Source organism: Papaver somniferum, chromosome 2 (genome assembly GCF_003573695.1).
Source record: "Papaver somniferum cultivar HN1 chromosome 2, ASM357369v1, whole genome shotgun sequence".
NCBI classification, from domain to species: Eukaryota; Viridiplantae; Streptophyta; class Magnoliopsida; order Ranunculales; family Papaveraceae; genus Papaver; species Papaver somniferum.
This window is the reverse complement of record NC_039359.1, coordinates 145,629,730-145,699,147: the sequence shown is the minus strand read 5'-3', so window position 1 is coordinate 145,699,147 and position 69,418 is coordinate 145,629,730. Positions and strand designations below refer to the sequence as shown.

The following is a 69,418-nucleotide window of genomic DNA, read 5'->3' as shown; positions in this document are numbered from 1 at the left end:
AGAAACACTTTTGATACATATACAAAAGGAAACAAAAGATTACATGACACTTTGCAAGAGGTAGCCCTTTTTGATGCACCCAGTTAAATTCGATGGTTGTCTTTCTTAATGTAACCTCCACCTTATATCCCAACCAACCAAAGAACAAGCTAGTCAAGTTTCGTTCAGTATTCTAAAGTGATTGGCAATCGTGACTTCCTATCAAACACCTTGAAGATCGAGGCTATACATGTATTGGTAGATCGTGCGCGTGCAAATTTCTTATCACTATGTGAGTTGTGCTAGAATCAGGGTGCCTAAATATCTAGACTAAGAATCCTTATAATTACATATTTGCACAAGAGTCAACATTTCAAGGTAAATGAGCTCCATTTTTATGTTTTTTTTTTTTTCAATTTTCAATTTTTTATTTTCATTTATCATTTTTTTCAAAAAGAAGGAGTTCTTGTTTTCAATTATGGCATATTATAAAAGTATCTACTTTTCACCCCCAAACCTAAACTAAACATTTTCCTCAATGTTTCAAAATATGAACAAAATTATAATACAACATATGAAGAGGATCATGTTGAGTAGAGAAAAAGGAAAGAGAATACCCGATTCCGGCGAAAGCAAGATTAGAACTCCGTTATTCAGGGGAAAAATCCAACATATGTCAGCCGAGATCATATTGGATTAGCAAAATATATACAAAAGGAACAAAAATGTTCTTAAGAAATTTTATCTACTGGATTATATACAAAAATTCACCATACACTAACAATCTAAAGAGTTGAGGATCAACCCAAAAGACAAAGTGTAGAGGTTTCAACAGCTTCACACAAATATAACAGGAAAGAAACGCAAGTGAAACTGTGAAACAAAATGAGCTACCCCCAAACCTGGATTTTTCAATGGATAAAATTTTGGAAACAAAATCTCGCAGTTTTGGGGGTTCATCATGTACAAGGTCTAACTCAAAGTGAATTGTGCTAGGGACGGGCAAACATGCTAATTCCAACTGTGGCTCCTCAAAGATATTATTCTTAGATGCAAAATAGTCCAAGAGGACTTGGGAAGCACACATTTCCAAACCTAGATTAGGGACTCTCAGAAAAGTCGGTTTGACAATATGGGTACAAACCAAATCTAGGTTGGGTGGAAGGCCATCAGATTGTGACTTATGTAGGACGATAGGCACATCATTACTAATCACATCAACATCTCCTAAGTCTTCTACACGTGTCACAACATGCTCACAATCATCAAACAAATTGGCAAGATTACAATCAGAGTCATCAACATCATCAACAAATTTATTCTCATGCATCGGAAAATCAGGAGAAATATCACAATGTGACCTAGGTAGAGAATCAGACACATCAAATATATTTTCATGCATATTAGCATTAGTGTCTACAGAAGATTCAACTATTCCTATGTCATGCTCATCTTCACAGAATAATTGTACGAATCCCATGTCAATATCAAAATCATATGAATTACAATGAGTATTAGAAAAAACAACATTCATGAAGGTCGAGGGCGAGAAGCCATATGTTATTGAACCAACAGGTTCCACAATATTTTCATGTTCTTCTAACATATCATCATAATCATCATCATGGTAGCATGCATATTGGTCCTCATTAACAGTGGTGGTGTCATTAGTCGATTCATGTTCCTCTAAATTAGGTTCATATTCAACATCATTTACATGAATGGGACTAGACACTTCATTAGGGACAACATACATTTCCTCATGAATTTCCTCCTTTTGTAGGTGAAGCAAAATCTGATCTAAATATGCATGAATTCGTGATGTAGATCTATCAAAGTTTTGCTTACTGAGTCTTAAAGCTTCTGTGGTGGAGTCTAAATTCATGTGAGTACAAAATTCTTCATGTTCAAATTGTGGTGAATGGTACATGTGTGCATGGCCATTAGGGTTTACAAAATATTGATCGCAACCCTCAAAGGATTGATTATGGTCCCAATGACTACCATTCTCACAATTTATGGGCATTTCATACCTTGGATTTTCTCTAGATTGCCTAAAATTATGCAAAATATGACAATTCTCAACAGGGTGGTCTAAACTACCACATGCGGGACATGCATAGATTTCAGGTTGCCTAAGAAAATTACATGTGACAGATTCCTCATGTGATTGCATTTCTAAAGCTGTGATTCGAGCTTTTAATTGATCGATCAGTGATGATTGTGTGAGTGAGGCACTAGCAAAATGTTCATTTTCACGTTGGGATGAATGATGCATGTATGAATAGTCATTAGGGTTCATGTATTGCGGCTCGGGACTTTGAAAATGTCCATAATAATTCCTATGACTATTGACATCATGGTCCGTGGATGGTTCACAACGTGAAGTTTGTCCATATGCAAGTTCTCTAAGGGATTTGTTGTACTCCCCAACTGTAGAAAAAGATCTATTCATGATTGGCTCAAAAGCTAAGTAAAGAATGTACAAAGCTCAGAATTTGGTTTTTTAAAGGGTTTGGATTTTTGGGAAAGGGTTTTGAAAAGAAAATTTGGTTTTGCTTGGGATAAAATTTTGGTTTTTAAAGAGGGAGAAAATTTTTGGTTTTTGAAATTAGGAGCAAATTTTTTTTATTATTTATTTATTTATTTTAAAAGAAAATAAAATTTGGTTTTTGAATGGGAGCAAGCCCACTGTTGGTTTTGTGTTTGCTTTGGCTCAGCTGGTTTGAAAACGTTTGGTGAAACTGAGTCCAAAATCTCGGCCTAGAATTTGGGTACTCGGCCCACTAACGAGTTAACCTAGCGTGATCGGTTACAAGCTCAGCTGGGTTTAAAAACCCATAATACAAAATACCAGTCCAAATTAAACAAGCTCACAAAAATTAAATACAAGCCCACAAATTAAACAAACAAGCCCACAAAAATTAATTACAAACCCAACAGAAAATAAAAATCCCAAAAATTGGCTTTAATATTACAAGCCCACAATTAAAAATTGGAAGCCCACAATTCGGGTTCTCTTAAATGGGTTACCTTTTAAGCACAACCCAGCTGCTCTGATATTGTTGCAAAAACCCAGTTGGGCTTTGGTTCTTTTCCTTGGTGGCGTCCCAGCAGAGGAAAAACTGGTTCAGAACAGCAGGTCCAACAGCAAATGAAGTGAAGCAGATGCAGATGCAAATGCTATGCAGTGAAATGCAAAAATAGCTAATAAAACTACTAGAGAAACCAACCCGAGTCCCCGGCAACGGCGCCAAAAACTTGGTGGCTCTCTAAAAGAGTCACAAACATTATACCTGCAAGTGCACAGGGTCAGTTGTAGCTTGTGTGCAAGAACAGGGTCATTCCACAGGGACTTGGGGTGTTATGAAGTTTTCCTAGATAAGCTATATGCAAGGCAGTGACAATGAGGGATAGGCCAAGGCAGTGAGCAAGGCAAAGCAATAAGGCAGAACAGTTAAGAACCAAGGCTGTAAGCCAAGGGCAGGGGGGAGTTTGTGCACTGATTTCAGTGCACAGCAAGCTGTAAATTGCACAAAAACTAAACAAAGCAGCAAGGAAAATTTAACTAAGCAATAAGAAAAACAGATTCAGAGTTGCAAGTGACTGTGAAAACAAATTGTGGGTTAAGCTAAGGGCTTAGAATCCACCTTGTGTACTAATCAAGCAATGCAATTCTAGGTTGAAATTAGGATCTTAAGCATACATTAGAATGGGAGGAGAATCAGCTTGCTCATTGATATGCCCCTAGTATTGACTGTCTTTTGACAGCACAGTCAATCACAGGCATATCAGAGCACTGACTTCTTCCCATTGCTCAAGCAAGACAAGCATTAAGACTACTATCCTAGCAATTCATCATTTAACAGTGCACTAGGCTTCATCTGAGCCTTAGCTGAAGAACTAGAACATGTTGACAGTAATTAAAAACATGATGAACATAAAGAGTAATTGAAATTGAAACAAAAACAAAAACAAAAACAGAACATGTGAGGAATTGAGGAACTGGCTATTCCAGTCCTCTTGGTGGTGCACTGGCTAGTCCAGGCATGCCTTCTATTCGACACCCTTGTGTTCAATTTATACAAAAAGGGATCTATGAACCCTAAATTAAAAACCCTAATTTTACAGACCTAGGGTTTGATTTTTTTTACCTAATTTGGTTGACAGGTCTTCACCACATCGTCGACCCATGCTTTATCTCTCTGCTCTGATTCTTCTCACGCTCCTGCTGCTGTGTCTAGCATGAATTACTTCATCAACTCCACACCCTAGGGTTCAGAGGCGTGAGTGTGGGTTTGATGAAACAATAAAGGCTAGGTGGATGGGTTTTTGCAGATATGGGGGGTAGTTGGTGTAGGTGGTGGCGATGGAAGTGGCAGTAGCAGGTGGAGGTGATGGTGGCGGAATGGGTGTTGCAGAGAGGAGGTGGAGAGAAAGAGTAGAAGAAGAAGGAAATGAAAGAGAAGTCGATAGATTTTAGGGTATAGGGTTAGGTCTTTTCGGTGTGAGGCGGAACAGAAGAATCTGATGATCAGCGTGTGAAAGACGTTGGATACGAAGATGGTTGGTAGATCTAACGGTGGTATGAGAGATGAATCACTTCGACCGTTGGATTGTGAAATACAACAAAGTCAACGGTGCTAGATGATGTTAGGTACTGTAGTGTAAAGCGGGAGTATCTAATTTTGATGCACAGGCATAGGAGCGACCGTTGGATTCAAATACAATCTAATCTGAAGGCTTGGAATTTAAGAGCTGTGGTGTTTGGAAGAGACTTCAGATTTTGATGCTCTATGAATGAGCGACCGTAGGATGATGAGTTGGATCCAATCTGACGGCTGAGAATGGAGGCGGTTTTGGTTATAGAAAATGGGTTTGGGTGAGGGTTTTGGGCCTTGGGTATGCCAAGCCCATATCTTCTTTAAGAACAATTCTTCCTCTTCAAGCCCACTTCTAGCCTTTTGGTCTTGTGCACAACATTCTTCGCGGCTTCCTTGCGTGATTCCTATCGGCTTCCACCATTTTTCTGCTCTTTTCTGCTCCGCTATTCATCCAAACTTTATTTATTACCTAAAAATGCAAAATTAGTTAATAAAAATATTTATTCTTGAAAACAAAGAAAATACAGAATATGGGATAAAATGTAGAATTAATGCACAAAAGATGAGTTAATTGCCAACAAAAAGGGATAAAAATATACAATATTTGGCACTCATCAAATATTAGATTGCAGAATAGAAGATCGAGAAGTATTACAAAATCATATTCCAGATCAACCAGAAGAGAATTGAGGCAAAATTCACCTACGATCAATGTTGGAAACAATATTCAAGAAGAAATATCAAATCCTAATGAAGAATATCGCGAAAATAGAGAAAGAATTGATGATCGTTATATTCCACAAAATGAAACTTTTGATGATAAACAAATTGGAGGAAATTAAGAGAACGGGCAAATTCAGAGACAAAATAACCAAGATGGCGAAGGAAATCAAGAGGAGGGAAGAAGAATTTTACATGTGAGAGAAAATCAAAGAAATCAACAGACAATTGAAGAAGAAATTGAAAGGCATAATGCTGAACAAGCACGTTTAATCTGCGAACGTGAAAGGCTGAGAGCGGAAATGGAAGAGCAAGAGCTTCAGGAAATAATTCGCCAGAATAATCATGACAACCGAGAAAGAAGGCGTATACAAAACCGGAATAATGATAATCTCAATGAGGAATATGATAGAGTGAAGAGAATGGTTGAAAGACAGCGAATTGAGTTGATAAGAAATGAACAAAATTATGGAGGGGAAAATGAACGACATCATCATTTGCGAATTCAAGATAGGGATGAGGAAGAGAATCGCAGAAGAAGACGAGATGAGGATAATGAAGAAGAGATACAAAATTTCGCAAGAGAAGATAAACGTCAACGCAGAAGAAGAGAAGCAAAATTAAAGAGACCAATGGGTCAAGATTCAGGAGTAAATAAACAAATCTTGAAAGAATTAGAAGAAATGAGAGGAATGCTAAATAACAGAGGAGAAGTAGGTAGAAGACAATTGGATGAAGCAATAGAGGAAGCTGCGAAAACTCCATTTACAAGGGAAGTACAATTAGGAGGAATACCACCGAAATGCAATTTGCCCGCATTAACCAGCATTTTCGATGGAACAACTTGTTCAATTGAACACATTAAAGCTTATGTGAGGTGCATGTTACAATGGGAAAATCATGATGCGGTATTGTGCAAATATTTCGCATCCAGTTTAACAAGAGAGGCGTTAAAATGGTTTGAAGGTTTACCAAAGAATACAATAACCTCCTTCAATCATTTGCAGACCACATTATTGGGAGCATATATAAGTAATAATTCCTCACGACCTGGTATAGAAGATGTGTTTGGATTAAAGCAAAGGATTGGCGAAAGTTTGAAACGCTTGACTAAAATATGGAGAACTATGTGTAGCGAAATGGCTGGCCGTGTAGATGAGAGATATCTCATATTATCATTCATCAATGCTATGTTTGCAACAAACCTGTTGTATGTTAAAATTTTCAGAGTCAAGAATACGATTACAATGACTGAATTGCGAGAACTTCAAGAAGAATACATTGCTTTAGAGGAAAGACAAAATGAAATGTAATCATATCCAGTTGCGACAACCAGATCACAAGCAGCGAACGCAAGCTTATTACCCAAGCTAATAAATACAGTGGCGAATACTTCACAAGTACAACAAGAAAAGGTGACAGGTAATAATCAGCAGAAGTTGGTATCTATGGGAAGTCGAGATCAAGAAGAGTATGAAAGAGAAAGAAATTTCTACAGTCCTGGAGGAAATAACAAGATTCAAAGACTCGATCAACCGCAAGAAACTTATGGAGGTCAAAGACCAAACATTAATAGAGGAAAAGGAGGTCACAAGATAGTATGGGAAGAAATCAAGATGCCACATCTAAATGCAAGTGTGGAGAAGATATGGGAGGCTATAATATTGATGGAGAATATACCAACACCATGGAACATGGGAACGGGACCGCCCCCAAATCACACAAGTCATGAATTTTGTTCTTATCATCATTTTCATGGACATACCACAAATGATTGCAGAAATGTAAAGAGAATTATTTTGAGAATGATATATCAAGGAAAACTAAATGACTTTCCGGTAGGGCATCCATAATCTCAACCATTACCACCACCACCAGAACATCATAAAGCGAATACGATGAAAAAGAATGAAACATTCTTCATAGAAGTTGGTGCAAAAGCAAAAAATCTGTTCTGTCACTCTATCGTACATTCATATAAGACAATTGAAGATTTTCATGATGATGTTTTAAGTAGAGTGTTCGCAAGATATAATAATGGTAGAGAAGTTATGAATATTGTGAAAATTTCGCAATTAGAGGAATGGCAGAAACAAATCATTTCTTTTACCGCAGAAGAAATTCCCGAAGGAGAAGAGGTGCATTAAAATCCATTGGTAATAAAATTAGAAATTAATCTAAAACCAAAAGAAGATGAGGATGATGAAGCTGAAGATTCATGGGCAATCAATAGAATAATAGTCGATACTGGAAGCTCTGTGAACATCTTATTTTATCATACTTATAAAACCATGGGTGGAAGAGATGATGATCTTATACCTTCAACATATAAGATATATGGTTTTAATGGTACTTATAACAAGCCTAAGGGGGAGGTTACTATGCAAATTCCATTGAAGGGAGTATCTTCTGAAATCTCATTCTGTGTAGTTGATGTAGAATCACCCTACAATGTATTAATTGGCCGACCTTGGCTACATGGGATTCTAGGTGTAGCTTCAACTTTCCATCAATGCATCAAATTCCCTCACCCCAATGGTGTAGGAATCATAAGGGGAGCTTGGGTTGAAGGAAAGAAATGTTACGAAACTGAGATAGAATCTTGCGAAGGAAGAGCAAACAAGAAGGAAAACTGGCGACACAAAATCAAGGATGTACAAAGAAGTGAGAAGTTGATGGTGGATACAATCGAAAAGAAAGTAGAAGAGATGTTACAAAATCAATGCTAGCTCAGGATAAAAAGGATGAACATACCATTACCAAGGAAGCAGTAGCAGAAATCATAAAGAAGCAGAGGAGGGCAAAAGTAATAAAAGCAAGAAATGTATGAATGATTAAGTTGTTGCGATAATCTCGCAATAAGTAAAATTCTCAAAAATACATTTGATTGAACAAAAAAATTGAGATTGCGAAATTAAGATACAATATTATGAATTGCGAGACTCTCGCAGAGATAATGAATTTTACAGAAAATAATCAGAAAAGAATGACAAAAGAGAAAGAGGCGAACCTTTATGGCGTACACCCTAGTTCGCGAATAAAATTTCGCAAGAGGCAAATGTAAGACCTAAAGTACGTCATATTAGGGGGTACCTGTTACATGGCTCAGGGAAAGGATACACCGCCACCGGAACCTGAGTCATGAAGATTTGGGGTCAATAAAATCCCATCCGGGAGAGGCACCTTGGATTCTCAACTTAAGCATATGACTTAGGTTGGGCGACTAGGGTAATAAGGACTCTCTGAAGGAGTGCATATCTGATCAAGGCGCCCAGGTACACGGTTGAGTCAAGAGTGTCGAGTGCGTTTAAAGCGTCCTTGCCATAAGACCTATAGGTAAAAGGGATAAGAGGTTGCGAAAACAACTGGTTATTTTTAAGACTGGATGGGAGGAGATAACCTTGTATGGTAGAAGTACGCCTCCTTGAAGGGGCAACCAGTGGGAAGATAAGGGCGGCACCCTCCATTAGGGAGCTGATAAGTGTCTTAAGACGCAAATGTCATGAGGCTTATTTTTTGCAAGGATAACTAAGGATTGTCATATTTGTGCAACAATCCTGAAGAGGAAATAATACAAAAGAAAAAGATAAAATGAGATCAATGGGTTTTCGCATGAAAGTGCGAAGACGTCCTGTGATTTCATCACAAGACGACAATGTCATGGGGCTTTATTTTCGCAAGAATATTTAGGCATGTCATATTATCGCAATATTCCTGAAGAGGCCATAATACAGAAGAAAAAGTTAAGGCAAGATCAAGGGGTTATTGCATGAAAGTGCAAGGACGTCCTGCGATTTTGTCGCAATGACAAGAGGTGGCATAATAAGACCTTTAATTAGGAAGGCAAAATAAGACCACACAGGAATGAGATTTTGAAGAGAAACAAGATTTTCTTCGCAAAAGGTTGCGAAATTATACAATAAGAAATTTTTTTATGATATCTCTCATTTGGATTCAAATAACAGAGGCAAGTATGGGAATGTATGAAACTAAAAAATGTTATTTATCTCCATATGAGAGATTTACTCAAAAATTCAAGAATTAATGATTATATTGATTAACTGTATTGCAAAGAAGAATTGTTTTAATTTACGCAGGTCAAAATGAAAGAAACACAAGTATACAGAAAGAAGAAATAAATGTACAAGTGTTACAAAGAATCAAAGAAGAAATAAAGATTATTTCTTGGTTAATCCTTCATTATCTTCATCATAATTATTTCCTTCTTCACCTGCGTCAGAATCCTCATCACCATCAGAACTTCTATGACTATCAGATTCTTCATCGTCAGCTTCACTATCAGAGATAATCAAACTGGGAGTATTCTGTGGGATTCTTCTAAAAGACAAGGGTAATCAGAATGTGGGATATTATGGTCATCACAAATCATCTGGATGGTTTGATTGCGAAAATGCATAGCGTCATTCTTAAAATTCTCAATGGTGATTTTGATTTGATTCTTCAATCTAGAATACTTGTCGTTGCGAGAAGAAAGATTCTTTGCGAATTCCTCCTTTCCAACTTCAAGTTCTTCAATCTTTTCACGATATTTATTTTCAGAATCTGCGAACAAAAGACAACCAATTATTAACTTGATGAAAATCCATAAGAAGCAAAAGATTAGTAAATAAGAGCAATTAGCAACCTTATCTGTCAGAAATCATGTCTCTAATCAAGGATGTATGTTCAACTTGGAGACAAACATTTACGCCTAAATCTTTTCTAGCATCATCTAAAATTTTCGCAGCCCAGACAAATTCATCCTCACTACTTATGAGAAGACGAGAATGAATTTGATTTTCCCTTTCGCAGAGTTCAATATTCTTGCGGTTAGCTTCATCTCGCTCAAGTTGAACTTCAAGAAGAGCCTCTTGGAATTTCGCTAAAGCCTTGGCACCTTGGTCAGAGATAAGATCTTTATCATCTATGAGACCGCTAATTTTGGTTCTTAATTCATTGATTTTCTCTTTGGAATCAATAAGGAGACGCTTAAATCTTTTGGCTAAGCCTAAACTGGATCTATGATCAATTTCTAAGAGGCGAAATTTCGATCTAAGTTCATCTAGAGAAAGAGATGAAATTCTATCATTTGAAAAGCTATTTAAGGAATTGTTAAGACGTTCAAGAAGGGTATCATTATCCAAGGCATTAGAAAATGAGCGAAGAAGGGTGGCTTCATCAGAAAGACCATATATGTCTGCAAAAAGGATTATTTAAATAAGATAAAACAACAGGATGAATGAATAAAGAGAAAAGAGAAAAGTAACATACCATAAAGTTGATTATTAGCTTGTTGAAGACTAGAAATTTTATTCTTATACGAGGAAGAATCAATTTCTAATTGTATATTTTTCTCGCGAAGACTTTTAACTTCAGATTCCAATTCTTCATTCTTTTTGCGAAATTGAAGATTTTTCTTTTCAAGATTTTCGCGTCTTCTCTCCAGATCTGAGGCAACAGCAAAAGAAGCTTTTCCAGCCTGCGAAAAGAAATAAAAATATTATCTTTTTCTTTTGTATTATTGCCTCTTCAGGATTGTTGCACAAATATGACAAGCCTTAATTATCCTTGAGAATAATAATCCTCATGACATTTGCGTCTTAAGACACTTATCAGCTCCCTAATGGAGGGTGCCGCCCTTATCTTCCCCCTGGTTGCCTCTTCAAGGAGGCGTACTTCTATCATACAAGGTTAGCTCCTCCCATCCAGTCTTAACAACAATCAGTTGTTTTCACAACCTCTTATCCCTTTTACCTATAGGTCTTATGGTTACGAGACTCCACCCTAAGTGAGGTTTTCTTCGGGCCGAGTGCAGTATAAGCCAAGACTTGTCAAGAAAGGAAAGGACGCTTCAAACGCCCTCGGCACTCTTGACTCAACCGTGTACCTGGGCGCCTTGATCAGATCTGCACTCCTTCGGAGAGTCCTTATTACCTTAGTCGCCCAACCTAAGTCATATGCTTAAGTTGAGAATTCAAGGTGCCTCTCCTGGATGGGCTTTTATTGACCCCAAATCTCCATGACTCAGGTTCCGGTGGCGGTGTAGCCTTTCCCTGAGCCATGTAACAGGTACCCCCTAATATGACGTACTTTAGGTTTTACATTTTCCTCTTGCAAAATTTTATTCGCGAACTAGGGTGTACGCCATAAAGGTTCGCCTCTTTCTCTTTTGTCATTCTTTTCTGATTATTTTCTGTAAAATTCATTATCTCTGCGAGAGTCTCGCAATTCATAATATTGTATCTGAATTTCGCAATCTCAATTTTGTTTTTCAATCAAATGTATTTTTTGAGAATTTTACTTATTGCTAGATTATCGCAACAACTTAATCATTCATACATTTGTTGCTTTTATTACTTTTGCCCTCCTCTGCTTCTTTATGATTTTCTGCTACTGCTTCCTTGGTAATGGTATGTTCATCCTTTTTATCCTGAGCTAGCATTGATTTTGTAACATCTCTTCTCCTTTTTTTTCGATTGTATCCATCATCAACTTCTCACTTCTTTGTACATCCTTGATTTTGTGTCGCCAGTTTTCCTTCTTGTTTGCTCTTCCTTCGCAAGATTCTATCTCAGTTTCTTAACATTTCTTTCCTTCAAGCCAAGCTCCCCTTATGATTCCTACACCATTGGGGTGAGGGAATTTGATGCATTGATGGAAAGTTGAAGCTACACCTAGAATCCCATGTAACCAAGGTCGGCCAATTAATGCATTGTATGGTGGTTCTACATCAACTACACAGAATGAGATTTCAGAAGATATTCCCTTCAATGGAATTTGCATAGTAACCCCCCCCTTAGGCTTGTTAGAAGTACCATTAAAACCATATATCTTATATGTTGAAGGTATAAGATCATCATCTCTTCCACCCATGGTTTTATAAGTATGATAAAATAAGATGTTCACAGAGCTTCCAGTATCGACTAGTATTCTATTGATTGCCCATGAATCTTCAGCTTCATCATCCTCATCTTCTTTTGGTTTTAGATTAATTTCTAATTTTATTACCAATGGATTGTCATGCACCTCTTCTCCTTCGGGAATTTCTTCTGCGGTAAAAGAAATGATCTGTTTCTGCCATTCCTCTAATTGCGAAATTTTCGCAATATTCATAACTTCTCTACCATTATTATCTCTTGCGAACACTCTACTTAAAACAACATCATGAAAATCTTCAATTGTCTTATATGAATGTACGATAGAGTGACAAAATAGATTTTTGGCTTTAGCACCAACTTCTATGAAGAATGTTTCTTTCTTTTTCATCGTATTCGCTTTATGATGTTCTGGTGGTGGTGGTAATGGTTGAGATTGTGGACGCCCTACCAGAAATTCGTTTAGTTTTCCTTGATCTATCATTCTCAAAATAATTCTCTTTACATTTCTGCAATCATTTGTGGTATGTCCATGAAAATGATGATAAGAACAAAATTCATGACTTCTGTGATTTGGGGGCGGTTCCGTTCCCATGTTCCATGGTGTTGGTATATTCTCTATCAAGATTATAGCCTCCCACTTGTATTTAGAGGTGGCATCTTGATTTCTTCCCATACTACCTTGTGACCTCCTTGTCCTCTATTAAAGTTTGGTCTTTGACCTCCATAAGTTTCTTGCGGTTGATCGAGTCTTTGAATCTTGTTATTTTCTCCACGACTGTAGAAATTTCTTTCTCTTTCATACTCTTCTTGATCTCGACTTCCCATAGCTACCAACTTCTGCTGATTATTACCTGTCACCTTTTCTTGTTGTACATGGGAAGTATTCGCCACTGTATTTATTAGCTTGGGTAATAAGCTTGCGTTCGCTGCTTGTGAGATGGTGTTCGCAACTGGATATGATTCCATTTCATTTTGTCTTTCCTCTAAAGCAATGTATTCTTCTTGAAGTTCTCGCAATTCAGTCATTGTAATCGTATTCTTGACTCTGAAAATTTGAACATACAACAGGTTTGTTGCAAACATAGCATTGATGAGCGATAATATGAGATATCTCTCATCTACACGGCCAGCCATTTCGCTGCACATAGTTCTCCATCTTTTATTCAAGTGTTTCAAACTTTCGCCAATCCTTTGTTTTAATCCAAACACATCTCTATACCAGGTTGTGAGGAATTATTACTTATATATGCTCCCAAGAATGTGGTCTGCAAATGATTGAAGGAGGTTATTGTATTCTTTGGTAAACCTTCAAACCATTTTAACGCTTCTCCTGTTAAACTGGATGCGAAATATTTGCACAATACCGCATCATGATTTTCCCATTGTAACATGCACCTCACATAAGCTTTAACGTGTTGAATTGCACAAGTTGTTCCATCGAAAATGCTGGTTAATTGATAGACGCATTTATGTGTCTATTTTGTTCTCAATGTTTTGTATTGTTAGACTCGATTAAATACTTATTGTTTTATTTTATGTTTTTGGAAAAATAAGCTCTTGCGGCGAAATTGGCTCGAAAAGTGGTGTTTTACACCCCAGGATAGAGACTAAAAACACCCCAGAAAAAATGCTGGAAACACCCCAGAAAAATTACTTAAGGCACCCCAAAGGACATGTGTTATTCAGACTCCAACAATGGATAAGGGGCGACCACTGGATAAGGGGTGACCTTCTTCACAAATTCAAAAAAATATTTTGGCGGGAAAATATTTCTTTTCACAGGCAGATTTTTCGATCGGATTTTGGAGGAGTTTTTGTGCGATTCAATCGCTGAAACTTCATGGGTAGTTGTGATATGTCCTAAAAAAGCTAGTATGGGTGTTTGTTTCGATCAAATTTGTCTGGATAACTTGGTTTAATTAAAATAGGGAGTTGGAGGAAAAACATGAGCTTACACGAGTTGTGGTGAATCTAAACGTGTAATGCACGTGTTTGGAAGCCTTAATCAACACTTTGGAACGTGAAGAAGATTTATAAGGAATTTAATCCAGCTGCAGATGCGTAAAAATCAAAATCATTGATAAAAAAAAGAAAGAAAGTATCCCGAGTAAATGAAGATTATTTGGAGTTAATGGAGGAGATACAATGTCGCAATCACGTATAAATATGTTCACAAGGTATCATAGAAGGGGTGTCGAGAGTTTGGGGGCTGAGGAGAGCCAAAGAAGAAGAAAAAAATCAAGTTACAGAGCTGCCATTTTTCTGCTGCTGCTGAAGAACACGAAGAACATAAGACCCACAAAGGGCAGTCTTATTTTGCTACAGTTTCAGCGACTGTCGTTCGACAGTCTTATTTGTTACAGCGACAGTCTTATTTGTTACTGTCGCGGGACAGTCTTATTTGCCGAGGGTCATAGTTCTCTGGTTTGTAACAAATATAATTGTTACAAACCCGGTTTTGAATTATTTCTCCCTTTTCATCATTTGTAAACACCCTTTGAGCAATAATAATGATTTTTGAGCGTGTTTCCAACATGATGAGCGGATAATTCTCCCACAACCAAGGCAATGAGGAAGCTATTTACGCATGAATAATTGGTAACTATTTTATTTTCTCTAATATTTAATTATAATTCACTGAATCACTGCTTTTGCAGAGTTTTAAATTGTTTGCGTAATTTTTCTAATCTGTTGTGATTCAATTAGATAGGTTATGCTTTGTTTAGATAATATATGCTTAAGGGATACAATTGATGTTTGAGAATTTGCTTGATTATTAGTGAGTTAAGATATAAAGGACTTAAAAGATAATTAGAGTTTTGGATTATTTACCATCATTAATTCATGTGTAATAGTGGAATTAGTGTCTTGGTTGTTTTCTCATACCTCTCGCCCACTTTGTTTATATTTTTGTATATAATTTTATTAAATCTTTAAATTTAATCTTCACAAGTCCGAGAGTTTGAACCTCATTACTACAACATCATTCAAAAAATCATTATCATTAATGCGGGCAAATTGCATTTCGGTGGTATTCCTCCTAATTGTACTTCCCTTGTAAATGAAGTTTTCGCAACTTCCTCTATTGCTTCATCCAATTGTCTTCTACCTACTTCTCCTCTGTTATTTAGCATTCCTCTCATTTCTTCTAATTCTTTCAAGATTTGTTTATTTACTCCTGAATCTTGACCCATTGGTCTCTTTAATTTTGCTTCTCTTCTTCTGCGTTCACGTCTATCTTCTCTTGCGAAATTTTGTATCTCTTCTTCATTATCCTCATCTCGTCTTCTTCTGCGATTCTCTTCCTCATCCCTATCTTGAATTCGCAAATGATGATGTCGTTCATTTTCCCCTCCATAATTTTGTTCATTTCTTATCAACTCAATTCGCTGTCTTTCAAACATTCTCTTCACTCTATCATATTCCTCATTGAGATTATCATTATTCCGGTTTTGTATACGCCTTCTTTCTCGGTTGTCATGATTATTCTGGCGAATTATTTCCTGAAGCTCTTGCTCTTCCATTTACGCTCTCAGCCATTCACGTTCGCAGATTAAACGTGCTTGTTCAGCATTATGCCTTTCAATTTCTTCTTCAATTGTCTGTTGATTTCTTTGATTTTCTCTCACATGTAAAATTCTTCTTCCCTCCTCTTGATTTCCTTCGCCATCTTGGTTATTTTGTCTCTGAATTTGCCCGTTCTCTTGATTTCCTCCAATTTGCCTATCATCAAAAGTTTCATTTTGTGGAATGTAACAATCATCAATTCTTTCTCTATTTTCGCGATATTCTTCATTAGGATTTGATATTTCTTCTTGAATATTGTTTCCAACATTGATCGTAGGTGAATTTTGCCTCATTTCTCTTCTGGTTGATCTGGAATATGATTTTTTAATACTTCTCGATCTTCTATTCTTTAATCTAATATTCTCCATCCTTAATTCGTGATTTTGTCTTGTTAAATTTGCACGTTCTTCTGCCTCAGCTCTTCTTTCTTCATGTATTCTTCGTCTTAATGTTTCTAACGCTTCAATTTCTTCACCTCCATGAATTATTCCTTCATCTGCTTCTTGATTTCTCTCTTCTTGTCTATAATTTCTATTTTGTTGTCTTCTTTTATTTCTTCTGCTGAATTTGATCGCCATGTGTGTACTCTCACTCTGTCATAATCTGTATTCCTCTCTTGAACTAATGTTTGTTGAATTGGCGATTGAATTAGATTTTCTCTATTATTTCTCATTCTAGTAGATTCTCCCATTTCACTTCTTTCTCTTCCAGCAATTCTTTTGCTTCTTCTAATAGTAGTAGGTTGTTCGGATGTATTTCTTCTTCTAGCCATTTCTTCAATGCTAACAGTATTTCAAAAAATTATGAAATTTTTTTAATCAGTTACTTTAAATTTTCACAAATCTCAATATCAATCTTTAGCTTTTTATAGAATAATCTTTTACTCGTCCCTGTTTCTAGCGCCATTATGTAGTTGCAGGAAATCCTACACTACACCCCTCATATGATTTCATTGTTGATCAACTCATTTTTAGGTTTTTACACTCTTAATTTTATTAATTAATTTTTGAATGTTCTTACAAGAAAGATAAAGAAATCAAGAATGAACTTTGCTATGGACTTTCTCTCTCCTATTTACTTGTTTTTTACTCAAAAAAGATCTCTCCCTCCTTTACAACTCGAATGACTATTTATAAGGAAATACATAGTGGATGACAGCTAATCTGTCCTTTATTTTCGGATATGGTTTGCGACATTATCGCAACCTTAGAAATATTATCTTCGCAATCTCTCTAATCTTCGCAAGACTATCACATCTTTCTCATGATCCTTGCTGACGTCTTTTCTGAAACCGCAAATGCAGGAAAACCCCGGGACCTTGTCCAGAATTGAATACTATCAGGATTAAGCCGCTATACAAAATCAAACCAACTTAGTATAGTTGAGACCAAGCAACTAAACCAATAGTTCACCTAGTTTCGTCTGTATTCCCACGCCTCCAACTTATGAATAAGTCACGTACTTGGAACAATTCCTTTGGTTCGTATTCCAAAAAGTAAAGGAACAACAAATCTGTTTGGTAGTAACTCTTTTCAACCAAGTGATGTGAGTTCGACAAAGGCTCTTCTGTTTATCTCAATAAACACTTTTCAACCAAGTGATGTGAGTTCGACAAAGGCTCTTCTGTTTATCTCAATAAACTCCTTCGTCAGGTTCTTAGATCAATCTTATGATCAACTACCAAAGGTAATTGTTAAGATTTTTCAATCAATACTTTTAATCAAAAAGAATTATATTGATGCCGATCTACACAACTAATCAATCTAATCTACCACAAGGATAAACCGATTATAGTTGGATCCTCTATACGGAAACAAGTATTGTGCACACCAAAGATTATGAACCCCAAATCAGAAATCTTCAATATCTTCTTTGTCTTCAAATCTTCTTAGATCTTCAATAAACTCCTGCACACAACAACTTGAATCTCTTGTGATCAATCACACACAGAACGGAGTTTGTTAACAACGGATTATCACAAGACGTATTTAGATCTACAAACAGTCTAAAGATTCCTTTCGAAACTTCGATCTAGTTTGAGTGAATCTTATATCAGAAGAGAAGATTCTCAAGTATAAACAAACTAGTTGCAATCAAAGTTCAACCACCGTTAGTCAATCAAATCAATCGAAAACACAAGATAAGCCGCAATTATCTAGTTTCCCACCAACAGTACTAATACAGATTCTCAATCCCAAAGAAGACTTTAAACTGAACGGCCGTAAGAGATTTCGCCTAATTAGGTTACTCTCCTCTCCGAATAGGCGGCTTCACCAGTAACAACACAACCGAGGAAGTTTGCTATCACGAAGGATTAGTTTGCTAGAAATGCAAACTTCAAGTATTTATAGACAAGGAAGTTTGGACACCAAGGAATTTCCAAAACCGAAAATATTCTCAAGATATGCAATATATTCCAAATTCGGTTTCCATAATTCCTGGAAATGCTCTGTCCAAAATATTGACCGAAAATCTCTTTGGAAAATCTTCAACTAGTAAATGCACATTACTAATTCTCATTTTCCTAAAATAAAATTAAAAAACTTAAATAAAAGATTTTTAACTTATTTATGTTTCGATCCTAGGATTTTCTTCCTTTAGCTATTAAGGAATAACTTTGAACAATTAAAGATAAGCGTTACTGCACATGTTCAAAGTATGTCGACATCCTTACTTTGTAAGTCCTCTTTCATACTTACAATCTTGCAACCGATTTTCCACACTTCCAAACAAGTTTAGAATTGGTTCATATGACTTTCAAGAACTATGTGATTGATCAAGAACACTCAATCACCAATCACGGGTTTAACGGTTCTACCAAAACTAGTTTCGGTTCTACCTCCATGTGAGTACTAAGCATAGTCACACTAGCTTTCCAAAAATTCGGTTGACTAGGTACTAGGATCGGTTCCCCACATATATATGGTATCTAACTTGAATGTGTTGCATATGTCCATAGGAATGGTTCCCCTTTCTGCTAAAACATGTTGCACCTCATACAAGGATTGATTCCCCTTCGTGATAAATTTCACCTCTTACTAGGATCGGTTCCCCTTTACCCAGAGTCGGTCTTACCAATAATATAAAATCGATCACACCATCTCAGGTGATTACTTAAGATCGATTTCACTAATAAAAGTCATACCAATACAAAAGTCAGGCCTTTTTGAATAGTTTTACCAAGAACACAAACAAGTCATGAGCGGTGGTTATACTAATCACACATATTGGTTGTTCAAAAGATATACAATGAATAACAATACCAATAATGCCTGGCGATTTACTTTTCGATTCACAAAACAAGTTCATGAATTTACTTCCTTAAAACACATGTAAAACATTGTTTCCTAGGATGAAATCCTCACCTCATACACATACATAATCACAATAGCGTTTAAACGATTATGTCGATGTCTTATCTACAAAGTTTAATGGTTAAGCAATAAACCTCGTATTGTATTCCTTAATACTATGTCTAACTAGAGTGTTCATGTTCCGCAGTTTTTGTTTTCAATATGCACGACTTCAAAGATACGTTAGGGAATGAAACAGTTCAAGGCAAATATCACTAACCTCAAGTGGAAGGATGATGTTTTCTTTGTAGCTTCTTACTTCTTCACTTCTTCAAGTCTTCGCAATACTTGTAATGTCTCATATCCTAATACTTTCAAGCTAACCTATACGAAGTTGACTCTAGTACATAATCAAGCGACTCTTTAAATGAGTTTTGATTCACTAAAATATGAAAACCAAACTTGACATACCAACACTTGGTTGGTTCAACCGAGCTATGCTCTACCAGTTGCAGTCTACTTAAATAAGTTTCGCTCATTAACTTAAACTAATCAACTTAATATCAGGCCTAAAATACAATATACTAAATAATTAAACCAAAGTACATAGTTTAATAATTTAACTAAAATACATAACTTAATAGTTACGACCACCCACTTTTCCATACTCCACCCGAAGATTCACTCTCAGATCTTTTCTTAAAATGTCATATAAAATCTGGTTCTGAACGTAATTGGTCATTTGAACATAATTTCTTGCAGGCTCGCCTCTTTGTGGATGAATCTCAGGCCTCTTCATAGTTAGTCCACTCCTTATCGCGAATGGTTCCATGAATTACCATGTTATGAAGAATTATGCAGGTGAGCATAATCTTGTGCATTTAATGAGGACTCAACCCACGATTAACGGTAACGAACTTCCTCTTTAAAATTACAAAAACGTATTCAAAATCTTTCCTCACTGCCATTTGGCGGTCGCTAAAATGTCGGTATGAATGGCAATGCAACAACATGGAGCTAACGGTAACATTGCATCTAGGTGGACCATTTTGGGTAGATACCATCCGCAAGATAACACCCATGAGTGTACCGATGGTCGTTGATCATTAAACAGACTCGGGGGAAATTCCATACTTCAAATCTTCAAATGGAAGCGACTTGTGCAAACCATTTTGTGAACCCGAAAGACCAAAAAAAGCGTGTCATATCCAACAATAATAAGAAGCAACGGCTTCAAGGATAATGACCCTTATATTGACTGACCCATTAAACAGGCATCCCCAATTCATACCATCAAGACAACCTAGGTTTCATGGGAATCCATTTCCTCATTCTCCCTCGATATTTGTCTAACATCTGCCTCGGTTGGTTTTCGTAAATATGTTGGAACAAAATGATTAATCAATACTTCACAAAACAATGAAAGGTAAGTGAAATGAAGTTGTTTTACCCATAAAAAGGTACTCATCGTTCGCATCCGTGTACTGGTCTACCATAACCTAGAATCCTTAAAGCCGAAGTAACTTTTTTTCCAGGACTATGACCTATAATATTCAATGCATCAAACTGATAATTAAATTTAGGTTCTACTCGACAAAGCTCTTCAATAATATTTTTCACCAGATGCCGAGGCATGCGGAATCCACATTGGAAATCTTCACCAGAGTACACATAATCGGGAAGAAATAATCGTGCATCAGATTTTGGTGGTAAAATTCCCTCCCTCGATACTATATCTTCTTGAGAATACTTCTTTTGGCTATGGAACTCTAGGTATTTGTCCCGAATGTACGAACATCAGACTGCCAATTAGTTTATTATCTTCAGCTTCCTCTTCGCCAAATTCTTGCAACCTCCTTTAATGCATTTCTTGCTGTAATCTAAACCGATTCATAATAACATTCCTCTCTTCACCAGATCTGCGGATACAAATACACGAATTGGTAAAATATATGTATTAATAGGTGTGATTGATTTGAAGAAGTATTTGAACGTATATATAGAAAAAAGAAAAGGGGAAATAGCAGTTGTAAAATAACCGTTGAGCGATATAGTGTCAAACAAGCAAAATAAAGAAAATCGAGCTATACGTTTGTGCTATATATGTTTAACACAAATACTCTCATTTTTGGTGGGAATGTTGAGTTTTATATGAGGAACAAATCACCAAAATTTGAGCTTCAAATTCATTGCCGGTTGGGTTTGGTAGAAAAAATAACGCTAAAATGTCAAGATTATGTCATTATAACCATGTCAACGGATCCTTCCCCTTTAAGTTATTTTACTAAATGGTGGATATTGTTGTTGTTCATAAGACGACTGATCTTCTTAAACTGTCATGCCACTTAAAAGTTTCGCAAGTTTCATGTTTTATATTCATTAGGTTTTCTTTCAAGTCCAAGGTAATCAGGATGTATTTTTCATTTTTCTGAATGTTCTCTGTTTGATTTGTTCATGGATGGAAATTTGTGATTTTTTTTAATCTTATCCCGATTTGATCAAGAAACTATCTATCTATTACAGCAAACCGTTGCGCAGTGTGAAAACGTGGAATTTCTTACCACTTGTATTCAAGATGCTAGTAGGAATATAATGCATTTCTGGGTATACCACATTGGATATAATACAAGACACACAGAATGTATATGGCTTCCGTGTACCATATTGGCACAAATCAAACAGAGAACATTAAGAAAAATGGCCCATGAGTTTACATCATTAGTCGCTGACTCGTCGGCTCCGCAGACTTATGGCTCAAGAGTTGCCTGCACTCTCAGAACAAATGGTCCATGAGGATAATAAGTGTAGTAGTGCAAAAGTGTTCATAGCAAGTGGCCCAAGGGCCAAGAGGATATAACTTGAATCACTAGACCACAACCAGAAGATACTATTTTAAAAAAATCTCGGATTCTCAAGGGTTTTGGTTCTTCAAGTTTACTGTCATACCAAAGTTTTTTAAGAAAAAATCATAACCAACGGAAACTCAATAGTTATAAATCCAATAAAAAAGATAGTGACGGTAGGTACTTTTCTGACAGAGGTTATTTTGATCGTCATATTTACTTATCTTCCTCTAACTTCAATCTATAAGCTCAAATCAGTTTCTAAGGTATGGTTATATATTCACTCCAATCCTTATTTCATAACCAAATGGTTTCAGTTTAACAACACAAACAAGTCTCTCCCGTGGATATTGTATCATACAAGGTTTCACCGCAATAATATATTTTCAGGAGATTATTCATGTCATGGTTTACATTCACAGTTCATATCTAGACATGATCATGGCTTTTCTTTTAGGTTTCTAAATTCAAACCCATTTCAAAGAAAACAAAAGGGATATATATATATATATGTTCTATTAATGGTTTGGTGTTTTGTTATATGATAGTGAACCGCATAGACTATTTTGTTTGTAATCCACTCACTGAAAAATAGGTGTCAATTCCTTCACCAACCCATTCCCAGCGTTCTCTATATGATGTTTTTGGTTTCTTTTGTGACTGTTCATCATCCTATTCCTCGAGTTGTTACAAGGTTTTACGTGTAAGGAATGATCGATTAATTTCAAATAGATTAATAGCTCAAGTATTTTGTTCTAATTCTGGGGAATGGAGAACTTTTGAAGTTTCATGCCCACGTTATGTCCACTGGGAGTGGGATCCTTGTCACAAAGGTGTTTTTGCTCATGATGGTGTTTTTTATTGGATTGTAAAATGAAACAGAATCATAGCTTACAATCTCAACAAAAACAGTACTGGTGGCTATCATTGCAGTATTATCTGCTTTCCAGATGATGATAATGCAAGCTATCATGATTGTAGTCGGAAGGCTTGATCTGTTACACTAGAATTACAAGAAGTCAAAGAACTTTGAGTCTTTGGGTGCTCAAGGAAGACAACTGGAAATTGTGTATTAAATTACACGATACCTTAAGACAAATTTATTTTCAGAAACGAAGTACAAGTTTAACTCTAGGTTCTGTTGAACTACATGTTGAAGGTATTAATCCGGTAGATCATCATGTTGTTTTGCTCAGTTGCTCGGGCTCCATTTGGGGTTTAAATATCCTGACCGAAAAAATTGAGGATCTATGCTCTCCTTCGTCCTTGGCTAACGGTCATCTACATTATACTATTTCGATGTTCACGCCATTTGTGCTAAAGCCAATGCGAACAGTACTTCCACCCCCTACTTGGATATACAATTACATCGATCCTTGGATTTGAATTAATCTAGAACATGTATATAGTCTTAGGATCATTAAGGAACTATACACATTTTAGTTCTTCATGTCATTTTACTCAATGGTGGGTATTGCTGGTATTCATAATACGCTAATCTTAAACTGTATGGTATGCCACTTGAAAAGTTTAATTAGTCTTTTCGCTTTATATGCATTAGGTTGTCTTTCAAATCCAATTTACGGTGATCAAGATGTATTTTTTTATTTATTGATATTGTCGGTTTGATGTCTTCAGGGATGTTATTATTTATGACTTTTTTTTCTATCTTCTCCCAATTTGATTAAGAAACTACCTATCTATTACAGCAAACCTTCATGCAGTGTTTTCCTGCATTATGCACGATGTCAAATTTATGTGAACTCTTTTTTATGTGAACTCTTTTATCATGTCTCTGACTCTCTCTTTATAACTATAAATTTAGTCATGTACTGGTTCTTTAATCTACTTGTCATCAATTTCTAATCAGCTTTATAGCTTTTTTTAGTCTATGCAAAACAATGCATGTTTGCTTACCTTGCAAAATTGCCTTTACAACGAAAAAAGAATTGTGAGGAACAAAAGGAAATAGGCTACCAAAAGCTTAACTATTTTCAAGAATCACGTACTATACCAAGAATAGATTTCCTTTGTGCTAAAATTTGAGAATGACTTGTAGCCTTGTAGGGGTAACAAATTTTCTTATTTATTTGAAGCAACTTTTTTTTTTATATCTTATTTTTGAAATTGACCTCTACTTCACAGTATCTAAGCACTGTTATACCTTTGTAAAAATACAACAATTTCAGACGAACCTGAGGCATATTTCTATGCACATGTCAAACAACTGATTTTGCCACTTTAGCTTAGAGAAAATTTAGTGTTGAGGTTTTATATTCCCAAATTGCTATCCCATATATGACTTTTTATTTGGAAATTTTGTTGTGTGACGACCGATTTCTATCCAACAACGTAGTTTAAAACTGCGTTTGTCTATAAAAGTAATCATTAACTCCTTCTAACTGAAACTCGTTTTATGACAGCGTTTATAGTGAAACGCAATTGTAAATACCGTGTACGAGTCAACGTGATTTAATACTATGTGTAGAGCTTAGACGGTTTTTATACAAGCGTCTTATTAAACGTTTTTTAAAACTATGTTTGCAAATTTAAACGACGTCCCAGTTTCACGCATTTATAAAACGCGTCCAGTGGCGGACATTGTTTTTAAATGCATTTCCTTAAACGCAGTTTTGATAACCGTCCACACCAGACGGGTTTATAAATACGTTATAGTTTCGAAACGAAATTAAAAATAACGTTTAATGATCGACGTTATTTAAAAACGCGTTTCACATTTGGCGGATTTTATAATAGCGTGATTCTATATTTGAGAATTGCCAAAAAGAGTTCTCAAACATAGAAACTTCATTTGACAATATGGCATTTTGGAAAAGATAGCTTTGGAAATCAACAGTGCGCTTCGTTTTTTTGTCAAATATGGCTTTTGAGAACAATGCTGCGGTTTCTCTTAGAAACCACTATGAGTATGTCAAAGTGCCAAACATATCTGCATATATGTCAAATATAACATATACGCATATACGACAAACTTTCCAGCGAGCGATAGAGTGTCCATCGCCAGATGGTTAAGATATCGCTTGTTGGTGATTCAAGCACCAACGACAATCACTATGTCGCTCGCTGACTTGATCATCGCTTCTCAGTTCCTCATCCAACGGCTACAATTTCCCCCCTTTATAAATACCCAATTTCAAACTCATTTCAACTCCCACCAAAATTTCTTAATCTCTCTATAATTTCTCAATCTTTTTCAAATGTAAAACAATCACACCTTCTCTACAATTCTTAATTTCTTGTAATATGGATTCACAATCTTAAGACCGTCGAGAAGCAAAGAGAAGTTGATAGGAAATTTCAAAACATGGAGAGTAAGAAAAGTCTCATTTCTCAAGAAAAAGTTGTGAATGACTACGACAAGCATAACATTCTTCAAGCTGACACTTTAATTATGAACCCCCATGCAGAAACATCTGTGACAAATCGAATTTGACAGGATTTCAAACACAGATTGATCAACATGGTGGTGATAATGATGAGCATGAGTTCGATGCAGTAGAACGTCTAGATAATTGATATATTAATTTAAGTTTTACTTTGAAGTTGCATTTTGCATTCTACTTAATATTAGTTTGAAATGAAAAGTTGATTAATTTGAAATGTTGTTGCAGTGTACTTAAATAATTTTCGCTCATTAACTTAAACTAATCAACTTAATCTCAGGCCTAAAATACATGATTAATAATTAAACCAAAATATACATAACTTAATAATTAAACTAAAATACATAACTTAATAATTACGCCCACCCACTTTTCCATACTCTTCCCTAAGATTTACTCTCAGATATTTTCTTAAACTGTCATACACATTCTGGTTCTGAACGTTATTAGTCATTTGAGCATAATTTCTTGCAGGGACGCCTCTTTGTGGTTGAATCGCAGGCCTCAGATCTTCATCTTCATAGTTAGTCCACTCCTTATCGCGACGGGTTTCATGATTTACCATGCAGGTGAGCATAATCTTGTGCATTTCACGAGGACTCAACCCACAATTAATGATAGCGAACTTCTTCTTCAAAATTCCAAAAACGCGTTCCACATCTTTCCTTACTGCCATTTTGGCGGTCGCTACAATCCAGGTATGAATGGCCTAATGCAACAACAGGGGGCTGACGGTAACATTGAACCTAGATGGACCATTTTGGGTAGATACCATCCACAAGATGATACCCATGAGTGTACTGATGGCCCTTGATCATGAAACAGACTCGGGGACAAATTTCATACTTCAGATCTTCAAATGGAAGAGACTTGTGCAAACCATTAACATCATTTGTGAACCCGGAATACCAAAAAAAGCGTGTCATATCCAACAATCATAAGAAGCAGCAGCTTCATGGATAATGGTTGGATTTGGATAATGACCCTTATATTGACCGGCCCAATAAACAAGGCATCCCCAATTCATACAATCAAGACTACTTAGATTTCCTGGGAATCCCTTTCCCCATTATCCCTCAATGTTTGTCTAACATCTGTCTCGGTTGGTTTTCGTAAATATGTCGGACCAAAATGATTAATCGTTACTTCACGACAATGAAAGGTAAGTGAATGAAGTTTTTTTACCCATACGAGGGTACTCATCGTTCGCATCCGTGCGCTGGTCTGCCATAACCTAGAATCCTTAAAGCCGAAGTAACTCTTTGTTCAGGACTATGACTTCTAATATTCAGTGCATCAAACTGATAATTAAATTGAGGTTCTACTCGACAAAGCTCTTCAATAATGTTTTTTACCAGATGTCGAGGCATGCAGAATCAATGTTGGAAATCTTCATCAGAGTATACACAGTTGGGAAGAAAATAATCGTGCATCAGCTTCTGGTGGTAAAATTCTCTCCCTCGATACGTATATCTTCTTGAGAATACTTCTTTTGGCTCTGGAACTCTAGGTATTTGGCCCGAATGTATGAGCATCAGAGCGTCAATCGGTTTATTATCTTCAGCTTCCTCTTCGCCGAATTCTTGCAACCTCCTATGATGCATTTCTTGTTGTAATCTAAACCGATCCAAAATAACATTAATTCCTCTCTTCACTGGATCTCGCCATGGATGTTAATGAAATTTAGAATTGCGAATACAAATACTGAAATTGATAAAATATATGTATAAGTAGGTGTGGGTGATTTGAAGAAGTATTTGGACTTATATATGAGAAAAAAAAGAAGGGGAAATAGCAGTTGTAAAATAACCGTTGAGCGATATAGTGTCAAACGAACGATATGAAGAAAATCGAGCTATGTAATTTATATGACGCTAGCCATATTCACATTATCGCCAGCGTCTTAATGAATTTGGTTCCCTAGAAATTCCGTCGCTCAGCGATTTTCACATAATGGCGTAAGCTTTTTTTTCCGGATGGACTTTTCTCGGTAGAGTGCCGTCAATGTAACATTACAACACATTTAAATATTTAATCATTTCTTTTTTATCCTGGCTCTTCATACGTGGACTATGCTGCCTCCACAGGTGGCACCTGTTTGAATATACTGTATTGCCGACTATTTTACTCTTCTTTGTCTTCTCTGAGTGCTCTTTATCATCATTTTCTTCTCTTCTCAAACTCTACTGTCAAAACTCTATTCCTCCTCTTCTTCGTTTTCTGTGATAAATGGATTCCGAAGTGTAAATTACTAGGGAAAAATGGGTGTTTTTAATTTTTATTTTGAAGAACAAAATTATTCAAAGAAAATCAATTTGTTTTTTTGGAGAATGGGTAAATTTTTGGAGATTTAGGGGATTTTAGTAAGAATTTATGGTTTATTTTCAACAAGTAATGGGAATGGAAAAGTCTTGGGATTAACGCAGAACCAGCCTATGCAAGTGGTGATTAAGATGAATGATACTGACGCTGACCTAGCTTTGTCTTGGAGTCAAAATGCTGCTAATTGGGTCGATTTGGAAGAAATGAGTAGTAGAGTGTTGCCATCTACAATGGGTGCTAGGTGCTTATTTGGATGCACTCCACATGAACAATCTGGTAAGCATTTGATAATTTCACCCAGTTTGCATATCAGCTCTTAATTGATTAATTCGTCTTTATGGTTGTGTAGTTATATTCATCTGTTCATTAAATTATGAAATTACTATCAATTTTTTTTGAAAAGTATGAAATTAGAATACACGACATAAATTATGTATACTGCATGCCTTAGGAGAAGATTATTGACACCTATAAGCTTTTGTTTACATGTTTGTAACATCCAACAAATAAATGAAACGATGGCGCAATATGAGATGATATACGTAAATGTGCATAAATGGGACTCTACATAGTACATAGTAAGAAAACATTATATCGATAAACACACACATTGCCAGAAATTGGAATCTCAAGAGCTTTGAGATGCATTTAAAAATGAGCATCCATGTCTGGTAATTGGTTACTGGTAGAACCTGTACCTGCTGGTTTCCTGCTCTACACCATTACAATATTAAATAGAGCTCAATGATAGTTATTAATTATATCTCTGACAACTTTGTAATCTTACAAGGAAATGGTAAAATGAAAACAATGGAGATAGTTAACTTCATATGTTAATTATCTTGTTTATTGTGATGTTGTCTAGTAAATCTATGCTGTGATAATATTGGACGTAAAAAGATAAATCGCAAAGAAAAATCATGTTGAAGCTTAGAATGTAGTGAAAATAAATGTAAGCATAAGATGAAGAACACATAATTTGGAGTAAAAGAATTGTAGTATTGTTATCTTTCTTTTCATTTACAGTATATATTTGTATACAAAATTGCATAGACATTTTCCTGGATAAAATTGCGGATAAATGACTGTGAGTGCTGGAGAGATTTGTAGATCTCCTATTGGTTAAGAATGTTGAGAAGTGAAACTCTATTCTTGATCAAACACCTGAAGACAGATTCGAGTCCATCTTCAATATCTTGAAGGTTCATCTCGACTGCTTTCAATGGCTTCTGGACATCTTTGACTTCAACTTCTTTGGATTTTAATGCAATATCGATCTTCATTACTTCGCTAATTTGTTGTGCTTCACCTTTGGCAGACATCAACTTGGAGATCAAATACCTGTTCTGTTTTGGTTCAGATACAAAAGATAAAATGGATTCGGAAACTTCTAGAGTAGTAGCTTCAACTTTCTTTAGAAGACTGACATCAGCTACAAGGTCATTCTTTTTGTTGGCGGTTCTTTTAAGATCTGTAAGGCACTTGCGAATCACCTTGGTGACTTTCTTTCTGGAGGTCATGTATGTATCAATTTCAATTGAACATTTACGAGTGGAGGATTGAAGATCTTGCACAGATTGCTTCATTTGAGACAAAACATCCTTGATGGTGCTGCAAACATCCAACAATGTGATAGATCCATCCAAGACTGTATCTAAGCATTTCACATCATGGTTAGAAAGTAAATCCTCAACAGATTCATACAAGTCTTTAAGACCAGCTAAATTGTTAGAGATGGATGAGGATGAGGTGGCTAGTTCTGAAGATCTTAATCGGCACAATTGCTCCTCAACTACAAGAGTCAGAGGATAAGATGTGGTGGGTAAACTGATTGATCGAGCATGGAAAGTTTTGTTTGAGGAAGCCATCTTCACTTTGGTTAGCAGAAGAAGTTGTAGAATTGAATTTAGTTTTTGTTGATTAAAGGGTTATTGATATTGCAGCGTATATACAATACTAAAGGGGACATGAGGAATCTCATCAAGGCTCTCATGGTCAGTTCATTTCAGGCTGCATGTGGTGAACCTCCGTTTCTGTCGCCCGTGTCTGTGGGTTGTCCCATTTATCAGAGACATACACTCATATAGGAAGGAAAATCACTTTGTAGGTTAGTATCTTCAAACTTGTCGCTTTGTCACAACTAAGAACCATTTAAGCCTGTAAACCCAATCAATGCATAACATAATTTTACACGAGTAACTATTATTTTGGTGAATATCATACCTGTATTTTAGTCTGAGCATCAAACTCATGGAAGGGTAAACTTAAAATAGATAATCAAGAGTTTATTTATTAATTAAGTTCACAATTAGTAAGATAAACGAATATGTTCCATCAACTCTGAACATTAAGAATCTTGACAGCCTTGAATTTGTTATAATCAATGTGATGCGTGCATGTTATCCTGAATGATTCTTTCATATCTCTCGCCGAACAGCCTATATATATGCTCCCTTGTTTCTCTAACAATTAGAATCTTGACAACCTTGAATTTGATACCATTAATGTGATGCGAACGTGTTATCCTGAAAGATTCTTTCATATCACTTGCTGAACAGCCTGTGCATATGTTCCCTTGTTTCTCTAACAATTAGAATCTTCACACGTTCACTCCATATATTTAAAAATGTCAATGCTTCCTTAATCATTCAAACAAAGACAGGTAGATCAAGGCCAAATTTACCGAGTAATTCATTTTCTGTAGTGATGCAACATGGAATTACCGAATGGAAATTTGCACACACACCTCAAAAGAAATAAAAAACGATAAGTTGCAACAATTGTTTGGAGTAAAATGATTTGTTATATTAATATACTTTGTTTTTCTTTTGTATACATTATGTACAGTAAAAATTCCACGAGGCAATTCCTGATAAAATGTGGAATATACCTATGGGGGTGAACATATCTATGGATCTATTGGTTAAGAATGTTAAGAAGTGAAAATCGGTTCTTGATGAGACACCTAAAGACAGATTCCAATCCATCTTCAAGATCTTGAAGGCTCATTTCAAGGGCAGCCAGTGGCATCTGCACTTCTTGTGCTTCAATGACTTTGGATTTCAATGCGACATCCACCTTGGTTACTTCATTGACAACTTGTTGGATTGCAATTTTGCTGGTCAACTTTGAGACTAGTGACCTTTGCTTCTGGGCAGATAGGAAAGACAAGATAGATTCAAAAACTGCAAGAGTAATTTCTTCAACTTCTGTTAGGATATCGGCGACAACATCATTGTACTTGTTGGTGTTTTTCTTAAGATCTGAAAGGCATTTTTGGATGATTTTGCAGACTTTCTTTCTTGAGATCATGTATGCATCGAATTCATTGGATCGCCTTCGAATAGATGATTGAAGATCCTGGGAAGATTGCTTCATCATAGACAAGACATCCTTAATAGTTGCACAAACATCCAACAACATGACAGATCTGTCCAAGACTGCGTCTAAGCATTTGCCATCTTCTGTGGAAAGGAAATCCTCAACACATTCGTACAAGTCCTTTAGAGCAGCCAAGTTCTTGGAGATGGATGAGGTGAGATCTGAAGATCTCAGTTTACACAATTGTGCCTCAACTGCAGCAGCGAGTGGGTTAGATCTGGTGGGCAAACTGATAGAGCGAGCATGGTAAGCAATTTTGTTTGAGGAAGACATTTTCACCTTATTTGGAAGAGGAAGAAGGTATTAGCTAGATATAAAAGTTAATGCAGAATTATGTTTTGATGATGGTTATTGGTTCACTTGGTGCTCCTTTTATAGTTAGGCTGCAAGCTACAGCAGGGGGACGTCCTTCACGTGGTGGAATTTCCTCTATATTCGTTGCTGTCTCTGCATTGTTCCAAACATGGATGACAAAAGTGTCTCCACTAATAAATGAAGGTATCATGTCGGTCTGAAGTTTATATGTGATTTATATTTTTTAACCCAACACCTATAAGAAAGATCTGTTATGATATAGTACAAGCTTGGTTGTTAAGTGCTGTTAGTTAATGATCAATATATTATTTTCCAAACAACAGCCTTGGTTTCTTATTTTATACATATATGTTCTGTTCTGGTTATATCTTTTCGATCATGTCAAACCCTGTTTCCTTATCAACAAGATAGCAGCTATATTTAACAACCAACAAATATGATTTTTCAACTTACCAATTAACATTGTGCATTACTTGAAGAATTAAATAAATCCTCTTGACCCCACTCCTTGGGCTCCTTGTTTAGTTATTATATCACAGGAACTTCTGTGTTTTTGCCTATTGTTATAAGCAAGAATTACAGTTTTCAGGGACATATACAGAAGTAGAAAAAATAAGAGTTTGTTTATTGCTTAAGTTGACATTTCAGAAAATAAATGAATGATGCATAAGCTCTCAACAATTGGAATCTTGACAGCCTTGAAATGGAAGAGCAGCAAACGCGTTATCTTAAATGATTTGCGTATCACTTTCTGATTAGCCTATACGTATGTCCCCTTGTTTCTCAACAATTAGAATCTTCACATGTTCAATTATTTGGTTTGTTAATAGTCCTATATCGATATGCGCGTAACTTATTGAGTGATTCATATGCTTTAATTATGGAACATGTAATTTATTAATCTGTAATTACCAACTGTAAATTTGCAAAAACACCACAAAAGCAGATAAAAGAATGATGTAAGTTTGTGACAATTGTTTCTAGTAAAGTGATTTCTTGTATTAATATACTTTGTTGTTTCTTTTGTATACAAAATGTACAGTAAAAATTCAATTGGCAATTCCTGATAAAATGCGGAAAATGCCAATGATAGGTGATGAAATCTATAGAGATCCTATTGGTTCAGAATGTTAAGAAGTGAAACCCGGTTCTTGATCAGGCATCTGAAGACAGATTCTACTCCATCTTCAAGATCTTGAAGGATCATGTCAAGAGCAGCCAATGGCTTCTGCACTTCTTTTGCTTCAATGACTTTGGATTTCAATGTAACATCGACCTTGGTTACTTCATTGACAACTTGTTGGGTTGCACTTTTGGTGGTCAACTTTGAGACTAGTGACCTTTGCTTTGGTGCAGATAGGAAAGACAAGACAGATTCAAAAACTGCAAGAGTTATTGCTTCAACTTCTGTTAGGATATCGGCAACAACATCATTGTTCTTGTTGGTGTTTTTTTTAAGATCTGAAAGGCATTTTTGGATAATTTTGCAGACTTTCTTTCTTGAGATCATGTATGCATCAAATTCATTGGATTGCCTTCGGATAGATGATTGAAGATCCTGGGAAGATTGCTTCATCATAGACAAGACATCCTTAATAGTTGCACAAACATCCAACAACATGACCGATCTGTCCAAGACTGCATCAATGTATTTTGCATCTTCGGTAGAAAGGAAATCCTCAACACATTCGTAAAAGTCCTTTAGAGCAACCAAGTTGTTGGAGATGGATGAGGTGAGATCTGAAGATCTCAATTTGCTCAATTGTTCCTCAACTGCAGCAGCGAGTGGGTGAGATCTGGTGGGCAAACTGATAGAGCGAGCATGGTAAGCAATTTTGTTTGAGGAAGACATTTTCGACTTATTTAGAAGAGGAAGAAGGTATTAGCTGATATAAGAGTTATGTTTTAATGATGGTTATTGGTTCACTTGGTGCTCCTTTTATAGTTACGCTACAAGGTACAGGAGGGGGCGTATTCATGTGGTGGAACTTCCTTTGTATTCGCCGCTGTCTCTGCATTGTTCCAAACATGGATGACAAAAGTGTGGCCACTAATAAATGAAGGTATCTTTTTGATCTTAAGCATTAACATGTTTAGTGCTGTTACTCTCCAACAGTTAGAATCTCGACAGGCTTGGTTTCTTATTATATACATATGTTCTGGTTATATCTTCTCTATCCACGGGTATCTGCACATCATATTCTTCTTGTCGCCTTGTTAGTTGTCACATCACTTAAGTAGATTGTTATATGTGCACGCGTAGCTATTCAATTGAATTTCTTAAATACCAGATCATGGATGTATAGCATAACAGAATTAGAAAATTAGGAGTTTGTTTATTGCTTAAGTTGACATTTAAGAAAATACATGAATGATGCATAAACTCTCTGGAACAATAAGAATCTTGACAGCCTTTCAATCAGAGTGAGGCAAACACGTTAGCTTTAATAATTTGCGCATCTCTTGCTGATTAGCCCTTGCATATGTCCCCTTGTTTCTCAATATTTAGAATCTTCACATGCTCATTTGATATAATAATAAAAGGTCAATGCTTCCTTAATCACTCTGGACCTTAATTACGGAGTAATTTGTTTGCTTTAATGATTGGACGTATAATTACCAAATGTAAATTTGCACAAACACCATAAAAGAAGATAAAACAATGATGTAAATTTGCGACACATATTTTGAATAAAGTGATTTCTTGTATTAATTTTACTTTGTTGTTTCTTTTGTATACAAAATGTACAGTAAAAATTCAATTGGTGATTCCTGATAAAATGCGGAAAATACCAATGAAAGGTGAAGAAATCTACGGAGATTTTCTATTGGTTAAGGATGTTAAGAAGTGAAACTCGGTTCTTGATCAGGCACCTGAACACAGATTCTAATCCATCTTCAAGATCTTGAAGGGTCATGTCAAGGGCAGCCAATGGCTTCTGCACTTCTTTTGCTTCAATGACTTTGGATTTCAATGCGACATCCACCTTAGTTACTTCATTGACAACTTGTTGGGTTTCACTTTTGGTGGTCAACTTTGAAACTAATGACCTTTGCTTTGGTGCAGATAGGAAAGACAAGACAGATTCAAAAACTGCAAGAGTAATTGCTTCAACTTCTGCTAGGATATTGGCGACAACGTCATTTTTCTTGATGGTGTTTTTCTTAAGATCTGAAAGGCATTTTTGAATGACTTTGCAGATTTTCTTTCTTGAAATCATGTATGTGTCAAATTCATTTGATCGTCTTCGGATAGATGATTGAAGATCCTGGGCAGATTGCTTCATCATAGACAAGACATCCTTAATAGTTGCACAAACATCCAACAACATGACCTATCTGTCCAAGACTGCATCCAAGTATTTTGCATCTTCGGTAGAAAGGAAATCCTCAACACATTCGTACAAGTCCTTCAGAGCAACCAAGTTTTTGGATATGGATGAGGTGAGATCTGAAGATCTCAATTTGCACAAATGTTCCTCAACTGCAGCAGCTAGTGGGTGAGATCTGGTGGGCAAACTGATAGAGCGAGCATGGTAAGCAATTTTGTTTGAGGAAGACATTTTCGACTTATTTAGAAGATGAAGAAGGTATTAGCTGATATAAAAGTTAATGTAGAGTTATGTTTTGATGATGGTTATTGGTTCACTTGGTGCTCGTTTTATAGTTACGCTACAAGGTACAGGAGGGGACGTATTCATGTGGTGGAACTTCCCCTATATTCGCCGCTGTCTCTGCATTGTTCCAAACATGGATGACAAAAGTGTGGTCACTAATAAATGAAGGTATCTTGTTGATCTTAAGCATTAACATTTTTAGTGCTGTTACTTTCCAACAGTTGGAATCTCGACAGGCTTGGTTTCTTATTTTATACATATATGTTCTGGTTATATCTTCTCTATCTACGGGTATTTGCACATCATACTCTTCTTGTCGCCTTTTCAGTTGTCACAACATTGAAGCAGATCATTATATGTCTACGCGTAGCTATTCAATTGGTTAAATGTTCTTAAATACCAGATCATGGGTGTATAGCATAACAGAATTAGAAAATTAGGAGTTTATTTATTTCTTAAGTTGACATTTAAGAAAATAAATGCATGATGCATAAACTCTCTGGAACAATTAGAATCTTGACAGCCTTGAAATCAGAGTGAGGCAAACGCGTTATCTTATATGATTTGGGCATCTCTCGCTGATTAGCCTTACATATGTCCCCTTATTTCTCAACAATTAGAATCTTCACATGCTCATTTGATATAATAATGAAGGGTCAATGCTTCCTTAATCACTCTGGACCTTAATTACCGAGTAATTCGTTTGCTTTAATGATGGGACGTATAATTACCAAAAGTAAATTTGCACCAACACAACAAAAGAAGATAAAACAATGATGTAAATTTGCGACACATATTTTGAGTAAAGTGATTTCTTGTATTAATTTACTTTGTTGTTTCTTTTGTATACAAAATGTACAGTAAAAATTCAATTGGTGATTCCTGATAAAATGCGGAAAATACCAATGAAAGGTGAAGAAATCTACAGAGATTTCCTATTGGTTCTTGATCAGGCACCTGAAGACAGATTCTAATCCATCTTCAAGATCTTGAAGGGTCACGTCAAGGGCAGCCAATGGCTTCTGCACTTCTTTTGCTTCAATGACTTTGGATTTCAATGCGACATCCACCTTGGTTACTTCATTGACAACTTGTTGGGTTGCACTTTTGGTGGTCAACTTTGAGACTAGTGACCTTTGCTTTGGTGCAGATAGGAAAGACAAGACAGATTCAAAAATTGCAAAAGTTATTGCTTCAACTTCTGTTAGGATATCGGCGACAACATCATTGTTCTTGTTGGTGTTTTTCTTAAGATCTGAAAGGCATTTTTGGATAATTTTGCAGACTTTCTTTCTTGAGATCATGTAAGCGTCAAAATTCATTTGATCGCCTTCGAATAGATGATTGAAGATCCTGGGTAGATTGCTTCATCATAGACAAAACATCCTTTATAGTTGCACAAACATCCAAGAACATGACAGATCTGTCCAAGACTGCGTCTAAGCATTTTCCATCTTCAGTAGAGAGGAAATCTTCAACACATTCATACAAGTCCTTTAGAGCAACCAAGTTGTTGGAGATGGATGAGGTGAGATCTGTAGATCTCAATGTGCACAGTTGTTCCTCAACTGCAGCAGCGAGTGGGTTAGATCTGGTGGGCAAACTGATAGAGCGAGCATGGAATGCAATTTTGTTTGAGGAAGACATTTTCACCTTATTTAGAAGAGGAAGAAGGTACTAGATACAAAATTTGAGTTATGTTTTGATGATGGTTATTGGTTCACCTGGTTCTCCTTTTATACACAAGCTATAAAGTACAGCTGGGGACATATTGATGTGGCTGGACTTCCTCTATATTCGCCGCTGTCTATGCATTGGCCCAAACATGGATGACAGAAGTGTTGTCAGTAATTAATGAAGGTATCTTGTCGATCTTTGGCTGTTATATACAGATGCATTACAACAACCTGCACCTATAGATGAACAGATTCTATATTAATCGTGCATTGCATAATGGACTACTACCAAGAAAAGATCTGTTACGATATAGTACACGCTTGCTGAGTTGGTGCTGTTCGTTAATGATCTATTTATATTTTCCAACAGTTGGAATCTTGACAGTCAGGTTCAGTTCCTTCACCACCGCATTACAAGGCTCTTAAATTTAATTGTATATTCTGTAAGAATTCATTCATTGTCTACAAGTTGTTGGTCCAAAGCTGTACATATTCCAACTTTTTATAGGTATTGGAAGAAATTTAATGAATTCTTATGTGATGTCTCTGTACCTGTTAACTTTCCCAGTAAACTTTTGTCTTCTTTCGTTGCAACATTTTGTGATCAATTATTATCTTTAGAGCATTACTATGTAGTCTATACTCTCATATGTTCCAAAGGTTGTTCTTTGAAGGTGATGAAGGTATGTGACAGTGGGAGAAACAGGTTTAGGATGTTTGCAGATTACATGAGTTTGGTCTATTTGTCAACAGACAGATGTAAACAAGTATTCGTTTTAGCCTGTAAAATGTTATTGGTTACCCAATGACTGACGAAGAACTTGCTGGTATTGGTTACCCCATGATTGACCAGCATGGAGATGAATGAAGCCGAGGAAAAAAATGGAGATGAATGGGTGGAGCTAGGAAAAAGTTTGTCATTGGCTTAAGCTTTAAGGATATATCCCTCACTAGTGAAAGAACACAAATGGAAACACTAAAAAAAAAAAATAATTTGTGGCTGCTGGGATTCGAGCCCAGGTCTCCACGGCCACAACGTGGAATTCTTACCACTAAACTACAGCCACAGTTGTGTTTATGTTCATCGTTCACTTAGATAACATATTTCCTTCGTTAACCATACTGTTTCCTCACTGGGCAATCTTTAAAACAAATTTTGGACCAATGCAAAAATTTTGAGCGCAAGGAAAAAATTGGTCATACTAGATTTTGGATCGCCGGGAGATTTTTTGGTCACTTTGATACATTTTGGATCATGGGACATATTTTGAAGTTATAAGCAGTATCTAAACTTGCATGATTGCTAAAGGCTGATGCCAAGTCTTTCAAGGAGATACCATTTGAGTGATCCAACGGTCATGACCGGTTTCAATCTTTTTGTCTTATATAGAATGATATCCCCCGAAAGAATTGGCATCAGCCTTCAGCAATCATGCTTATTAGGGTCACAAAGATGCTGCCACATTAGTGTTAATTGGTTTCCAAGATTTGTTTCCTAGGTTAGGGAAGATTATAATCCTGCATTATTACATTTTTAGGTAGTTTCCTTTTCTTAGTAATTGTCCTTTATTATTTTTGATTCTCATTTAGTATTTTTCTGGTTATCAATTGTATAAATGAGCTTTTCCTCCATTTCAGTAATATATTGATCGAGAGAAACGTTGAGTCTCTGGTACCATTTCTATCAGTTTCCTCTCCGAGCTATCAGTTTCCTCTCCGAGTTATGCGTAATTGTTTTTTGATTACCAAGTTATGATTCAATAGTTAAATGTTGTTATAATAGGTAAATCAGATACCTAGTTGCCGGCTAGGGTTTTTAATTAGAACGGTCCATCAAAACCTAAACTGTGTGTAGGATTTCCAACGTTGGTTTTCTGTCTTGGGTGAAATCAATAGGAAGTGATAAAGATGATGGCGATGGCAAGCTGCAGTGGTAGTAAAATACCGCATCAAGTTGGGATAGTATGTAATATACTAAGCAGACTCCCGAAAAAGTCACTGATGCGATTCAAATGCGTTTCTAAAGATTGGCGGTATATAATTCAGGGTGATAAATACTTTAGCGATCTATTCCATGCTCAATCAAAGTTACGTCCATGTCTCCTCATATTTGTTCCATTACCTTGAGATCCATCCCAGTGTCTGTAAGGGAACTTGTTGACAACTGATTTATGTGGGAGAGCAGGAAGAATTGCAGTTGCAGGGGAGCACGAATTATTCACAATATTAACAATGCGAAGTCAGAAAGGTATCTTGAAATTTCGGAACAAGTAAATGGCGTGATGTGTTTCATTGATACATCATGGGATTTTGGTGTTCGTATATACAATCTTGCCACCCGAGAATTAACACCATGGTTGGAAACAACATTTAGGACGAAAAGCAACAAAATTGAATGTACACCGTGCTATCAATTTGGATTTGATCCTTCCACTAAGGCTGGGGCTAATGGTACGTCAAGATTCAAGTTTTTCACTGGATCCACCTCATCAAAACTCAACGCCCGGGCATAGTGGGGATCCAAGATTCCTAGCCGATACGCTGTTTGAAGAAGCACGACACGCACTTAGAGATGGCGTGTCGTTGGAAAATTCAAATGCGCCGTTCCTAACGGCGTATTGACCGTGTTGACCGGTCCACGCGCTGTTCCTAATGGCGTGCCATAGAGAACCCTAAAACACACAGAAGCCGCACTCCTTCTTCTTCTCTTTTCTTTTTTTCTCTCTTCTTCTTCAACCTAAACCCGTAGAACCTCACTTTGCATGGATTGATTGAAGATGATTTAGTGTTTAATGAGCGAAAATCTTTCAAGGGTTTGTTCTAGAATCCGTGGGGAATCTATTCGTTGTATTTTTGGGAGATTTCATCAACAAATCGACACTAGGTATGAAATTTTAGTTTTGATTGATTTTGTTGATTTTGGGTTTTGATTTTAGTTATACAGGATTGATCTCGAACCTATTGAATGTATAATCTTGATTATGTTGTCATGGAGCAGTAGGATAATTTTTGAATTGATTTGAAAAAATTGGAATGTGAACTTAGGATTTTTGCTATTTGGGTTCATTTTGGTGAAACACAAATTGATTGATTAATTCATAAATTCATGATTGTAGTTGAATGATTTAATTGTCTTTATGCATGGTAGAAATGTATTTGTAATTTGTTTTGAGCATTGTGTATAGAGTTTGAGGATTAGCTCATATATTGTTTTGAGTTGTTGTTGAGATGATTAATATATGTTGTTAATATGATTTTGTTGGAGGTTTTCATAGGAGCATTGTGCATACCTCAATGTGATGTGAATTTGATTGTGGGAATTCATATGTTGATTGTGCATAGATTAATATATGTGGATGATTGTTTGTTATTCACATGTTGATTGTGCTTCCCTTACTCTTTGCTTTTTTAGATAATGGAGCATATCGATTGGTCTAGGTATGTGAAGTTATCCCAACTCTCTCAAGGTGTCGGATGGATAGAACATACATGTGAGGACTTAGATAAAAATAGAGAGTTTAAATGTAGGAGTTCTTGGACTAACGTAAATAAATTTTACGAGATAGTGGTTCATAACAACCCTCGTGCACTTCTAATTCTTCATATGTGTGGTTTTGAGTCCGTATTCCAATTTAAATTTAAGTATGCGGATAAGGGATTAACCGAAGATTTATGTGAGAGGTAGTGGAAGAAGACTAAAACTTTTCACTTCCCTAAGTTTGAGATAGGTTTGACTCCTCTAGATTTCTTCTGGTTGACTGGTATTCCAGTTGGAGGAGGTAAGTCAATCCCAGAATTACCTAAGGAAACAAAGATGCCGCAAGAAATTTAAGCTATGGATGATAAGTATTTCCGGGGTGTGTTAGATGTTATGGGACAAAGAAAAGATCAGGGTCTGAAAACTGGAGATTATGATTCTAAGGCATGTACGATACAAAATTCTCACTTGGCTAACTACATTTTAAGTAGGGCATATCCGGCTGACAACACCGACATTGCCGATGAATTGACTAGAATCTTCTTGCTTTGGTGTATTGGTGCTTTTTTTTTGCATACTGTAGTCTTAGAGTAGATAAACGATGGTGTGTAGTGTTGGATAATTTGGATGCTGTTGGGTGTTATGATTGGGGTACTCCCGCTTTGGGTGATTTTTATAAACATCTAGATGACTGGAGTTCGTGAAAACAGAAGGAGATGGGTGGCATGTCGATGATCTAAGAATTCTGGTATTATTTTTATTTCCCTAATTGTCAACCGGTTTTGAAGGAAAACCTAAGAGATGATGAACTTGATCCACACCCTGCTATTCTTCTATTTCGTGATTCGAACCTTTGGGATAGGAGACAGGTAGATCTTCACAAACACTCTGTGTCTGATGCACGCGCTCAGATAGACATGAGGATGGGAGATGCGGTTATTTGGGACCCCTGATTCCAGGATAGTGTACACCAAGAGACTGAAGCATTCCAAACAACACTTGAGATGTCTAAGAGGAGATATCTTTTCAAGGATGTTAGTAAGGGAACAAGAGTTTCTGCTTATCTGGCCGAGAGGTGTATGAGGCAGGTGGTAGGTGCGATAGTTATCCCATGCAACCCCCTAGATTGGAGGACGTATCTGATAGGACAGTGCTTGATATCCCTGACCACTTCCTCCCTGTCCCGGAAGAAGTCTATTCCCAGTTTTGGAGAACTAATAGCGTGAGAGCTCTTAGGACTAAAACAACTCACATAAACACACGTGATGATATCGGTGTTGGTCACGGCGGTGTACCCCGGAGTTTGATGCCCCAATACCAACCTCTTACCATGTCATCCCAGACATACACATACGACCAAGCCGGCCAGTCCATGACGCAACTCCCAAACCTACAATAGGACATGCCTTTCTACAAAGATAGAAATGAAGATCTAGCTGCAGTCCCCAGGCAACCACCCAACCCGTACAATTTTTCTGATATCAACGCCTCGGAGGTTAGTCCTTCTATATCTCATTTTCATTTGGAGATTATTTATTGTTAAATAAGTATGTTAAAAAAATTATTTTTATTTTTTAGGAAGAGTTACGCCAGTTTGCGGGGGAGGCTTACCGGCTGATCCAATCTACCATATAGGGAATCTATGATCAGTGTCGTCGTCGAGCTCTGTATGACACCCACACAACGCATCGTAGTTCCGAAACATCTGACGGCCTCTTCAATTCAAGTCAGGAAGAACAAACATTTCCCAGCACTTATAACGCAGGTGTATCTTTGCCGGAAACCCAACACCGTCGCAAGCGTCCGGCTGCAGACCCCTCCGCATCGAATGCTTATTAAGTCCCTTATGGTTTTGAGAGTAACGTTCCTGTAGAGCCCAACCCGTCAATGGCGCATGCCTCGCCAATTTAAAGTGATTTACCAAACTCTGGTGAGTTTTTAGGGCTGAGCTTGGGTGGTAGTTGGCAGGGTAGTGTTCATGGTAGTGGTCAGAGAGGTGATGATGGTGCTGATACGGAAGTTTTGCCAGAAAGTCAGTTTTTTCCCTTAGTCTAGTAAAACTGGTTATAATGGTGTTGATTAGCGAGGGTGTAGTAGATGTTTGTTCTTGTATGATATTTTTAGTTTCTCCTAACACATGCTGGAGATCGTATTATCCATATTATATGTTCTTGATATTTCATGTTTATGTGCCTTTTATATTTTTTTCAATGACATTTACGAAAAAATATACCGTTTTTCATCCATGGCGTGACTGATAAAATTTTATTTTAGCTGTAAAATGGAGTCAGCTATCGTTAGATATATGCGACGACGGAGAGATGCGACATACCCTAAACGATACCACGATGATAGCTATGGAGATTACGCAATCATGTATCAGGAGGCGCATGATTTGCACCAACCCAAACCGGTAGAGGTTTTGAGCAGAAGAACCATTAACAAATGTCGTGTGAATGTAGATGCCAAGATGATGCAGGACTACTTCAACTCCGGTTGCAGATACGGACCTGAGTGGTTTAAGGGACGTCACGGTTGGCCCCGAGAACTTTTTCTTAAAATATTTCCTGAAATTTGCGGTCGAGATCGTGATTTTTTACAACGAAGAGATGCTTGTAACATCCCGGGTCACTCCCTTCATATGAAAATGCTCGCCGTCATGAAACACATGGAAAGGGGGTAGCTGCAGATAGCCTTGACGATTACACTCAGATGGCTGCGGCAACAATATACATGTATGTTAAAAAATTTATGGATGCACTACTTTGGGTTTTTAACGACCGTTATATGAGGCAACCAACAACCGAAGATACTAAGAGGCTATTGGCTCAGAACGAAGCTCGTGGTTTTCCTAGAATGTTTGGAAGCCTCGATTGCACCCATTGGGAATGGAGGTTATGTCCTACTGAAGAAGCCGTCCGACACGTGGGACACATTAAGAAACCAAATCTTATTTTACAGGAAGTGGCATCATAAGATAGATGGTTCTGGCATTGCTATTTTGGCGAGGCCAGGGCTAACAACGACTTGAATGTGTTGGCACAGTCGGGATTATTTGATAGAGAGAAGGACGCGTTAGCCCCTAATTGCAATTTCCGCATCAACGGTCACGAGTACAAGCATGGATACTATTTTGTCGACGACATCTACAATGAAATTCCGGGGGTGTCCATGGCTATAAGAGACGCGAGACAATGCCGGCGATCCATAAAAAATTTAATGAATACCACTCCGCAAAGAGGAAGGACGTGGAACGTTCTTTTGGTGGTCTGAAGTCCAAATGGGGTATAATTAGGAATCCTTGTCGTTATTAGTCTCCTCGTGACGTACATACAATTATGAGGGCGTGTTTAATAATGCATAACATGTGTGTGGAGTTTGAGTATCGTGATACAGAATGGGCGAGCTACGATGGACGAGAACAAACACCTCCAGTACAAGGTAACGTGAGAGAAACGCGTGCGTATTATAAGAGACATGCCCGATGGAGATTCTTGCAAGCAGATATAACCGAGCACACTTGGCAGTGTCACGTTCTAGGATTGCGAGACGGTGAAGTCGGCCCCGTTGAGGTCCATGATGCCCTCCCCACTTCCGATCAGGGTACTACCGATGTGGATGAAAACGCAGATGTTTACCCAACTAATGATGATAACTTTTATGAGAACGGAGAGTAGAATGCACTTATTTTACTATCCCAAGACTTTTTCCGCACTTGTTTCATTTCCTAAGACTTTTTCTGCACTTGTTTCTTAAGACTTGTTGTGTATTTTTTTTCATTAATTATTTCCTATGACATTTTAAATTTTAATTTCAGAATGAAATTTCACTTTAAACACCGAGTAAAATTCATTTTGAATTACATTAGTATTTTTATTATAAATGCTGGTTAGACGGTCACATTTCTTTGAAGAAGACTACAAACATCCCTTTATCATTCACCATATTCAATTGTGATGATAGAGCCTATGTATAGCTAGTAATCAACATACACGTTAACAGTAAACGACCTAAACTTATGGAAAGAGTATTTTCACTATCTACAAATGACCCGTTTTTTCCTCACAAGTTATATAAACTTTTTATAAACGTCTTTGTTGTTCATAAACGTCCCTTTTGCATCTGACTAACACTATAAAAACGTCGGTAAGGTTACCTTTCAATATCACACCCACAAAGTATCTTACATCTCTTAAAAAAAATCTAGTTTGAAACACAATCCTCTGCAATGAGTTATAATCGCAAGTGAAAACAAATTGTTTCCAAAGTTTAAGGTCTTCCACATAAACCAGTCCACTAATCTAACGTGTCAGACAAACTATTACATTATTTTGAATTATTTATGCAATGCGCTTCAGTGGTGAAGAAGATTTAGGATTTGTGGGAGCATGGATTGCGGTAACAAATCAAGGTTCACCGGGGCGGGGCGGGGGGGGGGGGGGGGGGGGGGGGGTGTTAAAGATGATCTAAAAGTTTTCTGGAACTGTGTTTTTCAAATCTTTGAAGATCTTATCGGAAACGGCAATGCCAGAACTAAACCCTCGGTAAAAAAAAGATTTGGTCTGATAACCACGGATGTTGATGCTTTTGTTGCATGTCTGCTTCATGTAAACATAAGTCATCCTACGCTATCATACGAAGCTCGGGTTAGTAAACATATCCTTCCATAAATACCGAGTGTTAGCACTCTTATTATAAATACGAATGACGAATTACTTTATTTATATTTTATTAACTTTTACAAAAAACAAGAGCCAGGATCGATTATCATGCGTATTCAAAGAGGCCTTTCATGTATGATGATCTGTACGAGCTCCTAAAGGACGTTTTGCTGGCATGATTATATACTTGTAATGGAATCCTAATAAAAAATATCGTGTTATTTCTAGTGCAACTAAGTTTAAAGTGGTTTCATTCAAATTGAAAGTTTAAAGAACATTAAGGGATACAACATACTAAGTAACTGCAACATTGGAAATTAATTCAAGAGGGGAAATTAAATACTACAACGTGATAAGATAAAACCAAATTACATAATGCCGCGCGAATAATTAAATACTTATATTCATAACAATATTTAAATGCAACCAACTGTTCGACATTAGGTATAACGACGACTTGACGCCTGTCGAATCATAATCTCAGTTTTCAGTCCGACGAAATACTCCCTTTGCATCTCGTCGGTTATTTGCCCCAGATTAATTTTCATTATCTCCATGTCAGTCTCACGCTGGCTGTTCCTTGCTAACAACTCGTTGCTGGCCGCTAAATTTCTAATAGATGGACCACCGTCGTCTGTTCGAAGAAAATTCATCCTTTTCTGAGCTTTTTGTTGGTCCCATGCAAAACTTTGTATATCCCTTTGTTTAAAATATTCTAATGTCTGGTTCACTCCTTCAGATACTCTTCTCTCTTCCAGTCTATTTCGTTTTTCCTTATCCCTATTAGGGCCACGTCTGGGACCCTGATTTGGAAAAAATGCATTTTTTCGACCTTTGTCTGAGGATTCACCGACGGTGGTTTGTGAATCGTCAAACGTTTCATAAGTTTTCTCCATCCCGCTCATAGGTTGGCTTTGTTGGGAGGCTTGGTTTGAAGTTTGAGGAACTGAGATCGATGGATCATATTCTATGGGAAAGTGCAACTTCAAAATTTCAAAAACCAGCTGATGTCTCTAACGTTTTGGGTCTATCGGATCTTCCTCGTACAATACCTCGCCATCCCGATACTGCATTAAATTTCAAAAAAGGGTATTAGTGCTAAGTCGTGCTAAATTATTATATATCACATAATTAATGTTATCAAACTCACCATAGTTTTCGGATTGCTTCCACTTTGGTTATTCCGGAAAACTTGTCTCACATGACCAACATACCTTTTGACCACTTTTTTCAAAGTGCCTACTCTTGTTGAGGGGACTTGGTAGTTCTATTGATGTCGCCCTGCCATCGTGCGTTGTATTCAACTACAATACGGGACCAAAACTCTCTAGACTCTTGTTCCCTATCTGTAACTGGGTCACTTGTTATCGCACACCAAACACTTATTATTGCTACATCTTCAGTTCTAGTAAATTTGGCCATGTATGATAATGGAGAAGGAGTGTTTGAGAGAGAGATTGAAATGTACAAGAACTGATGGAGAAAGAGTGTTTGAGCGAGAGATAGAAATGTAGAAAAATTAATGGGAACTAAAAATGTTTATGGTGTGTTTGGTTTGGCTGAAACCAAACTTTATTTATAGTATATAAAAAATACGAACGTTAGGATTCACTAACGGTCTTATGATACAGACCATCGGATCGATTGTTCCATTGGCGATCCAAAGGTAATGAATACATACGGTGATTGAAACGGCCCGGCACGCCATTTGAATCCGCGTACACTGTTGTACCGTTAGATCACCAACGGTTGGCAGAATCCGATGGTGTGTATCATTAGACAATTTCTAATTTTTGAAGCGTGGCTTCAACGGTTATTTCAACAGACAAAACCTTTTTCACATACTCTATAAATTGAGTATGGTAGCTTACAAACTGAGACACATCAATACAATCTACGGGTTGCGGTTTCATAATGACCTGGCCAGAGTTAAATTATTTTGTTAGAGTTCAAGATGTCTCTCTTATCAGTGTTTTTTGTTCGGTTATGAGTGATCCTTTCATGCCAAGGTCTGAGGAGTCGGGGATATTATGGGAGAGAATACATGCGGAACATACTGCGAAAATGAGAGGGTGTCCGTTAAGATCTACGACGTCGTTGCGGACCAGAGTTACTTATTTGAAAAATGAGGTTAAAAAATACGTTTCACAGGTTAGGCCTTATTGTAGGGGTATGGTAGAGGGTATACTTATGACAATTATTTTGGCCATTTTATTAACAAGAACCCATCACTAACATTATTTTTGTATTTGAATGAAGTACCGAGAAGGTAAGGCTAAATATGAAGAAGACGGACTTTTTAGGAAGGTATGGAGACATGAAGAGGTATTCCAGATTTTGAAGATGCATTTTCCAGAGGAATTTGATCCGGAGTTCATGGAACCAGAAAATTTTAATCCACTTGGAAATGACACCGAACATTAGCACAAGCTCAATAGGCTTGTTATACGGGCTAAGTGTAATCGCGGGTCAGACGATAATGACATAGATTTATAATGTTTTCGTCATGTAATTGTTTTATCATTTATGAATGTATGTGGTGTTTAGGTTCAATAAAAATTGACGTGGTGTTACTGTCAGACGTGATTAGGTTTAAATGAGACTCCATTACCATCTTGGGATTCTAAACGAATATTTCAGCTATATTTGAATGCTCAACCGAATTCAATGGATGTGGTGTTATATATACGTATATGTGGTGTTATATATACGTAATCCCTACCTATAATCGGGTGAGTTTTTATCGCACACCAAACACCTATTATTGCGACATCTTCAATTCTAGTAAATTTAGCCACATCCGATAATGGAGGACTTTTTGAATGAGATATATAAATTTAGAAGAACAGATGGGGTTATAAATGTTTATGTTGTGTTTGGTTCGGTTTAAACCAAACTGTATTTATGCCGTTAAGAAAATATGAACATTGGATTTAATTATCACGCTATTAGAAACAATGTATCAATTATGAACCGTTAGATCACCAACGGGACTATCAATCCGATGGTGTGTATCAGTAGAAGATTTAAATTTTTTTAGTGTGCCTTCAACGGTTAATTCGACACACGAAGGCCTTTCACAAGAGAAACCCCACCTGAGCTTCAAATGACAAAAATAATTTGTCCAAACTAGTATGTATGTTAAAGAAATTTTTTTATTATATTTGTAATTTTCTTTGCCATCTTTAGTATGATGTTGGCTAGACGTATTTTGACGTTTTTGTATCTTTATAATTTGGTTGGGATACATCTTGTGGTAGGGGTCTACCGCTGTTATTTTGTGTGGTAGGGGACACTCATTTCTACACAACTTGCGTTCACTCTGATTGACAGCATTGTAACCAATAATGCAGACTAGCTTTATTGATTTTTCCAAACAACCAACTTTTAGTGTTGTTGTTTTCCCAATAAAAGTGTTGGCTCCCCGCGTTTACCGGGTTTCAACGTCTATTGTCTTGTCTCTGATTCCTTTAATAGTGTCTGCAGGGTATCCAACACAATATTGTAATCAATATTGCATACATGCTTTATTGATTTTGCTACACAACCAACTTTAATTGTTGTCGTTTTCCCAATAAAAGTGTTGGCTCTCCGCGCTTTCAGGGCTCCAGCGTCTCGTTCAGCTTTTATAGCTTTGGAGTATTCCAAAAATAAAGTAGTTATTCAACTTAAAAAAATTGTCGTTATCCCAAATACAGTATTGGCCCTTCAATTTAAATTGTTTTCAAACGTCTCTTTCTGTGAATATTGGTTGTCAATACGCCGAAATTGGGGACTTATTTAATTTAAAAATATAAGCAGTATTTCAAAAAAAATTTACACCATTATAGTTATTTTAGTAATGAATTTAAAATATAGCCGTTTTTCCCTTGTGTGTATATAAAGAGCATAACCTATTCAGTATCATACAGTACCTTATTAAGAGTAATCTTTTTCCACTGTTAATTTTTCATTTGAAGATGTCAACTCCATCATCATCAACTATCGAAAATATACTTAGAAGATGCAAGCGAACAACCAAATCAATTACCAAAATGGAAGCAGGGATACAGAATAGAAGCAAACAGGCAGCTTCAAATGCAACTTCGTCTTCATCACCTAAAAAACGAAATCCTATAACTTATGAAGCAAAAATTCGCCAGAGGCTATCCAAAAATATGAAGAGAAAATGACGTCAAATAAACGAGGTGAAGATCAACGTAACATAACGGAAAGAATGCAGCAAGTTGAGGAAGACACCGAATGGGTTAACCTGGAACACCAACATGAGGATTTTTTGGGAAAATGTAAGGGATGGTCCTTTCGTAGGAAGGTTGGGCGATAACCGGAAAAAACCACGGTTTCATTATGACGCTTCCCACGTCAGTGAGAGATTTGTTCATGTTAGGAAATTGTCCACCAAGTACAGTGAGTTTTTCGCCAGGCACAGAGATGACCGGTTTGCGGCACATGATGCTTATACCAAATGGAGAAAAGAGCCGTTTTATCATTTCGAAGCCGCTTTGATATTTGACTCTCGCAGTAAGAAATAGAGAAATTTTAATTTCTGCTCTTTAAATTAAATCACTGTGGTAGTCTAGCACCGTTCTAGTTTAAAAACCCCACCGATTTTATGAGTTGTGATCCTCCAAAGAAAGGGAGGTGGGGTTAATATGTTTAATAAATTAGTTTTTTATTTGAGTATTGAGTGAGTATCTCTACTATTAAGAGCTGTCATTAGTTTTGTGTGTTTTCTTCTATTGTTTCTTTGTATGTTGTCTGTAACTGGGGATCCAGTATAAATATATTTTATTTTCCTATTACACTTGGGGTCCACCATTTTTGTTAGTTTCGTATCCTTTCGTATCCTTTAATTTAAAAATCTTCAAACTTGGTCCCAGTTACCGAAAATTAAAAAAAACAAATGCTATATATACCGAACCACCAAAAGCAAATCTAAAATCCAAAACTCTTTCAGTTTCACATTTTATTCCTACCATAATAAACACCGGCGATGCCTCGATTTTCAACGGAGGAAGATAACGCCCTAGTAATAAGTTATTGTAGGGTATATGATTTGTATCAAATTTCAAAAACCATCAAACGGGAAGACGTTTTTGGTCTCAGATTTTTGCCGATTTTAATATTCAAATAGGGAGCGGTAGCAATGCGTATTCAAGACAAAGTATCCAACAACGCATAACCACGCTTCAGAGGTATTGTAGTCGTTTTAGTCAGTACCTTTTTCTTGCAAACGGTAATCGTGCAATGGAAATGGCAATGTATGAAGCGGAACGACCACATCCTTTTACACATTTCGTTGCGAATGGATTATTTGGTACTCGCATATAATAGCCAACTACGCTGTTATATGATTTTTTATTTTGTTAACTTTTTCCAGTGTGTTAGTATAATCAAAGGTTTTATGGGTGTACCTCTATGTAATCCCTCACGAGACTGAACTCGTCCTTTAGGGTCACATAAGGGTTTAAAGGCTTGTTGCACGTACTAAGTATAACCGTGATTCCTACGAAAGTGAGTTAGGTTCTTGATTTATTATCTATGATGTACTAATATGTTTATAATAAAACTCGTCATTAAAATACTTGTTTGTTACATCAAAGAAATTTAAATTCAACACATTACAACAGAATCATACAAGCACACTCAACATACTACGACACTTAACAACATAAACCACTCTTCACCAAACTAAAAGACACGATAAAACATAAAACCATAAGTTACATCATCAACCTCACCTACAATGATCCGTACCATAACGAAACGTATTCGGTCCATTCCACCGACTTACATGCTGGACATTTCCAGATCTGTTTCCCAAAGGTGCTATCATCTTTTGAGCGGTGGAGTTTCATAAAGAACCTGCAGTCAAGGGTCGAGCCAGAAGCAATCTTTTGGTTTTCGATCTTAATTTTTCCCTTTTTCTTCAAGTTTTTGTAAAGTTCATCGATCTGTTCATCTTCCTTGGCCCTCATTGCATCTTCCAACAATTGGGGTTCTTCACAACAGTTTTCATACATACACCTCAAATACCGTATCTTCTCCCTAGAAGACTCCATTACCATCTTAATACCAGTACAATTTTTCTGGGGACACTTTGAGTACATCCACGAGCACTGAAGTAAGCTATGGTTATCATTGAAACACAATGGACAAATTTCTCTTGCTTCCACACAAACTATTTGTTTTCCTTTACGATTAGAACTCATTTTTGAATTATTATTTCTGACTTGTTTTTTTTATAATAAAATCTTAGCTAATATGTGGATATTTTCTTATAACCTCACTGACGTTTTTATACTGGGGGTTAGCAACAAAAGAGACGTTTCTGAACAGGGATGGCCTTTGATAAAAAGTTTTTGACGTTTTGGCCTAGTAGGGGTCATTTGTAAATAGCGATAATACTCTCTCAAAAAACTTATGGTCATTTACCGTTACCATTTTTTTTCATTATTAGATGTAAATATGGTACATCGGAACCAGTGCGGACTCTCGACTATTGAATACATTAAAAGGAGTTTTCACTGTTGTTGGATGTGTCGAATTTTGCTTATAAATAGACTCCATTGGAACCATTATAAACAATTGCCAATAGAAATTATAAATTTTCGTTGGGATATAACATTTATACTTTGAATATTATTTTTTGTAGGTTAACCCTACTTGTATCTACCAAGAAATGGCAACCAAGTACACGTCACAGGAAGATGAAGCTCTAATAAGGGCTTACTGCAACGTTCCTAATGATCCCGACGTATTAACAGATGAGAAATCTAAGGATTTTTGGATGTCTGTTGCACAGTAGTTTACGATATAATTGGCAATCCCAACCTTCGTACTTGGAAATCTTTACAATCACGTATCTTCACCATAAAGAAGGAGGTGAATTTTTTTGTTGCAATCCAGATACCAATATATCACAATGTTCCCGAAGGATGTTCCGAACAAATGATTGTAGGTTTCCCGATGTGAATGCATACATGCATTTGAATTTCTTGGTTTCCTTCACACACTAATCCTAACTATATGTTTGTGTATTACAGGATAAAAATGCGCGACAGTTGTACCTCCAAAGGAAGGGAAAGATATTTATGTATCACAATTGCTACCTCAGCATGAGACATCATTTTTTTTATATGAACCCCCAATTGTTTTCCCGTCGTGCAGCCTGACGACATCATACAATCTGGTTTTGTGGGTATACCTCTATATAAGCCCTCACGAGACTAAACTCGTCCAGTAGGATCACCTAAGGGTTGAAAGGCTTGTTACACGGGATAAGTGTAATCGCGGGTCAGGCGACAATGTCATCCGTTTAGATTTTATCGTGTACCTCATTTTTTTTTTTTTGTCAATGGATATGAGAATCCGAAAATACTTATAATAAATTGGTGGTGTGTCCAACCCAACTTGTTGGTTATTTTGTTAGGTGGTAGATATGTATTTTTTTTTTTCATTTATGGGTGATGGGGACTTGTGATAATTATTATCACTTATTTTCTTTTTAGACTTTGTGAAGGGAGTACGTTTCTGGACTACCATGGGTTGAAAATAATTGAATATAGGCGTCCCCTACGTGACCACCTAGACGTCCCCTACATGATCCTACTTTTCTCCAATGGCCAATTATTGGGAACTCTATAAATAGAGTTTCATTCATCTAAAATAAAATTCACCAACAAACCTTCTGTTTTATCTCCTCCTAAAATATAATCTTTGTTTTATCAATTCGGTAACAGTTTAAAAAGAATATCTAGATTTTATCGCAATGAGGATGTTGCTCTTATTGGTGCATGGTGTTCTGTTAAATTAGATCCACTAGTTGGAAACGACCATGAAAGCGTTGTCTTCTGAGACCGGGTTAGAGTAGAATACAGTTGCACATGGCAAGGTGAGACGGTAAGGACCAACAATTTATTGCAGCAGAGGGTTAGGATGTTGGTTAGAGAAGTTATAAGATATGTAAGTTTTGTTAGGCATTATTTTATGAACTTACCTAATGGATGGGACAATGAACGCGCGGTGAGTAAAATTTAAAAAAATTGAAAAAAAAATCTGTTAATGAAAACCAGGTATTAATACCTGTTATAAATTTAAATCCAGTACGAGCAAGGTATAAGGGATTATGAAGAAGATGGACCATTTCCCCAAAGATGGAGACATGACGCGGTCTATGATGTGATGAAATTGCACTTTCCATTGGTGTATGATCCTGAGATCTTTGTACAACCAGCTAATATTCCTCCTCCTCAAGATGGAGGCGAGATATAAAAACATCACCACCTCCATCTACAGGTTTTGTGGTAAACCTCTCCGTAAACCCTCACGAGACTAAACTCGTCCAGTAGGGTCGCCTAGTGGTTGAAAGGCTTGTTACACGGGCTAAGTGTAATCGCGGGTCAGACGATAATGACATGGATTTATAATGTATCTGTATTTTCACCATTTTTTTTCGGGTTATGTTTTTAATTTATGAATTTGTGTGGTAATAGTGAGAAAGTAATTCTGTTGGTTAATAAATGTTGATGTGTCATGTGAAAAGGACATATTTTCCTTGTATTTTTCCATGCATTACTAACAATGATTTTTTTTTTGTTTTTTGTTTTTTGTTTTTGGTTTGTCAAAAGATAGTTATTTGAGTATTGTACCCACATATCTTGTTGCGAATCTTCAAACTTTTGGAGATTTTCTTTTTCTTTATTTGATATTCCTACCCATGTGATTCACTCAACCACTTTATGGTGTGTTGGTTAATTGACGGTGTAACGACAAGTTCGAAAATATCAACTGGGTTGGTTTTCTTTAAAAAGTAAGGTTTGTCTGGAAAACAATAACCATCCTTTGAGAAACGTTTTGGGTGTTTTTGAGCAGTGATTGTCTTTTGGATTAAGCAAGGGTTTCTTTGACACCTGTTCGAAGATAATAAACCATCTATAAGTAGTCTGGGTATTAATCCTAACTGAAACACCCTCAACTACTCTTAGTTTCGTTATCTCCTTTTTTATTATATCATACCCATTTTTTCTCCTTTGACATACCACAATATGGCAGCATATTAAACCGAAGAGGATGTCACAAATTCATGCTTATTATGTTGTTGCTAGTGATCCTATTATTGGAAGAGAGATGGACGCGAGGGTTTTTTGGGCCCGAATACTAAGGGAATTTAGAGAAGCAATTGACGACGACACTGTAAGAAACACCAAGTCAATATAGAAGCGAATCTCAAACTTGAAAAATATGTTAAGAGATACGTCAATCATGTGAGAGCTCGCTGCCGGGGAATGGTTGCTGGGGGTTATAACGTTGCAACGACTGTAAGTTTATTAAAAAATTATTATTTACGTTATTTTTGGAGACTTTATCAGTTAACTAACACGATAGATGAATTTCACCCAGTACCGTCAGAGACAAATTGCATATGAAGAGGAAGGAATAAGATGGACACATGGAGCGGTTTTCCAAATTCTAAAGACTCAATTTGGTGGGGACTATGATCCTGAGTTCTTTCCTCCTCCTTTTCAGGGCAATCGAGAAGATGGAGCCGAAGCTTAAGACAACAACACAATCTCTACGGGTTTTGTGGGTAAACCTCTCCGTAAACCCTCACCAGACTAAACTCGTCCAGTAGGGTCGCCTAGTGGTTGAAAGTCTTGTTACACAGGCTAAGTGTAATCGCGTATCAGACGACAATGACGTCTATTTATAATATTTCTGTATTTTTGGTTTTTGTTGGTCCTCTAGCATGTATTCGAATCAGTGGTCACTTGGATTAATGCTAGTGATAAAGTGTGGTCCAGCTATTATAAATAATAATTTAATCTCCTATGGACAAGAGTTCCTATTGCGAAAGTCAGGTCGATGACACTCATCTAGTGGGGAGACATGTAGCACATTTTCTACAACACTAACATTGAATGAGATTGCACGCCCGTGATGAGTGACTCGTAGGAAAACACATCTCTTATTTTTTCCTATAAATAGATGCACTTGCACCAAGATGGAATACACAATCTTGAACATCTTATTTGATCTTTTCTTCTATTATTTTATATCATTTTTTCTAAATGGATGCTGAATTCACCGTTGAGGAAGATGTTGCAATTGTTGCTGTATGGGTTAGTGTAATGATAGCTCCGGTTGTGGAAGGGGTTGATAGACCCTCCCAAAACATATGACATCAGGTCCATAGCAAGTTTGTAGAAAGATTTTCGAATCCAAACCGTAGATCGAAGCAAGCCATTAGAACCAGGGTTGGGAGTATTAAAAGAGACGTAAAATTACATGTTAGCCTGCAAGGCAGACTAATTATATACGTTCCACCGGCACTCATTACAGTGGATATGGATATTGTAAGTAATTATAGTTATAAAATACTCGTTTTTAACAAACACACTATATTGTTTGATTGTTTGTTAACTTCATGCAGGAAACAATGACCAAAGCATACTTCCTTGAAAAAAATGGACGCCCTTTCAGATTTTACGAATGCTACGTCCTTATGAAGGACGCCCTTAACGAGTACAATCCAAGGAGGTTATATAGGCTTGCACCATAATAGGTCTCGTTATGCCACAGTTAAATGAAGCTGAAGTTGGTGATGTCCCATTGGGTTTTTATGTTTTATCGTGTGTTTTAGTTTGGTTAACAGATGTTTATGATGTTAACTGTGCTCATACGTATTGTGTTTTTATCCTTCTTGTAATGAGCTCATGAACGAGTTTTATTATAAACATCTTAGTACATCTTACATAATAATTCAAAACCTAACTCACTTTCGTAGGAATCACGGTTACACTTAGCACGTGCAACTAGCCTTTAAACCGTAAGTTGTCTCAAACGGACGAGTGTTGTCTTGTGAGGATTTTGCATAAGATTTACCCACAAAATCTAATGTAAAACCTAATAAGTACCTTCTCGTTCATCAAGAACTCCATTAAGATTACTTTTGAGTTCTGTTAGAAGGTCCACCCGATATTTAGTTTTCATAAATTCAAAAACTTCATTGTGAGGAAAATCCACCCCACTATCTCGGCGGTAAACCTCTTTTTCCAGTAACTCCTGCAACATTGAAATATAATCTATTAATCCAATTTTGACCAAGTTTAAATCACTATAAAGAAATGGTGAAAACATTTACCAGGGTCGATTGGGTAATCTCCTTGGGATTAGGGTGGTTATTGAATGCTTGTTCCTGTTGGAAACGAAGGCTAGAAAGTTTATATTTGATTAATATGCACCTATCCTTTATGTGTTTTAATGTTCTTCCCCTTTCTGTTCCATACTCCTCTTTGTAACCGTGAAATACACAAAACCAAAAAAACTCTTCACTTACGCTTCCTCGTCTATAGGCTTCACTGTTAAATTTTTCCACCCATGCTTTCATTATTACAAGATCTTCAGCGGAATCAAAATTCAGTCACTGTTGCTTATGATCTGAGGGGCTAAAGGAAAGCACTAAATTTGAACTGTGAAATACCTTGGGGTAACCCTGCCATTTATAGGTTCCACTTACATCACCGTGTGAGAGTTTTTTTTTAAACCCGTCACTTACTGTTCATAAGCACCCTTTACTGTTTTAAACACCCCTTGGATGATGGGGATAGACCTATCACCGACACCCCCTACCATGTTGCATTATTACATCCGGTCTGAAATTTTGAAACCTATGTCTATAACAGTGTCATACTTTTCGGTTAACACGCATTATTTTAGAATGTGTTGAAGGGAGGACTCATCCCTTAATATCCTATTAAAGTGTCTGACATGTCGGTATTTTTTTATCGGGTTTCTCAACCCACTTGAAAAACAAGATAAGCCTTACACATCATCGCTACATGAAAGAACTGTTACAGAAGGTCCTCTATAAAATCACTTGTTCGTCGACCAAAATTATATTGCAAAACATAAGATATTCAGATCCATCCAGTTACATCTTTTCCGGGAATATTGTTTCTTCTCATTCCTTTTATCCGCCAACAAAAACACACTTATAATGGCTCGGTATACCGTTGAAGAGGATGTTGCAATCACAAATGCGTGGGCAAGTGTTGCTACCCTTCCCGAGGTTGACCATCACATGGTTCCAGCTAATACGGTTTGGAACCGCACATTCGAAAATTACACACAACAGTTCACAAATATTCATCAAAGAACAACTTTTGCTAGAAAGGCTAGGCTCGGAGTAATAAAAAGGGGGCGAGGGTTTACGTGCGTTACCAGAAAGAAATTTATATTGCCCAGAACCGATCTCCTCTATGGACAGTTGAGAGGATTGTAAGTAGTTTATCTTTTTACTCAGACCACTTGGTTTTATTCTTCAACAAAACACTGACCAACTTATGACTCTTTTTTTTTTTGTGTAGGAGCGATATGCAAATAGGAAATACGCTCGGAATACAGGACAAGAATTCATTTTTTATCAATGCTACCTAATCATGAAGGCTAACTTCCCGGAACTAAACACGATACAACCACCACCAAATCCTACTCAAGATGGAGAGGAAGATTAAAACAACCGCATCAACGACATGATAGTAATGGTTTTGTGGACATACCTCTATGTAAATCCTCACGAGATAAAACTCGTATGTTATCCACATAACGGTTTAAATGCTTGACGCACATACTATGTGTTGTCTTGCTTTCGGCGAAATTTATCTAAGTCTAGCATTAAATAATCATTTAGAGATCTTTAATCATTCAATCCATGTATCCCTTAGGTAAACAACTCAATTTATTCATAATGTTGTATGTTTAACCAACGCTCACTCTGAGAAAGTATACGCAAATAACTTGTTGTATAACATAAGAGTGTAAACTGGGTGTAGAAAAAAAAGGTCAAACAAATAAAATAACCGGCACGCCAGTTGTAACCGCGTATGTAATATACGTCGTTTTAATCAGCGTGGCACGCTGTTAGGAACGACGTGCGGAAGAATATTTCCATAGAATATTCGTTGGTACGCATTTAGGAACGACGTGTGATGCTTTTTTGATACGCAGTTTCAAAGAGCGTGCCTGAATTACTTCCATCTTGGATCCAAACAAAACGAAGCACTCTCTGGGAATCAGCCTAACAGTAGCCTAATTAACGACACTTCAATGGTGAGAAACTTGGATCTTGGATCCCATTAGACCCAGCCTAAGGAACACAAAGTGATTTGTCTTTGGAGAAAAGGAATAAAAGATTCTCAATCATCTTATTTAGCTTGCGGAGTGTTGACTGTAGGCAATAATACATGGAGAATTATTGAAGGGACCCCATCGTACGGTCTTGAAGATAATTCATTAATGATTCCCAAGAACGGTGGTTCTGTATATGCAAATGGCTCCGTATATTGGCTCACCGATCAGTTTAATTTCAGCAACCATGGCAGTGAGCATAATGTCATTGTGGCATTTGATGTAGGAAGTGAGAAGTTCGGAACAATTGCACTCCCTAAATTAATCACTGATCAACTCCTGTATGATGACTGGTCCTTTAAGCTGCATGTTAATCTATTCGAAGTGAACGACCGGGTGGGTGTATTACGTAGATTACGTGTTGGTTATCCTGTTAAGCTGTGGATACTTAATGATGCAGATAATGATAAGAATGATGTAAGTATTGTGGGTCGTAACCAAAGCTGGACTGAAGTAGATATCGAATTACCTTTTCAATGGGATGAAAAAACACATATCAAATTGCACGGGGTTCCAGGAACATATATACTAATAGAAACATATGAAGATGGGAGAAAATTAATATAATGCCTCTCTCTTTTTTACTTCAACCGAAAAAGTATGACTTTTACTAAGGTTGAATCCAATAAGTTGTGCTCCTCAATACCCCATCCGAATTCTGATTCTGAAAATGCATCCGAGGAAAGATATGTATCAGTTTCAACTTTCACTGAAATCCTTTTGCCTGTTAACAAGAAGTTAGATTAAGACAGGTTAGAGGCGTCGTAAACTCGATTTTCAAGCATCAACTTCGTCAGCATTATGTCTTTTTTTTTTCAAGGATACTAGAAAATTTTGATTGTTAGTTCAAGCATTTTTTTTTTTGATCGGTCAATAGGAGAATATTCATTGAAAAAGAGGTACTTAAGGGATACCTCAACCCAATAAATACAACCGACACAAAAAAAGGAAATCGAGTTTGGAATCGATCACCCAGAAAAAAAAACAAAGAGCCAAGGAAGAGCAAGAAAAAACAAACAAACACTAATAACCTCACATCCACCTCAAAGATGCCGATAAAAATACGAATCCCATAAAGCAATTATCATGTTAGCCGTCAAATCCAACATTCTAGTGTTTGACTCCGCCCAAAAATAAGCTTGAATCTTAATATCTCGAATTAGACTTTCCAAATTTCTCTTTTTGTGATCAAAAATTCTAGAGTTCCTTTCTTTCCAAATGCACCACCATATTGCAACCGGTAAGTTGTTCCATATACGGTCAAGTCTTTCATCACCCCAATCATAACTCCAAGCTTTTATAGTTGTGGAAATATTAATATCGTAGTTCCAATTGAAGTTGCATCCTTTGACAAAATAATCCCAAATTCTTCTTGTTCGCCAACAATTATAGAACAAATGAGCACTTGTTTCATCTTATTCTTCACAAAACCGATACACCCTATCCACATATATACCCCTTCTAAAAAGCTTGTCCGTTGTCATCAATCTTTCATGGTATAAAAGCCATAGAATTTTTTTTACTGTATACGGATAAAGTCGACTCCAAATGACCTCATTTGGGAAGTTACTATCGCCTTGGTCACAAAGATAATCAAACCCGCACTTAACCGTATAAGCATCAACCGTATTGTTTCTATCCACCATCCACAATCTAGAATCTACGATCCTTTCTTGAATATTCACCACTTCTAGTAATGAGTTTATGGAATCAATCTCCCTCATTATGGCTTGAGAATATCTATTTCGAGACATGAACTTCCACTTGATGTCGTTACTCGAGATCTCATATAACCTAGCCACCACTTTCCCTTTTGTTCTTGAAGCTTCAAATGCCAATGGAAAACTATTGCATAAGACGGCATCTCCAATCCAAAAATCTTCCCAAAATCTAATTTCATTTCCCACACCGATCTTGAATTTCACATGTTTGTTAAAATCCTCGAGCTCATTATAAATATTGTGCCACAAACTACATCCCTTTGGACCTTTCGGTTGAAGAGTTTCCCAACCGGTTGAAGATTCTCCAAAAATTTCCACAACTATCTTTCTCCAAAAAGCATTTTTTTCCGTTCCAAATCTCCACCACCACTTTTTGAGAAGGCCGAGTTCATGTATTTAGATTTCCGGATTCCAAGACCACCACCTTCTCTAGATTTTACGGTGATAGACCGCCCATCATTATGAATTCTTCTCTTGTTAGAATCATCATCCCAAAGAAAATTTCTTACTATCTTATCAATCTTATTTGTAATGGAGCATGGTGCAAGAAAGATGGATAAATAATAAATGGGTAAACTAGCCAAAACACTTTTGATTAAAGTCAACTTACCTCCTCTAGATATTGTTCTCCCGTTCCAAGAGGAAAGTCTCGAAAAACATACTTCAAAAATCTTCTCCCACTTTTGTGTTCCACTCACTTTATCACCCAAAGGAAGACCGAGATAAATACTTGGAAAATTTGATCTTTTACACCCCAACATATTAGCAAATTCATCAATGTCTTCAACGAGAGATACCCAAATAAACAACTTTTAGCAAAGTTGATTTTTAAGCCCGATGTTAACTCAAAACAAAGAAGTAAATACCGAAGAGAATCTACTTGTTCACGCTTCGCATCAAGAAAAACAATGGTATCATCGGCAAATTGGAGATGGTTAACTTTAGTTTCCCCGTTTTTCACCGAGAAACCCGAAATTTTACCAACTTCTTGTGCCTTACTCAACACCTCTCCAACAATGGTAAAAAGAAAAGGAGAAAGAGGATCACCTTGACGAATACCCTTCTCGCTACCAAAAAACCCATGAGTGGTACCATTCACAAGAACCGAAAATTTTGAATAAGATAAACAATTCCTTATCCAAGCACGCCAAATGCCTCCAAATCCCATTTTAAATAAAACTTCATTTAAGAAGTTTCAATTCACATTATCAAAAGCCTTCTCAAAATCTAATTTGCACACTAATCCCGGTAATTTTTGACGTAGTCTAGAGTCAACACATTCATTTGCTATCAAAACTCCTTCTAAAATTTGATGCCCTTTAATAAAACTAGATTGACAAGGAGAGATTAATATAGGAAGATATACCTTTAATCGTTCCGCTAGTACTTTGGAGATAATTTTGTACACGCTTCCGATGAGGCTAATAGGCCGAAGTCCTTTACCTCCTCCACACCAATCTTCTTTGGAATTAACGCTATAAAGTTGTTCTTTAGAGAAGTATCGAGAAAGTTATTGTCATGGAAATCTTTAAACACCTTCATCAAGTCTTCTTTAATGAACTCCCACCCAACAATATAAAATTTCATAGGGAAGCCGTCCGGACCCGGAGCTCTATCCCCTCCCAAATCATGAATGGCTTTCTTCACCTCTTCTTTGCTAAAAGGCCACTCTAGTTCAAGCATTTATTATTCTGTCAAACTATAGATAATTATTTCAAAAAGTTCTTTCAATGTTTTCATAGCAGTTTTCCTTAGATATATGTAAAGAACTATTTTTTATTAATTTCGACAAATTTTTGCTCATAATGTGATGATTTCACAATCATAAGATACTGCATATCCAAATCCAAAGCTGAACCTGGAATATATTGAGCAATATACGTGGTGCTCCAACGAATGTATTGCTGACATGTGCAATGCTAACTTTCAATTAACTGAGGTTCTAATTGCAAAAGAACCTCATTAGATCATCAAATTTACCTCTTGATAGCAACATTTTTCAACCTTAATATTGTAAGAATCAAAGAATAAAGCCTGCGGCTAAGTTTTGTAGTGTGACTCAAAACTATTTCTTTTCTAAAAATCTTAGCCTTTCGGCATGTGAAATAAAAGTCCAAATTTCTTATTGGCAGCGTAACAAATTATTTTTTACCCACTTTCTGTTGCCATCCATGATCACTGGATTCACTGCCACATATTTTGGAATCCGTTCACGAGTTAGACCAACATGCAATTCATTTTCTAATGAAGCTTTTGCATCACTACTTTTTAGTGTAAGAGAGTTTTATTTTAGGCATCACTTGGCCAGTACTCAATTTCACTTTAGAAATTGCAGTCTCCATCCTCTCTCGGAAGCTTCTAACTCTTTGGCGCAAGGAAATCAACCACAACTACAAATTATTTCCAACTGAAGGTAGCTAATTAATTGACAACTCGAAGAAAACTAACACTCTTCTCAGGAAAAGAAAACAGAATGTGATGTTTGAAAATCTACGATCAACATGTGATTCTAGAGATTTTGGCATTTATAGACGCCAACAAAGAGGAGAAGAGACTACCATAGAGATTTTGATAAAGATAAAGATTGGGGTTGGGGGGATCCCATCCCACTTTCCACAAGTTAGGACTCCTTATCATAATTTATGTGCAACAATCGAAATAAATTTGAAAGTGAGAAAAAGCCATACTCATATATCTTAAATTGCCACATTTACATGAGTGTGGAATGGCATTAGGTATCTGGATCATATGGCACAATATGGTTAAGTTTTAATTATACCAAGGTACGTGGTATTAGGAACGGTTTTAGGCGAGTTTGCTTGGGCGGCAAGTTTAGGTTTTTATGTTCCCTTTATATAGTGTTTTTCATTCTAGTTGCTAGATCCGTCAAAACCTAACTGTGTATAGGATTTCCAGCGGTGTGGCTTTGTTTCTTGGATGAAATCAATCGGAAGAGATGAAGATGATGACGTACAAGGGCATCGAAGATGCAACAGAAATATGCAGCGGTGAATTATCGCATCAAGTGGGGATAGTATGTGATATATTGAGCAGGCTCCCAGTAAAGACACTCATGCGCTTCAAGTGTGTATCTAAACATTGGCATTATATAATTCAGGATGATAAATACTTTATTGATTTGTTCCATACTAGTTCGAAGTTATGTCCATGTCTCTTAATAGCTGTTCCATTACCTTGGTACATCATGGAATTTTTTGTGTTCGTATATATATAATCTGGCCACCTGAGAATTAACACCTTGGTTGGAAACAACATTGAAGATAAAAAAAACGATAGATCTGACTATAAACCGTGCCATCAATTTGGATTTGATCCTGCCACTGAGGAACATAAAATCATTTGTCTTTGGAAAAATATAAAATCTTATTTATGATGAGATTCTCAAAGAGCTTATTATGTACCTTGCGAAGTGTTGACAGTGGGCAATAATGCATGGAGAATTTTGAAGAAATCCCCCAATACGATCTTGAAGATGGTGCATATTCTCCCGAGCCACTTTCTTACGGTTCTGTATATGTGAATGGCTCCGTATATTACATCTGTGGGCACCTTAAGCTTAAACATTGTAGTAGTGAGCAAAAGGTCATAGTAGCATTTGATGTAGGAAGTGAGAAGTTCAGGACAATTGCACTTCCTAAATTCATCACTGATCAGCTGTTTGTGTACGACAAGGACTGGTACTTTAATCCGCTTGTTAATCTATTAGAAGTGAACGATCGCGTGGGTGTATTACATAGATTACGTGTTGGTTATACTGTCAAGCTGTGGATACTTAATCATAAGAAGGATACAAGTACTGGTGGCATTATATGTAGTAACCAAATCTGGAGTGAAGTGATGAATATCGACTTACCTTTTCAATTGGATGAAAAAAAGCATATCGAATTTCACGGGGTTCCAGGAACAGATGATATACTTGTAGAAACATATGAAGATGCGACAAAATTAAGGTGTCTTTCTCTTTTTTACTTCAACTGGAAAGATAAAACTTTTAGGAAAGTTGAATCGAATGAGCTATGCTCCTCAATTCTTCATTTGAATTCTGAAAAAGTATTGAGGAAAGATATGTAGCTTTAGTTTCAACTTTCACTGAAAGCCTTTTTCCTGTTAACAAAAAGTCATCTTAAGAGAGATTTGGTTAGAGGCGTCCAGCACTAGATTTCCAAGCATTAATTCATCAGCTTTTTATCTTATCTTGTATGGATTAGTAAATTTTAATCGTTAGTTTAAGCATTCATTGTTCTGTCAAACTATGGATTAATTGATCAAAAAGTTCTTGCAATGTTTTCATAGCAGTTTTCTTAATAGATATATATATATATGTAAAGAATAATTTTCTAGTTATTTTTACAAATTTCTGCTCATGATGTGATGATTTCACAAAAAGCTACGTACAACGCCATTTGCATCCAATGCTGAGCCTGGAATATATTGAGCAATATACTGTGAAGTTAGCTATTGGTGCTCAAACGAATGTATTGCTGAACTGAGCAATGACTTCCAATCAACTGAGGTTCTAATTGCTGTAATTGCAGAAGAACCAAGGAATTTTAGCAACATTTTTGAACCTTCACCGCAATAAGCAAAGAATAAAGCATGCGGCTAGGTTTTATGCTGTATCCATATTTTCTTTCTAAAATATTTTGCCCTTTTGGTTGGATGAATAAAAACTCCATAATTTCCTATTGGAATTCAGTGATTTAAAAGCTCAAAAGACCAACAACTTGTCAATATGTTGGCACTTCTTGTAGACCTAGAGGCAAGTACTCTAGCTGCAACCCAAAAAAGACAAGCGTAAGTATTGAATGAACAGCCAAAGCGGAAGCAAAGCCAGCGCAACTACTTAACTTGGAAGTTGTAACTAGTAGCACAGTGGATTATTGTGTTTGTCAATACTTGGAAAGGATTAGTCCTTCCAGAAGGCAAAAGGCATTGCAACGTCAGCTGCTCATACAAGGAGAACCGTTCATACTTTTTTTTAACTAATATATGGTTGTGGTAAATCTTTTTGGAGTATAACTATGAGGTAATTCCGTTCAATTTTAAGAATCTTATAATTAATGGACCGGATCGCTCAGTTCAACGGCCCCAAAACACCATGAATTTGGAAGTAGAACCATTCTGGGAAAGTGAGTCCCACATAGAATCCACGGCACTTCCCATATTTTTTTTTTGGTTTAGGATCGGTTTTAGGGAAGTTTGTTTGGAGGGTGTTGGAAAAATGGAATACAATTCCATATATATATGAATGAGAAATCTTTGGTCTAGTACCGGTCTGGATTTGGTTTCCGGGTTGTACACAAGGATTTGGGCTTAATCTTAATTTAGCCCGTAAGTTAAGTTAACTTTGTTTTAGTTTCAGGTTTGAAAACTAAAAGAAACCTAAAACCGAAAACTTGAAGGGAATTCAATTAGGAATTCAAAGGTCGCAACCCTTGGAAAAGTTCTTCTAGCATCATGATTCTTCATTGAAGAGGTACTTGAAGCATCATGACTCTTTATTGAAGAGGTACTAGTAATCTATAAATATCCTGCACACCTAGATTAGAAAAAACAATCAGAAACCTAATTATCATTCTACTTGCATCCTAAAAGTTTTTGTCAGAGAGAGTTCATCACTTTAAGTTTTGGTTCGCCATTTCTCGAAGTGTGGAGTGCTACTACATCGAGAAGAAAGTCATTGTATCCTAGGAGACAGACATCGATAATCCGTAAGCACCAGTGCGGGGTGAATCTGTATTAAGGCTAGAGGATATAATCCTTGCCTCGACTTTGGTTTGTATAACTGAGTTTGCATCATTCCTCTCTTTTCTATTCTTCTCTGTTTGTTTCATTACAGTTTATACACAAGATTGCCAACAATCTTAAGACAGATTTCTTATTTCTTGTGCATACTGTAACGTGGATTAACTAATTTCCTTTCCGATCCAGACTGTTCATATACTAATAATGCTTTGTTTGTTTAGGCTGTGAACAGGTCGGCAGAAATTCTAATTGTGTGATTTGGTACAGGCTGACACTACTACTATAATCCTATTGGATGAATTGGTAGTCTAGTAGTTTTATAAACTAATCATACATATTAGTTTAGGGAATTGAATATTGAACTTTGGTTACTGTACATCTAGTTTTCGTCTTTAGTACATGAGATATATAGTCAGGCTTCGGACTATATACTAGTACAGTATAGCTTTCCTGCCTTTCTTAAATTAACCTGTAATGTGCTTGACTAACATTACACCAACCGTGTGCATCTGTTTGCTTTGTCAACGGAAATTTAAATCTTTTTGTTTAGTGCTTTATTTGCTATTGTTGACAAAACTGAACTCTGAGAATGTGCAGTTAACAATGGATCTCTAGAGGTGTACGTATACGATGGCAGTGCTAACGAAAGTTTTTCTGGTTGAAAATTGTTAAGAATGGTGGATAGAGAGCGGGACTACTGGCCACATTTGTTCCGATAAAGATATAAGTACAGGTTGAGGGTAACTTGAAGTAATCAACCAGTCGCATATTAAATTGGATTCATTTTAGTATATGCAGTGGGTACTCTGGTTGGTTTTTAGTGAATGTTCAATAGATTTCATTTCCTTTAGTTAGATATGCGTGGTAGGTCTGTTAGTAACTTGAGAATCATTGCCGTTACAAGTGGCTGATCACGATAACTGCCCATGTAAACGATAAGTTGGAAAATATATCATTATCTCTTGTGATTCATTTATCAAGCATATCTGCTTTTGGAAACTTCTGTATATGTTGGTGCATATATGTGTTAAGCTGCAGTGTTGTATCATGGTGTTTGCATCTAATAATTTTTGAACCATAATGACTGATATGTAGATACAATTTCTACGACATCTGGATTGTTCAAAAACCTTGAGATGCCATACAAACCTAAATCGCTTCAGAGAAAAGGTGTCGGTTCATTTTGAACATGACTGCATTAAGTTTTGATTTGTACAACCGGTTCTGTGTAAAGGAATCTTCTAGAGGGAAGTTCCCTTTTTATGTGAACCGTCACCTAGTGGTGAATGGTCATCAGCCAGTGGTGTGACTATTGTTGGCAAAAGAATACAAACTGCAATAGATCTTTACCCCTAGCATCTGTGCAATAAAAGGAATTGTCGCTCTATTTTAGCAGATTTCCTTTTCTTGGCAATTAGAAATGCTGCTACCCTTCATACGCTCTGAATTTCTGGAATGGGAATTCCAGAATTGTGTCCAAGTGAAGCGATACACTAATCCTTCTAAGCAGCAGTGATTCATCAATTTTATGATGGTTATAAAGTGCATAAGGGACTGCAATCAGAGCATTCCTCCAGTCTAAATTGCAGGGAATCTACGCTCTAGGGGAAGAATAATTGGATGTTTGATTTCAAGGGAAATGAATTCTCTGTTGTGTGTAAAAATTACTGGATCAAGATATTTTGGAATGCAGTTGGAATAAGAGCGGTAAGGATTGGTGTGTACTCGTAGACACAGATGTTCGGACAATTCACCCTGTTAGTGTTGGTTGAATTTGGCTTTGAATTTCATATTGTAAAGTTGCAATTGAAATGTCACAATCAGGCCACTAACACGCCCTCTTGTGGAAGCCTGTGTTAGATTGGCTGGCATGGTTCGCATATGGTGTTGATGCATTCAGAATGAGTAACATCAAATCAGGCTAATCCTAAACTGTACAGCTTACCATGATTACAGTCGTATACATTTTGAAATCCTCGTCGCTATTTCTTTTATGGATACGAAAGTGGTTTCTCATTGATTGGTTTCGCTCACCGAAAGCAATCCATGGACTAAGTGGCATTCCCTTATCCGGTGCATGGATTCATGTGTATCTGGTTGCTTTCGATTCTTCTACGGATTAAAAGAATTTTGAAGCATCTGCACAATGAGTTAGTGTTGGAATTTCATGGATAGTGGAAGTTTCTTTAATTAAACCATGATTAAGGAATTTTATTTGTTTTGCTAAGCAATCTGTGTGCTTACAAAGTCAAAAGAAAGAGACGGTCATGGCTGGTTAATTCAAGGAATTTCAGGGGTTAGTGTTTAAATTAAAGCATCTTTTTGGAAACAAAAACGATGTATAATTTAACACCTATATGGGATCTTGTAAAGCCCCACTATGTCCTGGTTAACAAATCTTGGCTCTGTTCTTCCTTGTATTATGGCAGTAATTCAGTGATTTTTTCTTGTATACAGTACCACACGACAGCAAGAGTACAATCATGCTGTTGTACTCGATTCCATCTTGTTAACTACTGATTTGACATTTGGTCAAATAAATTACACAATTTGGAATTTTGATAGTAGCAATTAACATTGCATGAGTACAAGAATTAGTCACTGACCATAACGTTTGGTTTCACACACTGACAAACGAAACCGGAAACTCTAAATTTTAAGTTTGATACTGAAGTGTATCTTAATGAGTTTCTCTGGTGTACCATAGAATTGTGGGGGAAGGATGCCGTGTTTACATCCTTGTTGTCATGAAGCCTATGAGGACAGCAAAGCGATCAAATATTGATCAATGGTTAATAATTGATTGATCACTGCTGGGTTAGTATGTAAAATGGTTTGGGCTAGGATTTGTGGATGATTATCACATCCCATTGTGATTCAAGTTTAACTTGATTTTATTTTTAGGTCTGTGAATTTGGGACTGTGCCTGTCATTTTACAATCTGTTTTATATCAGATATATATTATCTGGATTCTATGGTGTACATACCAAATAAACATACAAGGTATGAGCAGACATCTATATGTTTGTTGAAGTCCAACTATTGTGGGGGTAACTACAGATTAGTTTCATGTCAAGGAAAGCTAGCTTTGTCAACCCATACGTAATTGGTAGAATAAGGAATGGCCACCTTATTGGAAGAGTTACGAGAGACTGTGTTACATATATATGTCATGGAAACTGTAATAAGCATGCTTTAAGTTACGTACAACAAGTTGGCATAATTTCTAGTGAATGGTCATATGAGACCGCGCGTAACACGATAAACTAGAGATATAAAAGGATCATCGAGGGGAATGGGATTAAAGCCTACAGGCACCGAATCGTATTAATGGAAACCCAACCTAATTGACTGGAGATCCCAAAATCTAGGTTCAACGGGACAACAGAAATTAAGAACGATTCACATGAACCACTGTGAAACATAACTCTAGATATGTTTCTACCCATTCCTATGATGAAACAGTGCAGCCTGTCGCGTAGTTAAGGATAAGCATTGCTTCTAATGATTCCTAAGATTTGGAAATTCCAAAGGGTATGGCAGGATACTCTTAAATAGGAATCACCTATATGAAGTGAGAAGTGTGGCCGCTTCCGTGAGAACCTTTGATAGGCTAGGTTCATCTAAAAGCGCTTCATGAATTCCGGGTATGTTCAGGGCCGAAACGAACACAACCATGAGAACCAACTTGGTGAGGAAATAAATTGTGTGATAGTTATTGTCTTGGTTTACACTTAAAAACTGATAGTTCAAAGCCTCTGGCACACTGACCCAGTAGTAAGCCCGATAGCTATTCACTAAGGAAGGTTCAAGGCGAAAGCTACCTCTCTCCATGCAATTTATTTCCGTTTGAACTCTCTTTAGTGTCTGTCTGTATTTTCTTTTGCATTGTTAGTCAATGGATTTTCATTCATGTGGGGGATTGTTGGAAAAATGGAATACAATTCCATATATATATGAATGAAAAATCTTTGGTTTAGTACCGGTCTGGATTTGGTTTCCGG

At 36.7% G+C, this 69,418-nt stretch overlaps 5 protein-coding genes and 1 non-coding gene across 6 annotated transcripts; 2 read left to right on the top strand and 4 right to left on the bottom strand.

Moving 5' to 3' along the window:
• Positions 1 to 27,458: 27,458 nt before the first annotated feature.
• Positions 27,459 to 29,862, top strand: LOC113349367. Its single transcript, XM_026593340.1, has 2 exons — positions 27,459 to 27,886; positions 28,929 to 29,862. Exons 1-2 carry the CDS (start codon positions 27,724 to 27,726, stop codon positions 29,171 to 29,173), a joined length of 408 nt encoding a protein of 135 aa, XP_026449125.1. The 5' UTR covers positions 27,459 to 27,723; the 3' UTR covers positions 29,174 to 29,862.
• A 664-nt stretch (positions 29,863 to 30,526) lies between these two features.
• LOC113352144 lies at positions 30,527 to 31,264 on the bottom strand. The gene has a single exon (XM_026596007.1). It carries the CDS (start codon positions 31,262 to 31,264, stop codon positions 30,527 to 30,529), a length of 738 nt encoding a protein of 245 aa, XP_026451792.1.
• Positions 31,265 to 32,420: 1,156 nt separating this feature from the next.
• On the bottom strand, positions 32,421 to 33,158 carry LOC113352143. Its single transcript, XM_026596005.1, has one exon. It carries the CDS (start codon positions 33,156 to 33,158, stop codon positions 32,421 to 32,423), a length of 738 nt encoding a protein of 245 aa, XP_026451790.1.
• A 973-nt stretch (positions 33,159 to 34,131) lies between these two features.
• LOC113352142 lies at positions 34,132 to 36,339 on the bottom strand. The gene is made up of 2 exons (XM_026596004.1): positions 35,881 to 36,339; positions 34,132 to 34,180 (listed from the first exon to the last, which is right to left on the bottom strand). The coding sequence occupies exons 1-2, from the start codon at positions 36,243 to 36,245 to the stop codon at positions 34,132 to 34,134; spliced, it is 414 nt and encodes a 137-aa protein (XP_026451789.1). The 5' UTR covers positions 36,246 to 36,339.
• A 1,255-nt stretch (positions 36,340 to 37,594) lies between these two features.
• On the bottom strand, positions 37,595 to 37,666 carry TRNAH-GUG. Its single transcript has one exon. It is a non-coding gene; the product is annotated as a tRNA-His (tRNA).
• A 24,752-nt stretch (positions 37,667 to 62,418) lies between these two features.
• On the top strand, positions 62,419 to 63,829 carry LOC113354079. Its single transcript, XM_026597522.1, has 2 exons — positions 62,419 to 62,430; positions 62,564 to 63,829. The coding sequence occupies exon 2, from the start codon at positions 63,101 to 63,103 to the stop codon at positions 63,737 to 63,739; it is 639 nt and encodes a 212-aa protein (XP_026453307.1). The 5' UTR covers positions 62,419 to 62,430; positions 62,564 to 63,100; the 3' UTR covers positions 63,740 to 63,829.
• The last annotated feature ends 5,589 nt before the right edge of the window (positions 63,830 to 69,418 follow it).

Bases quoted from the DNA above. Each gene is read 5' to 3' on its own strand.
- LOC113349367 (XM_026593340.1), top strand. From the start codon at position 27,724: ATGCAAGTGGTGATTAAGATGAATGATACTGACGCTGACCTAGCTTTG. The intron at 27,887-28,928 runs GTAAGCATTTGA...CACCTTTGGCAG, and splicing joins CACTCCACATGAACAATCTG to ACATCAACTTGGAGATCAAA.
- LOC113352144 (XM_026596007.1), bottom strand. From the start codon at position 31,264: ATGTCTTCCTCAAACAAAATTGCTTACCATGCTCGCTCTATCAGTTTG.
- LOC113352143 (XM_026596005.1), bottom strand. From the start codon at position 33,158: ATGTCTTCCTCAAACAAAATTGCTTACCATGCTCGCTCTATCAGTTTG.
- LOC113352142 (XM_026596004.1), bottom strand. From the start codon at position 36,245: ATGAATTTTGACGCTTACATGATCTCAAGAAAGAAAGTCTGCAAAATT. The intron at 34,181-35,880 runs GTGCCTGATCAA...ATCTGTGTTCAG, and splicing joins GGATTAGAATCTGTCTTCAG to GTGCCTGATCAAGAACCGAG.
- LOC113354079 (XM_026597522.1), top strand. From the start codon at position 63,101: ATGGAGAATTTTGAAGAAATCCCCCAATACGATCTTGAAGATGGTGCA.